Genomic DNA, 72,089 nt, shown 5'->3' with positions numbered 1-72,089 from the left:
CGCAACACCCAAACCAGAGAAAACAAAGTCATCTGCTGTTAAGTTTATCGGATTCCTACAAGGGAAACCGACTGGCGTACCTGGAAAATTAAAGTCTGCAACACAAAAATCAACAACACTAGTAGCAGACGATAGAGAAACAAAGAGAGAAATGTATAGGACAAATTTGAAAATCTCCATGTTTGAAGTATGTAAAAAGGTAGGTTATTGGATTAACAATAGATGGATAGTGTTTTGTTTCCGAATTTTTTTCTCTTGGTTTTAGTAGTGTTGCCTTAAACTATGAAAATTAATGCTCTATGAATAGATCTAGTACGTGAAATTTGGTGGAACTTTTCAATTGAAGGGTTTTTTTTATTTATATGGTAATTCAATGTGATATGAGCTACTGTCACGGCTTACGTGGATTTCCGTCGTCGGATTAATGTTCAACAGAGATGAAAAATGAATGTATTTTAGGAAATTAGTCACCACAATTCATCTAAATGATCATGCATAAACAAAGTTATTTAATATTAATTTAAAATTTTAAAAAAGAGAAAAACTTATTTACAAGATATAACTTCTTAATGATTGGATGAAAGTTTCAGTTATTCAAAGTTTGAACGATCTTTACAAAGATCTGGTATTGGTCAGGCCGTCCTCCATATATAACGCAAATGAAGTTCTTGAAAATAATTAGTAATGAAAAAATACAGCTAGATAGTTAGACTAAGTTAATTGCAATAAAAAAAAATAAACAAAAAAAAAAAAATTTGATTTGATCAATTAAAGGAAATTGTCAAGATTGATACTGATGTTATAAAAATTACATTTAACCGGATTTCTTTCCTATATACTTTTATTTTTTTAGATAAGGAAAAAGTGTTTTATCAAACTAGAATCTATCGCAAGTCAATTTTACCTAGTGTTAAACGAAACAATAACAAAAAAAGAGAGAGAAGGTATTGTGTGCATATGGACGCACAAATTGTTTGGTGTGGGGGGCTTGGCTAATATATTTTACTTGTTAGCTTATATGTTTCATGTGTTGGCTGATATGTTTCATTATTTATTGTCTGATATGATTTTTTGTGTTGGCTAATATGTACCTTTTGTTGGCTGATATCAAACATAATTTGGCTTATATGTTTTTGTAGTTGGATGATATATTTATTTTGTTGGCTAATATGTATATTTTAATTGTTGGCTTATATGTTTCATTTTGTTGGCTTATATGTTTAATTTGTTGGCTAACCTGTTGCTTTTGTTTGCTGATTTCATCCATTTGTTGGCTGATATGTTTCGTCTCTTGGTTGTATCCCTAATGTTGACTGATATTAGAGATCAATTAACTGATATGTTCATTTTAATGGCTGATGTACATCCTTTACTAGCTAATATAATTTATACGTATATTTTATTTCATTCTCTCTCTTCTTTCACCCCCTCTTCCTCTCTTTCTTTTTATCTCTTTCAAATGAATAAGCCAACAACTAAATATATCACTTAACAACCAAAAATCTCAAAATCAAACTTGCGCACTCCCTCACTCTCCACCACCACCACCTGCGCCACCTTCCCGACCCAATTCACCAACACAACAATAACAACTTGCAACAACAATAACCGTACATTCTCGACCCAATTTACCAACCCAACAATAACAACAACCTACAACAACAACAACCACATAAACACCAACAAATCAACCCACATCGTCACAACCTCCACTGCAAAATAGCCACAATTACCCAGCCACGCACCGCAAGACCGCAATTAACCCGACCACCGAATGCAAATACCCAACCACAGCAATTATCCCAGCCACCACAAATACCCAGCCACCATAAATAACCGCCACCGCAATTACCCATCTACCACAATTAACCTACCCATCCCAATTAACCCAGGCCAGCCACCGCAATTTACCAGCAATTTGAGCAACTTATGCGTATGAGATCTCAATTCGACCACGAGGAGATAGAAGAATATGAGTAACTGATGTCGCTATTCGAGCAATTAAAACATCATCAATTCCGAACCATTTGTATGCGATCTCGTGGAAGAGTAGCAAAACAGGGGAGTGAGAAAGTCCAGTAAAAGAAGAAAAGGGGGATTTTTATTGAAGAAGAAATGGTCTGCCCCACGAATTGTTGGGTGCGGACGTCCGCACCCAATAGTTTGTGAAAAAGAAAAAATAAAAAACAAAGAATAATATAAGTTAAGCTTCACTCACATCATCACATGTAAAAACTAATTAATAGATAACCCGGGCAAATTTTAGCCATGTGCTCAATAGTTTGTATAGAGAAAAAAGTCATGTGGAAATCTAAATATCAAATTGACTTGGAATTATAGGGTTTTAGATAATGATGATATGGATTGTGTTTCCCAATCAGATTCAGTTGGTAGTGACAAGATTCCAAAGAGTGTTGATATGGAATGTGGTTTCCAATCAGGTTTAGTTGGTCATGACAGCATTTCAGAAAGTGATGATATGGAATGTGATTTTAAATCAGATTCAGCTGGTAATGACAGGAGTTGTAAGTCTTTGCCACCTTTTCCCCGTATGCATGAGTTTGTTTCTTGAGATGGTTTGAATTCCTCCCTTCGGATTTCTTCCTCACATTTGCAACAGGTTAAGCAAGGTAATGTCATTCATATCTACCATTTTAAGTCCATGTCGTTAATGTCTATTAGAATTTGTTCGAGTAAAACTTCATCCAGACAGAGGTGCCCCAAGATTTAACTTCTAGGGAAGTAAAGACCTCTAATTCTACTTCAGTTAATTTTTTAAGTGGATTGGAGCAACAAGCAATGCCTACTTCAGAGTTCTTGTTAGCTTCTACTTTGCAGTCCACGTATGCTCCGATTTTGCAATCGTTATCGGAGAAAGTTATTGTCTCTAATGATGTGAAGTCTGGTGTAGCAATGTCCTCTACCTATACTTCACTACAGGTATCTTATGATGAGGATCGGCAGACGGTGCCCATAACAGAGTCTTAGCCAATTCCCATTTTGCAGCAGTTATTAGGTGCTCCAGTGGTGCAAAACAATTTAGAGTGCATGACCGCCCTTTCTGAGATTGATAGTTCTATAAAAGGGATAAATTTACAAGAGTTTGAGGGAAAAGTCTGTGTTTCCAGTTTTCAGTTCGCCACTTTGGATTCCAGTGCCAAGCCTTCAGGTCAATCGTTTCGCCGTCACTGGTCCATTGTTCATCCTCGGTTTAGGAAAATGAGATGTGTGGAGGATTGACCTAGATCAACTACAGATTATCAGGTGGTTTGTATGGGTACAAAGCGTGTTCGTGAGCCTAGTGTGGACTTCAAGTACTCCAACTTGACTCGAATAAAGTTTGCTCACAGGTGTTTTTGCGTAGTGTTTATTGGTTGTCTTTGTTTTTTGTTTTTCTTTATTAGTACTCTTTGTCAAAAAAAAAATGACTTGGAATACATGGTTACAAGCCTATTACAGTCTCTGAGAGTCTAACATTGGCCATACTGGGAGTAACTTCAATTGTTCATAAGGTGATTGACTGATTGTTTTTTTCTTTTGATATTGTCTTTAATGTAAGACAACTTACATGTAGAATATAAGTGATTTTTCAACCAATGTTTGAGGTGTGTAAAGCAAAATAAGGTTTGACCAAGTAAAAAGATTTGCATTTTATAATCATGAGGGTTTGGATCGGACAGGCCCAACATAAGGATAATGGACATAATCAAAATATGTTAAAAGCATCATAAAACGGAATAACGACAAATCACAAAAGGTTCATATGACAATTATTCCAATGCAAAGCACTAAGATGAAGAAGCTAAGGCATGTCTTCAAGGAGATTTTCAAAGAGAGTATCATCCGATGTTATACCCTCTAAGTCCGGAATTGGACCCGGAATCATGATTTGAGTTTCCCAGGGATGAGGATTTGATTGCTCAGTTTCAACTTCCACAATCTCAACTTCACTTGGTTCCTCATCTTTTGCTACGTACTTGGAAATCAATTTTGTATTACTAACCATGTTCCTTTTGGACCTCTTTCTCCTTGGGACCAGACCTTGAGGGAATAAGTCATTGACATTTCCATCATTTTTTACTGGAGATCTTTTTGCAAGTCTTTCGGATTTGCGAGTAATTTTGTTAACCATCATGATGCTCTGTTGTTATTTCAACAAACGTACAAAAAAAAAAAAACAAAGAAATTACATGAGTTGATAGACTCAAGAAGTCTACACCGCCACAAATCTAATAAGTATTAGATAAAGATTTTGTAAACTTAAAATCGAATCGCAACAAATAAATACTGCAAACGTGTGTAATACATTATTCAAGGTAAGTCATTACCAACCACACGTGACCATATCGATTTGTGCTACTTTTATTAATGCAAATGAATTGGAACAAAAATGTATGTATATGAAAACTGTGGAGACTGAAAAACTATATAAAAATTCTAACATATATTGTTAAAAATGAATCAAAATTAAGCAAGATAGTATGTGGTATATTTTTTTAAAAAATCAAAATATGATAAGATAGACGTACAGTATGATAAAATACATAGGACCAAATCATTTTAGGAACAAAATCAATGTAGAAAAAAAAAATGGGTCAAATACGTAGCACTAAACCAAACTTGAGTATATATCTCCGAATTAACCTAAATCAAGGCAAAATCCGACTTGATATTAACCATGATATACCTATCAAGATGATCCAATACGATAAACAAAAATTCACAATTCACAGCAGCTTAAACACTTCTACATAAATTGAAGTCCATCATAAAAAATGTATGCAAATTTTTTGATACATTATTACATACGATCCGCAAATATACATTTGTAAATTGTAATCCTTAAATAGTTCATATTCTAAATTTTTAGAACACTAATTAATTATTAGATTAAATAATTGTATTTTACCATCCTTTAAAACGTCCTATTTTTATTTAATCATCCATTTTATCGTTTATTATATTTAACCACCCTCAAAAGTTAGATTTCACCAACTCTTTTTAGTTTATCTATCAACCAAGCTTTTTTTTTTTTCTTTCTTTCAGAGAGATGATTACTGTTTTTACATTGACAAGCTAATAGAATTCATTAGATAAACTGATTTTTTTTATTATTTTTTTTATTTAAAAGAAAATCATGTTTTTTATGATTGCTTTGTACAACACTTATCTATAAGTTGTTTACCCTTTAATTTGTATTGTTAAAAATGCAATCAGATTGGTTTTAATTTTTCTTTAACAGTAGCACAAAACATTAAAATAAAGCACAAATGTTGTTATAGAAGGACATTGATTGTAAATTATAGCGCAAAGAGAACATAAAAAAGGAATAAAAACATAAAAACATACACATAATTATAAAATCATATAATTTTTGAAAGCATTATACATACTTCTTGTACCCGGTTACATGTAGATCTACATATAATCAGGTATAGTTTTTATATATCAATTGTTAAAAACATATAATTATACAAATTCAAACGATCTCAAATGAATTAATTTTATCTTATAAATGTATGTATATGAATTACAAATGATGATCAAAAGTAAAGTTGGTGAATTCTTTCAATCGGAGTAGAGAACTTAAAAAAAAAACAAAGGTGCTATTTGTAAAAAAGAAACGCCATATATATAATTCTTTGAATAAATTAGATGGCACTTACTTTAAAATAATCTCCTTTGACTTCTCTTCGAACCTGTGAAATAAAAGTATCAAAACTAAGGTCATATAAACTTTGATACTCAATTGAGGAGAGAGAAATGATAGACTTTTTATATTTGACTATGATATGAGACAACATCAATTAGTAAACGTTACCTACCTTTAATTAATTAATCATTCCTCTCTATTCTTCCCTACCTAGCTCTAATATTAATGAAAAAACATCTAGATGTAAATAATTTATTTTGGACTCAAGAAATTGGATTTGTAAGATTTGCTATTTTTAATTGATTCTCTCTTATTCTAATTCAATTCCTTTGCAACATTATTTATTAACTCCACTTGCCTATCAACTCTACTTTGGACTCATTTTGAGGCAATAAAACGATGCCTCAATTGTTACGTGGCATGTATCTAACGGTCCAAATAAGATATGACTTGACAATTATTTGGTATAGCGAATCAAGACTTTGAATGTATGAAAATAAAGGAAATAATCTTCATTGTATTAATAGCAAATTTCTAATTTCCTTTTGTTTTGTATTTAATTTTTGAAATATAATAAATGTTATCTAATATATTTAATGTAATCATTTTTTTTTGAAAGAATTCAATGTAATAAATACTCTGTAAAAGTTATATCAGCTTACACTGATTTTTGGACAGATTCGACCTTGAAGTGATACGTACACATACAACCATTGTATGTTGTCCCTACATACAACACCATTATAAATTTGATACATCAACAGAAAAGGGGAGAAAATTAGAAGTCAAATATAAATTGAATATAATGAAACTTGGGTCAATTATTCTAGCCAATAAAAACATAACAAATTAGAGTTGTATGTAGGAACCACATACAACAATTGTATGTGTAGCCTTTACCTTCTTTTTTATTCAATGGATCCGAGTTGAACTGAAATGAATAAAATTTAATAATAGTAGTAATAATAATATTAATATTGAAAATGTTACACATAGCCCTTAGGGCTATATTTATGCATTAAATATAGGAAATCGTAACAAAAACACACTAATTACACTGGTTTACACGTGTTTTTGTCATGAATTTCTAATTTTATACAATTTTCAAGAGTGTATTTAAAGCTTATATGTAGTCTTAAGGGTTATGTATAGCATTACCCTTTTTAGTATTATTGCCAAAAACACAATTCTGTAATTAAATCCTGATTTCTCCTAAATTCATTACCCTAATCGGCCTAAAGTCTTTTGTCAAAATGAAATTAATTTACTGAAATTAAATTTCTTTTGTTGAACTTAGCTATTTATATTAATCTTAAATTATTTTTAACTAATTAGTAAAACATATATTTATTGATTAATGTTGCATTTACTCTTTGAGCTTACTAATTTTATTGAAATAAAATTATTTTTACTTAAATGAATATATTGTTATCTAAACTAAATATTTTTTACTGAATTATTGTACATAGTGATGAGAATAGAACCTAAGTAAAGCCACATTTTTTTTATAGAGCCCACCATCCACTTATTTTTTTTTTAAAGTCACTTTTATTGTAAAGATTAGAGAATAAAAAAAACCCCTACAAGGCTTTGTTTACTTCACCTTAACTAATTAATATTGAGGGAAAAAAAAAAATTTAAGTTCTTCTTTGATAATTTTAGGTCAGTAAAAAAAAATATTGTCATCTTTACTTCAACTTTATTTTTGCTAAAATGAAATTATTTTTTATTGAACTAATATTAAATTACTTTTGGCGAGTTTAAATTATTTCTATTGAACCGGAATCATATATACTTTTTAAAAATTATTTTTACTAATTCTCTACTCCCTCCTTTTTTTTCTTAAGTGAAATGTTTCTCCTATACATGTATGCATACAATACAAAATTTCGACCAATAATATCTTTGTTTAGCAATAAGTAAAAAAAATTTACAATTGATTATTAATAAATCGTTCATTGAGATGATTTCAAAAAATACCCACACTCCACAAGACTATATTTAATTTCTTATATATTAATCACTAACATTAGTTAAAGTGGATTAGGTGAATAATGCTAAATAACAAAATATTTCACTTACAAAATGGAGGGAGTAGTATATTTGTTTTTTGTCATTACTGATTTTTTTACTGCATTTATATTATTTTTAATAAATATTATTTAAATAACCTAAAGAGAACTGACTTAAGTGAACTACGGTAAAATTAATCCAAATTTTCCATGCCGCATTCATTGCAAATTCATCACATTTTCCCCTACCTTATAAAAATTTTAAGAAACCTCTTTTGAATAGTGTATAGATATCTATATTCCTAAAAATGTTCTTTTACATATTTGCCCCCTATTAAATTCCCTAAATTGATTAATTATTGTGTTTATTTCAATATTTAAAGCATCTTTAGTCTCTCCATTTTTTATTTATTTTTATTTATTTTATTTGGAATACAAACTCTATTAAATTCAATGTATTCCAAATGAATTTTAATATATATAGAGTACAAAAAATTATGGAGTATATAATTTTATTATGACTTGTTTAATTTATTTAAGGGTTTTTCTACACAGTGCCCTGTGGTATTGACTTTTCCAAGGTGTGCCCACCCAATTTAAAAATTCTACCGTGTATCCTCAAGGGACATTTAGTGTCTACACTGTAGCCCTCCGTTAAGTCGCCGTTTGCAAATTTCGTTACTTATATATTTCCAGCCTTTTGACGTTGCGGTTAGGTTACTTTTTGGTGGGAGAATTTCCCCCCAAAAGAACAGCACTATTATTCCTCCCTAAATAACCAACTTAATACCCTGTTTTTAGGATTAAGGTTTTAATTTTTTTTGGGTTCTCCACATAGCAAGGTTATTGTCCATTATTGACCATGTCAAGCTCTCGATCTTCTTTTCAATCAAAATCAAATTGTGCGCTGGTGTTCATGCCTCCACGGTGCAGTTGCAAGCCCCATAAATTGGCGAAGATTAAGCTTTCTTCAACCAATCGCAACCCAAGGAAAGCTTTGTTTAGGTGCAATGACTGTGGACTCTTCAAATGGCTTGACGAAGCTGATATACAAGGGCTGGAGAGTTTGCAGACTTGCAATGTAGCATATTTGCACGAGAGAGTAATTGAGTTGATGAGTTATATTAAGGATGTAGTTAAGATAGGTGTTGTCATGTAAGTTGTGTTGTTTATGATTATCTTGATTAAAATAGGGTGATTTATTATGATTGTTAGATTTATTAAAATAGGGTGAGTTACATTAGGGATGTAGTGAAATTGTATTTTCCAGATTTGATGTTATCATGAATGTTATTGGAATTATGAAAGTTAACGAAAATCTCTGTTTGAGTATGTTTTGTTTGTTGTGCGCATACTTTGAAGAATTAATAGCATTACTTTTTTTTGCATAAAACCATAAAAAAAAGCAGAGAGGGGGGATGAGCTTTGAACTGTTGGTGTATTTTTCCTTACAGGCAGTTTGTGTATGGGTGGGTTAGATGGCCCAACAGGAATAATGTGTTTGACACAATTGGGAGGTTCCTGTGGGCCATACTCATTTGTGGGTATGTCATTGGTTTGGACATGGGCTGGTGCATTTATGGGCCAGACACAATGTTGGGTGGACCATGTATAATTGAGGCACTACTATCAAGTTCAGGTGGGCCATCATTTGGATTTTGTGTTTTCCTCACAGTTTGGGCAAGATTCCAGATGAAACTAGGCTTAGCCAAACAACCCACCCACACATCAATCTCTTTCCCAGTTATCCTCTCAAACATCTTCATCATAGTCCCATCATCAACCAATTTATAACTCCTTCCACTACAGCAATAGTGTAACCCAGGGTATGTTGGCAACTCATACTGATTTTTTTTAAACTCCTCAAACATATCATTTATCACATCAAATAGCAAACATCTATCTATATCATCAATTCTTACACTAACAGAATTACCACAGTAATGAATTTTCATAATTCTCTCATCCATCTGCAACATAAAACATGCAAACATCCTTAACAAACTACCAATTACACCAATTACAAACTACAACAACAACAACATTGCAAATAAAACACTCATTATATTAACTCTTTCGGCTTCCAACAAAAATCAAGTTTTGCATGCATATAAACCTTTCATTCAATCACATCCCAAAATAATTTCAACAATTTATAACATATAAACCCTAAATTTAGAAACTTTAAGGAAAATTCGACAATAAAAGGGTGCAAATTAGGGATTTAGTGAGTTACCTTCGCGGAAACCTAAAATTGAAGCTTCAACACAATCTTTAGCTCTGATCTCCTTCAGCTCGAGATGAATTTTGATGTCGTTTTGCAGTTTTTCGCACCCAGAATTAAGTTTGATAAAAAAAAATCGAAGGGTTTAGGGTTTTTGATCGTACCAGAGAGAGATTATGTCATGAATTAATGAAACAGAGTGTTTCAGAGGGAGGAGAGAGAATGAAATGAAAAAGAGAGGGAAAGTACATTAGTTAGGTGACGGCATTAACTATCTCTGACGTCGGTCATTAATGGTCACCAATGAAGGCTACAGTGTAGACACTAAATGTACCTTGAGGGTACACTGTAGAATTTTCAAATTGGGTGGGCACACCTTGGAAAAGTCAATACCACAGGGGCACTGTGTAGAAAAACCCTTTATTTAATTTGTCTCAATAAGTACATAAAATTTATAGAGTATATAATCATGTGATAAACATGTTTAATTTATTCAATTCATCTCAATAATTTATTAAAACTTTATTATTAGACGTTCATATATCTAGAACTTGATATTTTTTACCGTTCCCTTCCTAAATTAAAATAGATTTTCTAAAGCTTCGAACATTGCACAGCTACACAACATCTATCACTTTTATCACTTATATATGCAAGCAGATATAATAAAATATCATGCAAATATGCATAAGGCATGAAGGCCACCAATAAGAATTCTTTTCAAAGGGCTGGCCATACCCCGAGCGCGTAGTAATCTCTTGTTTATGAAAAGGTTTGTGTTATTATTTAACAAGATATCCAACATTCTCTCCAAATGTAAGTTGGTTTTGGTGATATTTTGAGTAGGGCCGTCAAAAGCTCACACGACATGAATCCAACACGAAATAAGCGGGTTTGGGTCAATAATTCTCGACTCGTTTACATAATCGGGTCGACAGGAACACGACACAAAGTTAAACGGGTTGGGTTTGGATTGAAGTTTTTAACCCGAAACCGACATGCATGCATAACCCGATTATATAAATGGGTTGAACGACAACTCGTCAACCTGAACCCGACACGCTAAATTTATTAATTAAGTAGTAAAAAACTTGATTTTTTATTTATTTTGAACTTATAATTTTGTAAATTACCTTGACACCATTTATAAATTTTCATAATTTTTTAGCGGATAAATTGGCGAAATAATTATGATATTCATCTTTTGTAAATAAATTTTTACTTGGTGGTTAATTTGAGACAATTTTTATGTATGGTTGCATTGTTAAAACTACTAGCTTTAACCTTTGTGGTATCTTTGACTAAACATATTAACTTTAACATGTAGTATATTTAATGAACTAATGATGTCTGTCTTTTCTATATTTGGATTGAATATTAATTAAATCATTACATACTATGTGGGTAAAAGGTTACCCGATTAACCCGTTTGATAAGCGGGTTAAGTTTGGGTCAAGGGTTTTCAACCCGTTTAATAAGCGGGTTAGGTTTGGGTCAAGTGTTTTCAACCCGTTGAACATCGATACAAATACAAACCCTACACGACAGGACCTATTTGACAACCCTAATTTTGAGTTTCCATATCATTTTTTAAATTTTATTTGACCCTCTAGCTATCATGGAGTAGTATATATCTTTCAATGCTCATTCCTAATATTTACATCAAGTACTTAAAGAGTTTATTTGAGATATTACATCAAGTCCTCTCATCACAATGAAACCTTGAACTTAACATCATGAAACCTAGAATTTCATATAGATGGAGGAGATGTTAAGACTTTAAGATGCGGATCTCATCACAAGCTTCTAGAATGTTATGCCATTTTGAGCATAGCTTAACCAATAGCCCTCCTTCGCCTTCCACAAACTTTGTAAGGGAAATTATAGCCTTAAGAACCCTCGCCTCTTACTGATGCATGGCTTCGAAATTATAGGAAACTTGGCATTAAAAGGGCATTGTGATTAGGGAGTAGTCACCTTTGTTGGAAATAGAGAAAGGGATTTCAAAGGTCAGATATGGGCGCTCGATCGGGCAGGCATCGCCCGACCGGGCGCGAGAAGAGTTGTAAAATTCTAGAGTTCCGCCACCCGACCGGGCGCGAGAAGACGTTTGGAAAAAGGGAGTGTCCGCCCGATCGGGTGAGCTTTGCCTGACCGGGCGCGAGAAACCCTTAGTTTTAATTTTCCTTATTAAATTACACTAGAGTATATCTATAAAGAATATGTATGGGGAGATACCGATAACTAGTACATTGTCGTTATCTATTCAATCACAGTCTAAGGGGTTCGGGTTTATAATCATAAAACTCATATCGGTGATATCACATCACGGCATAGATATCGGCACCTCTTAAGACTAGCACGTGGCGTTGATTGATCGACACTTGGCATAAAGTGGTTTGCATGGCATGCAACCACCTGGCAGTTTAAATCATTATAAATTGGTAAGGTTATCCAAATTAAAAGGTAGCATTTATTACTCTCTTTATCTCTTTCTTCTTTTCTCTCTCTTCATATCATCTCTTCTTTCTCTTAAACACTTTATAATTGTATTATCGGAATGGTAATCTCCGGATTCACCTCGGGTTAGCTAATCCTGATTTCTTGTGTAGGTACTTAACTGGACGATAGGGTCGTCACAAATCTCGAGTGCAGGCTGTCGGATCCCAACAGAAACAAAATACATACGGAGAATGTTCACATATTCTCTAACAGCCCCCCGCAATAATTGGAGCGGGAAGAGGCCAGACGCTCAAACTGGATCTGAAATCAAAAAATAATTGTCGCGAGAGTCCCTTGGTGAAGATACATACTAGAAAGAGGAAGGAACATGAAGTACCTTGACTTGACTGAGGGAAACTTTGTCGTGTACAAAATGGATGTCCATCTGTATGTGTTTGGTACGCTGATGTTGTACCGAGTTGTTAGATATATAAACAGTCGTAGAATTGTTGTCACAATAAACCGAGGATGCACTCTGCAACGGACAATAGTGAATATTCTCCGTATATATATACAGAGATTTTTCACATATTCTCTAACACTTTATCTAAAGAAAAAAATTTGTGTATCAATGCGGCATCATTTTATGGTAGTTTCAAAAGAAACACAGATCATGCACCATACAGTGATAGAACTGGCTTTATGTAGCAAGAGTCAATTTGGTCATTTGGCTTAAATGAGCAAATTTTGTTATGGTTAGAAACATAAAAAGGTTATATTTGCTCATCTCTAATTAAATAGTTAAAATTTATGTTTGTTTGGAAAGTGAAAATCTTTATTTTGGAATTTTAGGGTTGTTGGTTGATTTATATTGAAGTATTAATTATTCTATGCAAGTCTGTAGTTTAAATATAAAGTAAAAAGATGGAGAGTTTAATTAGATAAATTTTTTCATATTTTAAATGTGCTCTGCTTAGACGAATTAGCAAATAAAAGCCTCATTTTACACATTCAGCATAATTATCAACAATAATTAGATGGGCAATCAGTGTTAAACTCAATAATATTGTGGAGAAAATGGCTTGCCTTTGTATTGATCATAAACACATATATATATACACAATACATTAGGAAACCTAATAAGCCTAAAACTCCTATAGATAAACTTGCCAAAAATACAATATTAACATAAATATAACAAACCAAACTCTAATACTCCCCCTCAAGTTGGAGCATGTAAATCACGAATGCCCAACTTGCGTAAGAGAAAACCAAACTGCTGACGTCCAAGAGCCTTGGTGAGAATATCTACCAACTGATTACCTGTCGAAACATATGAGGTAGAAATATTATTGTTTATCAACTCATCATGAACAAAATGACAATCTACCTCTATATGTTTCGTACGTTCATGAAACACCGGATTCTTAGCTATAAGCAAAGCCGACTGATTGTCACAAAACAACTGCATAGACTTTGAATGCTTAACACCAAGAACAAACAACAACATTTTCAACCATTTCAACTCACGAGAAGTGAGAGACATAGACCTGTATTCGGCTTCAGAAGAGGATGTGGCTACAGTAGGTTGTTTCTTAGTCTTCCAAGAAACAGGGGAACGACCTAAGAAAACAAAATAACCTGACAAGGAACGCCGACTCAACGGGCATGCCGCCCAATCACTATCACAAAACGTCGTTAATCGTAAATCCGTCGTAGGTCGCAACAAAATACCCTGCCCTGGACTACCTTCAAGATAGCGCAGGACACGAATGCCCGCATCCTAATGATAAACCTGTGGAACACTCAAAATTATGTCAAAACATGCACTGAATAACTCAACTCCGGTCGAGTGACCGACAAATAAACCAAATGACCAACCAAACGACGATACTGTTCCGGATGAGCGAACAGCTCACCAGAAGCATGTGCAAGACGATGATTTTGCTCCATCGGAGTATCAATGGGTTTACAACCCACCATTTCTGCCTTAGTCAAAATATCTAGATCATACTTTCGTTGAGAAAGAAAGATGCCCTCAGGACTCCGAGCAACCTCAATGCCTAAGAAATACTTAAGCAAACCCAAATCCTTCATATAGAAGCATTTGCTCAAATAGGCTTTAAAACGAACAATAGCATCATGAGAAGAGCCTGAAATTATCAAGTCATCAACATATACAAGGACATGCAAAGAGACACTGCCCTGTACATAACTAAATAGAGAGTAATCAGCATATGAGTTTTTAAACCCAAAACCTCGCAGAGCACTTGACAGTTTTGAAAACCACTGTCTCGGGGCTTGTTTCAAGCCATATAAAGATTTCTCCAACCTGCAAACTTTTCCAGGTGTCGGAGTACCATATATACTTCTTCATCCAAATCACCATGAAGAAATGCATTATGAACATCCATCTGATGCAACTCCCAATTCAAAGATACTGCAACATACAACAAAACACGTACCGTAGTCATTTTTGCAACTGGAGCAAAGTTTCATTATAATCAACACATTCAACCTGATGGTTGCCATAAACAACCAAATGAGCCTTGAGACGTTCCACCTTAGATTTGTCGGTGTACTTGATTTTATACACCCAACCACTACCAATAGCCCTCTTGCCTGGAGGAAGATCCACAACGGTCCATGTGTCATTGCGTTCTAGAGCATCAATCTCATCTTGCATAGCCTTACGCCAACCGACATCTTTAACAACCTCTTTGAATGAAGACGGTTCCTTTCCCTTTGTTAGAAGAACGATTATATTCAACATGACAAGCTATAGGTAAATGTTTACCTAAGGAATGTGATTAAGGAGAGACAACAGTTGATGAAGATGGGTCTATATTTTCAGTGATGATAGTATGAGTGACATAATTCAGATGCCACGAAGGAGGACGTTTTTCACGATGACCACGACCCAAATTATCCGACGAACTCCCCCTCAAAAATCCGGATTTATAAAAATATTTTTTCGTTTAATTTTTGCTCTAAAAAACTCGTAGTGGCATTTTTCGACGAAGCTCCATCACTCAAAACACCATCGCCGGCAACCAAAGACTACCGAGCTGCCACTGTCGGAGGTGTGGTCAGCCCGGTGGGGTCAGGCTGCCCAGCCAGGCCAGGCAGGGATGTGGGCTGCCCAGTGCTGGCTGGCTGGGCGCTGCCTCGCTGCTGCTGCCTGCCGCTGGAATTCCAGCGAGCTGGGCAGTAGCCTTTGCTGGAAATTCCAGCGTGCTGCCATCGGGTTGTGGCTGGTTGGGGGTGTGCTGGGCAGGCTGTGCCTTGGCCTGGTTGTGGCTGGGCTCTGCACGCCGCGGCTGGGCTGTGGTGCGGACTGTTTCGGCATTCGCACCCCCCCTCACGAACATCATGCACACCAAATTGCCTAAAATCATCGTCCTCCCATACCAGTGGAGACGCAAAGTATTTTTCCCACAATAAACGTCGGTCATCCAGGGGAGACTCTAAATACGGGAATTTATCTTCAAAACATTGCACATCGTGACTTACAAAAAAAATCATTCGACTACAAATCATAGAGTAGCCAACGCTTTTTCCCGTGAGGATAACCAACAAAAAATACACTTACTACTCCGAGAATCAAACTTGTCCTTAACCCGAAGACGATTCGCAGCATAAGCAAGACAACTAAAAACCCGTAAGCTATCATAAGACGGCACTTGTCCAAACAAACACTCATGAGGAGTCTTACCATTGAGAATTGAAGTCGGAGTCCGATTAATAAAATACACTGCCGTCATAACACACTCACCCCAAAAATACTTAGGCAAATTAGCCTGAAATCGAAGAGCTCGTGCCACATTTAAAATGTGACGATGTTTACGCTCAACTCTAGAATTCTGTTGAGCCGTGTCAACACACGACGTTTGATGCAAAATGCCTTTCTTAGCAAAGAAAGAACCCAAACTGAGAAACTCTTGACCATTGTCACTACGAACCACCTTGACCTTACGGCCAAATTGAGTCTTAGCCATAGCACAAAACTCATGAACCAACTGAGAAGCTTCATATTTAACAACCATTAAGAACACCCAAGTAGAACGCGTAAAATCATCGACAATGGTAAGAAAATACCGAGCATCACAACTAGACAAAATCTTATTTGCACCCCAAATATCACAATGAATTAAATCGAATATACCAGATGCTCTATTCGTACTTAGAGGAAAAGAGTTACGGGGTTGCTTCCCCATAAAACAGATATCACAATCAAATGCACAACCAGAAACACTACTATGATCATGAATACTACTGCTCCCCATCACACTCCAATCAGATTCCTCAAACTGCGGTCCTGAATAATGCATAGCTTGTCAGTGAACATAACAGAATAGGTCTGTTTTTCTAATAACTGAGACACAGACAACAAATTACATTTAAGAGCGGGAACATAAAGAACATTATCAAGAGTTAAATTGTAACACCCCATCCTTTTGGAACTGGAAGCGTTAGCGGAATTACGCTTGAACAAGAGGCTACTTAACTTCGATTGGCAAAGTCAGGCTTAACCTATGTCCAAAGGACAAATTTAACTCATTCACACAACCAAATTAAGTTGTTTAAGCTAAGCGCAAACTATGTGAACAAAAGAAAAATAGCAAACAAACTTTAACATGGATAAATCAATTACATTCAAAAAGCCAAGGGCAGAACAACCCTTATCGGCCAAACTGGACTAAATTCAAAGTAATTAAACAGTAAACTAACAACAAAGGCATACAAGCCTAAAAGTTATGTTCTAAACTCTCAATCCCCATCCCATCGTCACAGATATCAAATAAACAAATGAAACCTGCAAATTATAACAACGTTCCACAATCAGAAATAGAAGATCTTAAACTTAAATTAACAGAAAGAAACCATAACCACAATCAACTTGAAAACTCAAATGAAATCACTTAAAACCATTAAACCATACAAACAATGAAATATTTCAAAATAAACTTAAAACAGATTTATCGATATTAAATCACTCAATTTCAATCATATTAATATATAGACTTCAAATAAGTAATAATTTAATAATATAAATATTTCAAACCCAAAACCTTCAAAACAGTAGAACTGGCATGGAGGGAACGGTAGTGGCCTCGCAATCCACTTCCTAAGGTTTGTCAGGACGAACCCCCGGTCATCTCGCAGAGACCGTGTCTAAGATTGGCCAACTCCCGGTTATGGGTAGATGCCTATAAGGTCTTACACACCCCCGGACGACAACAATTAACCCAGTTTGAGCTACTAAGACTTGCAATCTAGGCAGTTAGCATGTTCATTAACCATCGGGAAGCAACTCGGCCTCACACCCGACTATGGCCCCACACACAATTCAAAAATCACTTAAAATAGATAATACAATATATTTCACTCAGAAATCTGCAGAGAATCCAAAAATGGTCTTATACGCAATTCAAACTGCATAAGAAAATCATATTTCTTAAATTTAATTGAAACTCCGTTTCAAAAGGCACTTCAACTTAATAAATCACAAAGGTATCGTCTGAGTTTGGGAATATAATTAATTATCAAAATTCAACAATTAAGTGCATTCACAACTCTTGGCGAAGTGATGCTAAAGACAGTGTTATCCATCTCTAAAGCATTACGACGTCGACAATACAATTACAACCACACAAATTCAAACACACATAGAAATATTTCACTTTAGGGGTTTATAATACCCAAAAATTCAATCATCACCTATTTAAAAATATAATTTCAAATAAATTGAAATACTTACAGTAAAAAAAATTACATAAAATCATTTAATTAAACCAAATATCCAAACCATCATTTCATAGAACAACCAAAACGGGACAGCAACATACAAGTCTAATAATCATCATAAAAACCCAACCAAACATGCTTCAAATGCGAAAAAAAAATTAGGGCATATACATACACTCATTAGACATCATATAAAACCATTCTGGACTTAAAATTCAAGAGAGAACATGCCAAAATAAAATCGTATTTACAGCAGCCCCTACACTAATGTACAGCAGTACCAATTATACCAAATCACCCAAAAACTCATCTTAAACATGAAACTAAGCTTAGCCCATTTTAGTACACACTCTAAAAACACAATAGGCCATATTAAACATGCATTTGCGCTTAGAAATCAAGGAATACACAATTGAAAATCACCATCCTTCACACGCCTAGCAGATTAGGGGCAGCAGCTATGTTGCACTAATTTAGGCACTTTAAACTATCTTAAATTATGTGAAATCATGCTATATCAATTTAGGGAATATCCTAACATGATGCTAATTCAAATTAGGCAATAAAATCAATCAAGATAATTAATTTATGACCTAAGAAGATATATTAAACATGTTGTCAGGCATCCAAGAGTTTAGAATATACATGCTCATAAAAAGATAGAATTTTGCATATAAACATGGAATTTCTCTATGGTATAAACTCCTAAATAATCCTACCATGATCACTTAGAAGATATATTCAATTGGTCACAAACATAAGATATTTACATGCTCATAAACTCTATCTAACATCACGTCCTCATTCACGTTGGCAGCACAACTTGTCTCACAAAATCAATCATTTGGAGGCCTTATACACCTCCGAATTTTACCCATAATATATCAAATCGATCGTAAAACAATCATCTACAATAATATAAAATAAAATTATTGAATTCATGGCTCATTCACAACCAATAACCACTGCAGAAACTACAGTCTTATACGCACATAATATGATTACATAATCTGATTTTAAGTACCCAAAAATCATCACAAAACCTAATATAATCATAACCAAATACCATACACCTATTAGGGATTGATTGTAAGATAATTCAAGCATGAAAAACATGATTCAAACACCCAAAATCCCTTAATTGTACACGAGATTCTGACATACATATCAAGAACGAAAATCAACAAATCAATCTAACCCTAACATGATTTCTACCTATCAATTCAACCCTAAAACCTAGAATTTCTAACCTAAGGGAAGACAGGCTAGTTACCTTGATGTATAAGCCACCAAAACAAGAAGAAAAGGACAGCACTACCAAGCACAAACAGCAGCAACCAATACGAACAACACCCTCCCAAGTGGCCTTGTGCCTTGCTTCGTTTCCATGTCGTTTTTGTAGGGGAAATGGAGCACGATTTTTGCAGAGATTATGGCAGCCGGTTAGTCTTTGATTTCCCTTTGATTCCCACCTTGAATACCACGAAAAAGATGGGGAGAAGAGAAGCGAGTTGCTGCATCTTTTGGGTGGAGAAAACTGACTTCTTTGTACGTGAAATGAGAAGAGGAAGTGAAAGGGTTTTGGGCAGTAAATTGCTGGGTTTAATTAGGCTTAATGAGGGTAAATATGGGGGTTACTTTGAATTGAATTTGAGCAGCAATCAAGCCTTGTGGCTGCCGTGAAAAGGGAGAGAAATTGGGCTTCAAATGAGCTTCAAATAACCCTAACTTAAGCTACATTTATGGGCTTGATTGAATGATTAATGTAGGCTTAAGAATGGAATTAGGAAAGCTAATAAACAAGCCTATCCTAATATATTTAGTCATGGAAGTTTTGAGCAAAAACCCGACCAATATATAAATGCTAGTTGACCCAAAATTAGACCAGGAAAGGAAAGTAACGGAAGGCATTTTAAAACGCGTCCAAAAACAACAATATAGATAATATTATTGATATCTCAATAATAATAATGAAAATAACAATTTAAATCACAATACGAGAAACATTTATATATAGTTCATATGTACCAAAGAGCGACATAAAAGACGAAATGCGAAACCAATAATATTATTCATTTATAATGACCTAAATAATTAAAGGACATTATAATGAGTTTCATAAATATAGAATAAATAATAGTTTATAAACAATATCAATTCGATAAACGGGTTAACGGAATCACCCAATACCACTTTACATATCGATATTGATACAATTGAACGTAAAACGTCTTAAAAATCCTAAAATCATTTTATACATATAGAATTGACACTGTAGTCAAGGAATCACCCATGATGACTGATATACGTGTTTTATACAATGGTTTTCCCCGGTTTGATTGCATGATTTTACATGGTTTTGAGCTCTACGGAGCTATTTCTTGCTAACAATCTCTTCTTTAGTGTATTCGATTGTTTTAGTAAGCTTTTCAGGAATATGAAGCGTTTCTAGGCAATTGGACGTGTTTTTAGTAGATTCGGAAGAGTTGATAGCCAAGAACTGCAATTTATGTGGAATGCCCGACCGGGCATGGCTTGCCCGGGCAGACCGGGCAATGAGGAGTTCACAGGAAGAAGCCCAATTCTGAACGGTGCAACGCGCGCCCGATCGGGCAGGCTTCGCCCGGTCAGACCGGGCGATGAAGAAATCAAGTTATGAGATGCAATTTTGGAAACGTGTTACGCGCGCCCGACCGGGCGAGGTTCGCCCGGTCAGACCGGGCAAAGAAGGAAAACTGTCGTATTTTACGCAGCCTTCCTCCGCCCGATCGGGCGAGGTCCGCCCGGTCAGACCGGGCAAAGCTCAAGAACGCGTATTTTCTTATTTTTCCGAAATATTATCTTTTGGGGGTATAAATACCCTTTTGTAATTAACTTTTAGACAGTTAGTTTTTCATTAGTTTTCTCCTTAAGCCCTAGAAAACTCTCAAGAACCCTAGTTTTATTTTCTTAAGCAATTTCAATCTTTAATCCTAGTTTTATTAATTGTTCCTCAAGAATTCAAGATCATCAATTGAAGTATTTGGTATTTCTTACTTTCCATCTCTTTTATTTATTTTATAGTTCTTTAATTATGTGTTCTCTATTAGATCTTGTTTTTGATTTAATTATGATTTGTGAGTAGTTTCCTTAATCCGGGATCTTGCTAAGCCCGATTATGATTGATGTATAAAGTAGATCTTTAAATTCCCCAATAATAATCCCAATTGACATGCTTAATTGATTGTGTTTATGCCAATACTAGATTAGGGATAATTAGTATTGTTATCATCCCTTTGTTCTTATTGCAACGGAAGTTGGGTATTAACGGGATTAGGTTATTTCAATTAAGGGTTTGAAGATCATCACGGAAGTAGATGATTGAATAATTAGGAATCTAGGCATGGTGTTTAATGTCCCTTATTCGCTTGATTCCACGGAAGTAGGCTTGATAGTTAATTTGGGAAGCCATTGATAACTCGGAAGAGACCTTTGGTATTATTATTAGGGATTGCTTTTCTTCTTGTCAATTGATTTATATATTGGGGGTAGATTTATTAGTTTATCAATCATAATCGTGGTGATGCTTGATCTTGGATGCTTTAGTTTATTGATTAATATTTCCTCTAGTTAATTGTGTTATTTAATAAATTAGTTGATTATTATCATCCATTATTGATTGGTCACGTGCTTAGTGATTAATTGAGTCTGATTAATTGAATGAACCATAGTCTCTTGGGATTCGATCCTTACTTGCCCTACTACACAGTTAGAAGGAATAGTTAGGTTATTTTTGTTAGGTACGCGATAAGCCTATCAAATTTTGGCGCCGTTGCCGGGGACTAACGGTTTCATATTGATTTTTCGTGATTCGTTTATACTAAGCGTTGTTTGTTGCTTCGGCTATTGTCTCCTGTGTTTTTGATGTTCTTTGCCTAGTTCTTTGTTGTATGCAAACACGTCACTCAGGGTCAGACGACTTAGTGCCTCTCGATTCAGAAATTGAAGCGACTGCAAGAAGACGAAGAGGTAGAAGAAGAGCAGGTAACAGAAATATGGAAGACCAAGCAACAAAGTCTCTTTTGGAGTACGGTATCCCTGACACAACAACCGGACTCCTTTCTAGCATTATTAGACCACCTATCACCGCTCAGAATTTTGAATTGAAACCGCAATTTATTCAATTCATATCCAATGATTCATTTGCTGGCACACCTCTTGATTGCCCAGTGAATCATATAGATGGTTTCTTGGAAAAGTGTGACACTATGAAGCTGAATGGTGTTACAGATGATGCTCTTAGACTTCGCCTTTTTCCATTCTCATTACGGGATAGGGCGAAGGAATGGTTAAGAGATGAGGGTTCTGGTTCCTTTGATACATGGGATAAACTAGTAAAAGCTTTTCTGGTCAAGTTCTTGGGACAAGAAAAGACTGCAAGATTAAGGAACGAGCTATCCACTTTCAGGCAATCAGATGAAGAATCCTTATATGACGCATGGAGGAGATTCAAGAGGTTACAGAGACAGTGCCCCCATCATGGCATACCTGAATGGATGTTAATCCAAACATTCTATAATGGTCTAACCCATGAGTTCCGGATCTATATCGACGCCGCATCTGGAGGCTCCCTTCTAACTAAAAATCCAACCGAAGCAAAGGAGCTGGTTGAGAAGATGTCAGCCAATGACAACTATCACCCAGGCGGCCGAAATAATGTCAAGAAAGGAGGTAAATTAGATGTTGATGCTCTAACTCTTTTAACTAGTTCTGTGCAGGCACTTTCAAGCAAGTTCGATAGACTACAAACTGGATCCTCCAATAATGTGCTAGAAACTTGTCAAATGTGTAATACTCAAGGTCACATCGCACCTAATTGCCCACGAAATTCGAATGAGGTATCAATTGAGGAAGCCAATGCCTTCTACAATTCCAACCCTAAAAGACCATACGATCCCCATTCTAATACTTATAATGAAGGTTGGAAGAATCACCCAAACTTCTCATACAAAAACACCCAAGCTCAGCAAAATCCACCTCCGCCCCCACCTCGAAACAACAATTATAATCCATCTGGTTTCCAACCAAGACCACCCCTAGTACAACAACCCATGCAACCCATGCAACCACCCCCTCAAAAATCCAATCTCGAACTAATGATGGAGAACTTCATCAACACCACAAATAATTCCATCCAACAGTTACAAGCCCAGAATAAGCTCATGGAAAATCAAATAAGCCAACTTGCTCATCAAGTCGGCCAATCTTCAAAAACACCGGGTACGTTTCCTGGCCAAACAGAGCAACCACAAAAGGGGCACATGAATGCTGTAATTTTAAGGAGTGGAAAACAGTTGGAAGGCCTTCCCGTAAGGGAACCATCAACGATAGATATTGAGGGAATGAGTGAAAAACAGGGAAATCGGCAAAGTTCTTCTTCGCCCGGTCAGACCGGGCAAGGTCCGCCCGATCGGGCGCGAGAAGCAGTCGACGAAAAACAGGGGATTTTGCAAAATTCTTCTTCGCCCGGTCAGACCGGGCAAGGTCCGCCCGATCGGGCGCGAGAAGCAGTCGACGAAAAACAGGGGAATGTGCGAATTTCTTCTTCGCCCGGTCAGACCGGGCAAAGTCCGCCCGATCGGGCGCACGAAGAAATTCCAGACAAACAAAAGAACATAAGCAGCTCTTCTTCGCCCGGTCAGACCGGGCAATCACTGCCCGACCGGGCGCGAGATCCAGACAGCCCAATTCCAAGGAATGATGTTCAAGAAAAGCCACGGGAATACATTCCAAGCGTCCCTTTTCCACAGAGGTTAGCCCAGGCTAAGTTAGAGAAAAAGTACGGTAAATTTCTAGACATCCTTAAGAAACTTCACATTAATATACCGTTCTTGGATGCAATTTCTGAAATGCCTTCTTATGCAAAGTTTTTGAAAGACATGCTATCTAACAAGAAAAAGCTTGCAGAGAATGCTACTGTTTCTCTAACTGCAGAATGTAGTGCCATTCTGCAAAACACTCTTCCTAAGAAACTAGGTGATCCAGGCAGCTATTCAATCCCAGTGAAGCTGGGAGATATAGAGATCAATAGAGCGCTATGCGATCTTGGTGCAAGTGTAAGCCTTATGCCGCTCTCCATCTGCGAAAAGCTTCAAATGGGTGAGCTAAAGCCTACAAGGATATCTCTGCAACTTGCAGACAGGTCAGTTAAATTTCCCCTCGGTATACTTGAAGATGTTCCATTGCGAGTTGGTAAATTCTTTATTCCATGTGATTTTGTTGTTATGGAAATGGAAGAAGATGCCCATGTCCCTATTATTCTTGGTAGACCATTCTTAGCTACTGCAGGTGCAATTATTGACATGAAGAATGGGAAAATAACATTTGAAGTAGGGGATGAGAAAATGGAGTATTCATTACTGAATGCTATGGGAAATCCGTCTATGGGTGAGACTATTTGTCAAGTGGATGTCCTCGATGATCTACAACAAGAACAACTTCCCCTGATCAAAAAGGAAGATGCTCTTGAAACGGTGTTGATAGGAAGTATCCATGATGAAGATTGGGAAGTAAGGGAGTACACGAGGCTACTAGAAGACGCAAAAGCTAATCCAATCATCGCTCCAGTCAAGGAAGTCCTTAGTACATCGAGTGTTGGGGAGAGTTCAACGCCTCCCGAGGTAGAGTTGAAACCCCTTCCATCTAATCTTAAATATGCATATCTTGGTCCCAAAAATACATACCCTGTTATTGTTAATGCTGAGCTTAATAACATTGAATTAGAGAAACTTCTCGCTGTTTTAAGAAAATATAGAAATGTTATTGGGTATACCATTGATGATATCAAGGGTATTAATCCCTCTTTTTGTATGCATAAGATCATTCTTGAGGACGATCATGCCTCCTCTAGAGAACCTCAAAGAAGACTAAACCCAACTATGATGGAGGTAGTCAAGAAAGAGGTTCTCAAATTGCTTGCTGCAGGAATAATCTACCCTATCTCAGATAGTAAGTGGGTTAGTCCTGTACAAGTAGTACCAAAGAAAGGAGGTATGACAGTTGTCAAGAATGACAAAGGCGAGCCTGTTGCCACAAGAACTGTTACAGGGTGGCGGATGTGCATTGATTACAGAAAATTAAATAAAGCCACCCGTAAAGATCATTTCCCCTTGCCTTTCATTGATCAAATGCTCGAACGATTGGCTAACCATTCCTTTTTCTGTTACTTGGATGGATATTCCGGTTTTTTTCAAATCCCCATCCGCCCTTGTGATCAGGAAAAGACTACATTCACATGTCCATATGGCACCTTCGCATATCGCAGAATGCCATTTGGACTGTGTAATGCCCCAGCCACGTTCCAACGGTGTATGATGGCTATTTTCTCAGGTCTCATAGAAAATTCTATGGAAGTTTTTATGGATGATTTTTCTGTTTATGGTTCATCTTTCGATATTTGTCTTGAAAATCTAACAAAGGTGCTCCATAGATGCCAGGATGTCAATCTGATATTGAACTGGGAGAAGTGCCATTTTATGGTACAACAGGGAATCGTTTTAGGCCATGTAGTTTCAAACAAAGGGATTGAGGTGGACAAAGCCAAAGTAGAGGTAATACAGAAACTTCCCCCTCCAAATTCTGTGAAAGGAGTACGAAGTTTCCTTGGCCATGCAGGTTTTTATCGCAGGTTTATCAAGGATTTTTCAAAAATTGCTAGACCCTTAACTGAACTGTTAGCTAAGGACGCCCAATTTGATTTTAATGATGCTTGTCTTGAAGCTTTTAACAGGTTGAAGGAAGCCTTAACCTCTGCTCCTGTTATACAACCCCCGGATTGGGCCCTACCCTTTGAAATCATGTGCGATGCTAGTGATTATGCGATAGGGGCCGTCCTGGGGCAACGAAAGGATAAGAAATTGCATGCTATATATTACTCTAGTAAAACTCTTAGCCCTGCTCAAATGAATTATGCAACTACTGAAAAAGAGATGCTAGCTGTCATATATGCAATAGATAAGTTTCATTCTTATTTAGTTGGGTCGAAAGTGATTATCCATACAGATCATGCGGCATTGAAATATCTGATGAGCAAGAGCAATGCCAAGCCGCGGTTGATTAGATGGATCCTCCAATTGCAGGATTATGATATAGAGATCAGAGATACGAAGGGGACAGAGAATGTCGTCGCAGACCATCTCTCTCGCCTCCTCCTTGATGAGGAGGATGAGGATAACCTCCCATTTGATGACTCTTTTCCCGTTGAGCGTTTGTTAGCTCTTTTACAGGTTGAATCTCCTTGGTATGCTGATTTAGCTAACTATCTTTCTACAGGTACAATGCCTCACGGTTACTCCTATCAACAAAGGAAGAAATTCCTTTATGAGGCACACCGACACTTTTGGGAAGACCCTTTCTTGTACAAACTATGTGCCGATGCAGTGATCAGACGGTGCATTCCCGAAAGTGAGGTAAGCAATATAATTTCTCATTGCCATGACTTACCTTGTGGTGGACATGCAGGCCCCTCGAAAACAACTGCAAAGATCCTACAATGCGGATTTTACTGGCCCACTATGTTTAAGGATGTGTACTCCTATGTCAAGGCCTGTGACCGTTGTCAACGAACGGGAAATATTTCCAAGAGGAACGAAATGCCACTCAACAACATACTCGAGGTCGAGTTGTTTGATGTGTGGGGGATAGATTTCATGGGCCCTTTCTCTTCCTCTAAGGGGAATCGATACATTTTGGTAGCCGTTGACTACGTGTCAAAATGGGTTGAGGCCATTGCTACACCAAGCAATGATGCCCGTGTGGTAAGTAAATTCTTCAAGAAAAACATTTTCAATAGATTTGGTATCCCACGTGTGTTGATTAGTGACAGGGGAACACACTTCATGGAGAGCCGATTCGAAGCAATGTTGAAGAAATATGGAGTGCAGCACAAACTTGGAATTGGCTATCACCCCCAAACCAGTGGCCAAGTAGAGGTATCAAATCGAGAGATAAAGTCCATCCTAGAGAAAACAGTTGCAAGAACGAGAAAGGATTGGGCTGACAAAATTGATGATGCACTTTGGGCTTACCGAACAGCTTACAAAACTCCAATAGGTACAACCCCGTACAGACTTGTATACGGAAAAGCTTGTCACTTACCCGTCGAGCTAGAACATCGAGCATTTTGGGCCATCAAAAGCCTGAACTTTGACGCTAAGGCCGCGGGAGAGAAGAGGCTATTGCAGTTGAATGAGCTAGATGAGCTCCGCCTCGAAGCCTATGAGAGTTCAAAGCTTTATAAGGAGAAAACAAAAAGGTGGCACGACAAGGGCCTCATAAGAAGAGAATTCAAAGAAGGAGATCAAGTCCTTCTATTCAATTCAAGGTTGAAACTATTTCCAGGGAAACTCAGGTCAAGATGGTCGGGCCCTTTCACGGTCTACAAAGCATATCCTTATGGCACCATTGAATTATGGAACAACACCGGGGGCACCTTCAAAGTCAACGGACAAAGGGTGAAGCACTATCGAGCGGGAGATCCTATTGAAGAGAAGTCAGATATCACATTCTCTTCCCCGCCACAAACTCAATGAGGATGAATACGGTCAAGCTAATGACCTTCTAAACAAGCGCTTGCGGGAGGCAACCCGATTCTTTTTTCTATTTTCCTTAATATTTTATACTTTATCTTTCAGTTTATGTCTGTGTTATGCTGTTTTACAGAGAGTATCAAGCTAAGCACGAAGTGGGATGTCAAGAGAGCAGTCAAAGATCGAGTTATCGCGTTTTTGCTCTTCGCCCGGTCAGACCGGGCAAATTCCGCCCGATCGGGCGCGAGAAACAGAGAGCCAAAAAGAAGAGTATGAAGCTAAGCTTCTCTCCGCCCGATCAGACCGGGCAAAGCCCGCCCGATCGGGCGCGAGTAGCAGAATCTGAAAAAAAAAAAAAAAAAAAAAAAAAAAAAAAAAAAAAAGGAATTGAAGTCCAGTCTTCTTCGCCCGGTCAGACCGGGCAAAGAGCGCCCGATCGGGCGCGATGGAATCCTGCGGGTTTATATTAGGATTTCAGCATCTTCTCTCATTCCCATTCCTCAAACTCTCATACCCTCTACTCTTTCTCTCTCTAAAAATCCCCAATTCTAAAACCCTAACTTCATCTCCCATCCAATTTCATCAAGATTCAACAATCAAATCCCTCAAATTCACCATACAAACCCAATTTTTTTTTGCAAAATATTTCTGCAACTCCGTCCCTCCTCTTTGTTCAACCTCAAGAAAACCCCAGGCTATCTCACCACTCACATAATTTCGAGCTTTTGAAGATGTCTCAAAGGAAAAGAACGAGAAGCACACCCCAACAACAACCACAATTGGACTTGGAAAGTGTAACCGGGTACCCACACGTGGTTTTCGTTCCGGAATTCCCAAACCAAAAGCAGCGGTTCATCGAGCTCTCGCGCCGAAAGGTAATCCCTACCCGATTCTTTGACCGTTCATTGCTTTCTAAGCTAGGAATAGATTCGGAATGTAAGAATTTGTTTGCAAAATTAGGAATGTCTCAACTATTCAATATGAACTATAGAACTTATGAAGATTTAACTCTTGAATTTTTGAGCTCATTTGATATTGAAAAGGGTAGGAATGGTTTGGTGAAGTATGTTGTGTATAGGTTGCTGAATAGGTCTCATAGAATGTCCTTAGAAGGCTTTGCTAGGAAGTTTGGACTTCCTTGTACCGGCTTAACTGTGCAACCTAGTAGCTTCATTTCTGGGGAACTTTGGTTTGCTATGACTGGTGAAAACATTGAATCTTTCCAGCACGCCCTTTCACACAAAATCCACCAACCAGTCCTTAGGCTGTGGACTAGATTCACTGGGTGGACTATTTTTGGTAGAATCGAACCTAATAATGTTAGGTCGGACGAGATTTCGATCTTAGGTAGTTATTTAAGGCGTGGGGATGAGGATGGAGACTTTAAAATGAATATTGCACACTTGTTTGCCCTTCACCTTAAAAAGCAAGGCACCACTTATACGACAATTAAATCGAATGGTGAACGCTCTAACATTCCTATCGTCCTAGGAGGCCTTGTCACTCACCTAGCACTTCGGGAAGGCTTTGATGAAGCCAGCCGATGCCCAGTGCCTGGCCCCATTACCTTAGATCAGCATTATCTCACTACTGCGGGTTGGTTATCCATAGATTTTAATAGATTTAGTTGGATCATAGGGAGAACCAACAGGCTTTCTGTGCCTTTACCTTCCCCTGACCTAACTAAGATTATGCCTCACCAGCCCTCCTACCTTCTCCAGTTCCCTAGTGATTCGTCTACCCCTGTACCAGCTGCCCCCACTAGGACCTATTTTAGGAGAGAGTCTGCTGGACCCTCTACCTCCTCCCTTGCTCCGCCTCCTCCTAGCGATCACGAGGCCATTATGGCCGGTATTAGGGAGCTTAGGGTAGGTCAGCTGGACCTTTCTACCCGAGTCCAGACCATAGAGACTAACCTTCGGGAGCTTAACGCAGGCCAGCAGGATTTTCGCTTGTCTATGTATCCTGTTTATGACTACTTCTGCAGGCAAGGGTATATCCCGAGGGATGGTCCCCATCCTTCTTGGTATCACTTTCCCGGTGCGGGAGATATGGCAGGTGGCAGTGGCACAGCTGGTGTCGAGGATGATGGTGTTGATGATGATGATGTTGATGATGATGATGTTGATGATGATGATGTTGGTGGTGATGATGATGGCCCCTCCGCTTCCTTTTGAGGAGCCGTCGAGATTGCTATGCTCTCCTTAAGCTGCAATGAGGCCATTGCCGCGTTTAGCTTGGGGGAGTTACTTCGTACATGTTGGTATTCTCTCTCCTTATCTCTCTTATCTTTCTTGTTTTATTTTAGTGTAGTTATTTTAGTTGTTTTCTTCTTAAAAAAAAAAAAAAATACAAAAATACGATCCAATGAATAATAAATCATGCTTCCCTGTGCCCCATTCATGAAAATTGTTTTAATTCTTGGTATATGATGACGAGTATTGTGGATAGGTTAGCCATGATTTGATGTTTGATTGCTTGGATGTCTTACCATGAGTCAATTTTGCCCAACTACTTGTGAATATAGTGCTTGACTAGTTGATTTGGTTAGGAATGTGTGTTAGTTCCTGGTATGTCAATGAAGTTGAGTATTGGTTTATAACTTTGAGTAATGTTTGCATGACTCATTAATATGCACATTGAGGAGGACGAAGGCATTTGTTCCTCTAGGTGGCCTTCAGACGATATTAGATACATTTGTTCCCTTCTTGCTACCCATGTTGTTGCTTGTGCCCTTTTATTGTTTATTTTGCCACATTACAAGCCTATTTAAGCCCCATTGGTTACTAGTCCCAAGCTTAGCTTGGGGGAGCTAATAGTGAGTGAGGCGAGGGAGTTGTAGTGTGCATGTAATTTGCACAATTTTGGGTGGATTTGAGAAGTTTCTTATTTGTTCTTATTGTTGTGGATTGAAAAAAAAGAAAAAAAAATTGAAAATTTATTGTGCAAAGAAAAAAAAAAAAAATTCCAATGTGAGAGAAAAGAAAAAGAAAGAGCAAAGGAAAAAAAAATTGTTTCAATGTTCAAGTGTTCTAATTGAAGGCTGCTCAAGAAAAAAAAAAGAGAGTTCAAAGTTTGTTTGTTTACTCAAGTTCTATAATTTTATATTTTGTATATATGAGTGAAATTTTAAGTGTTGGAAATTTTTAATATAATTGGGATGTTTGGTGAATTTTTGGTAGAGCTGAGTTGTGTTGGAGATGATTTGGTCATTAATTTGTTTTGACCTTGGTTTTATTTATTAGGATTTTGGCTCCCTTAAGCATAGCTTTACTCTTACATTTTCCCAAATATTTCCCACCTTTTACCCTAGCCTTACATTACAAGCTTTGAAGACCTTCTGACCTTTGTGCATAGAGTTGTGTGAATGTGAAATTAGTTGTTTTCCAATGCAAAGAATGATTTGATATATTTCGAGTCGACTGCTAGGTTGAGTGCTTGTTTTCTTAAAACACACGAGTGCGTGAGCTTGGGAGGGCATTGTTCACATTTAAAGGAGTTGGATGGAGAGCGACCGAGTATATCTTTTACTCGCCACATAAATGAGAGTTGAGTGTGTGAACACTAGTCTTGAATTCTATATGCTCTTGTGGTTTGCTCTATTTGACCATTGTCAGACAGGATGAGTAGTTAGATGGATTTGATTGGTTGACTTTGATGCATAACTGTCGAGTTTACCTTTAATCGTATTTATTGATTTGAGTTACTTTTGGGGTGAAGTATTGATTTATTTATTCATTGCTTTGCTTAGGGACAAGCAAAGGTTTAGCTTGGGGGAATTTGATATACGTGTTTTATACAATGGTTTTCCCCGGTTTGATTGCATGATTTTACATGGTTTTGAGCTCTACGGAGCTATTTCTTGCTAACAATCTCTTCTTTAGTGTATTCGATTGTTTTAGTAAGCTTTTCAGGAATATGAAGCGTTTCTAGGCAATTGGACGTGTTTTTAGTAGATTCGGAAGAGTTGATAGCCAAGAACTGCAATTTTATGTGGAATGCCCGACCGGGCATGGCTTGCCCGGGCAGACCGGGCAATGAGGAGTTCACAGGAAGAAGCCCAATTCTGAACGGTGCAACGCGCGCCCGATCGGGCAGGCTTCGCCCGGTCAGACCGGGCGATGAAGAAATCAAGTTATGAGATGCAATTTTGGAAACGTGTTACGCGCGCCCGACCGGGCGAGGTTCGCCCGGTCAGACCGGGCAAAGAAGGAAAACTGTCGTATTTTACGCAGCCTTCCTCCGCCCGATCGGGCGAGGTCCGCCCGGTCAGACCGGGCAAAGCTCAAGAACGCGTATTTTCTTATTTTTCCGAAATATTATCTTTTGGGGGTATAAATACCCTTTTGTAATTAACTTTTAGACAGTTAGTTTTTCATTAGTTTTCTCCTTAAGCCCTAGAAAACTCTCAAGAACCCTAGTTTTATTTTCTTAAGCAATTTCAATCTTTAATCCTAGTTTTATTAATTGTTCCTCAAGAATTCAAGATCATCAATTGAAGTATTTGGTATTTCTTACTTTCCATCTCTTTTATTTATTTTATAGTTCTTTAATTATGTGTTCTCTATTAGATCTTGTTTTTGATTTAATTATGATTTGTGAGTAGTTTCCTTAATCCGGGATCTTGCTAAGCCCGATTATGATTGATGTATAAAGTAGATCTTTAAATTCCCCAATAATAATCCCAATTGACATGCTTAATTGATTGTGTTTATGCCAATACTAGATTAGGGATAATTAGTATTGTTATCATCCCTTTGTTCTTATTGCAACGGAAGTTGGGTATTAACGGGATTAGGTTATTTCAATTAAGGGTTTGAAGATCATCACGGAAGTAGATGATTGAATAATTAGGAATCTAGGCATGGTGTTTAATGTCCCTTATTCGCTTGATTCCACGGAAGTAGGCTTGATAGTTAATTTGGGAAGCCATTGATAACTCGGAAGAGACCTTTGGTATTATTATTAGGGATTGCTTTTCTTCTTGTCAATTGATTTATATATTGGGGGTAGATTTATTAGTTTATCAATCATAATCGTGGTGATGCTTGATCTTGGATGCTTTAGTTTATTGATTAATATTTCCTCTAGTTAATTGTGTTATTTAATAAATTAGTTGATTATTATCATCCATTATTGATTGGTCACGTGCTTAGTGATTAATTGAGTCTGATTAATTGAATGAACCATAGTCTCTTGGGATTCGATCCTTACTTGCCCTACTACACAGTTAGAAGGAATAGTTAGGTTATTTTTGTTAGGTACGCGATAAGCCTATCAGACCTCAGGGTCAGCCGTAGGCCGGCTGCCCTCTGCACACGGTACAGTGTCAGATGCCATCTCAGTAGTACTCTCCCCACAGACGGCGCCAAAGTTTCGGGTGTTTCTTGAGTCCTCGGGAGAGTTACAATACTGAGTATGCGCGTGTGACGTCTGTACCTGCAAAACCACGAAAACTCCGGTTGGGTGGAGTTCGCCTCCGACGATCAAGTTAGTATGATTCCGGATGGGTAAACGGATGGAAAGTAAATGGGTTTTTTCTCACTGATTCAGAGAGATTCTGCAATTACTATTGCTCGGGTTTTGTGTATGTATTTATGAACGAGTAATAAATGAGGAATTTCCTCTATTTATAGCAGATGAGGATCTACTCCCCCATTGGAGGTACAACGCCACGTGTCAGCATCCGATTGGATCCCGTTGGACCTCTGATGGGCTGCCACGTGTCATCATTCTACTGGGCCACGTGGCATAGGGTATTTTTACCCTAAACAGTGTGTGTCAGTGAATAATAATACTCGCTTGGTTCATATATTAACCCTGTGAAGGTACAACAAAATTATTTTCTCACAAGTAGAATTCCAATAAGCCAAGCGAACTAAGTTTCCATCTTAAATTACAACTTACTAAAAAAAAAGATGTATCTTTAAAAACAATTAATGATGAAAAGAATTATTCACTAGAACTAACATATAAACCGTACACCCAACCCTATTATTTCCATTAATGAATCAATGAAGAAATCATGCAATTTAGTAAGGATAGAAGACTAGTAGCGGATTTGACAAGGAAAACACGTAGGATGATTAATACTTTTGACAGTTGGCAAAATGTGATTGGCCATGAAGCTGTAAAGATGTGATTAGTGGGGCCTAATCACCGTCCAATTTTTTCTAATCGGTCATAGTACATGAAATCATAAAGCTAATTAAGCAACTTTTGGAAGGGGGGCGTTAGCCGTTTGCCCAAACAAGGAATTTGAGGTTTAATATGGGATGTGTAGTGAACTAGTGACAATAAAACATGGCTCTTAGCACATTTATCAAGTCACTTTTAATAACATAAACGTACGAAGTCTTCAGTTGGGTTTGCTAGATATAATTGGGATCTACAATATTCTTTTACCATGCATACATTCTTCTTCTTCTTACGATATTCGATAAAAAGATAAGTTACAAGTAACAAGCTAGTAAGGCTTTAGTCGAGTAGATGTGATTACTGAGCAGGCTAACTGAATATTGAAGACGTACTTAGAAGCAAGTTACAAGTTAATAGGGTTTTTGTCGGTCATGATGACCTTTAACACACAAGGCCAGTTGGGGGCTAAAATGAATAATGAACATGTTATTTAGCTTATTATGGAGCGATATTGTAAAATTTAAGGGTTAAATAGCCGTTTTGAATGGAATTAGGAAGTATAATTATGTACTTCTATTTCATACAAAGTGTGATGTGTAAATAGTTTTTTCGTTAATTATAGAGTTTAGAGTTTTTGTCTTTTCGACATGCACTTATACCGTAATTATATAAGTTTTTTTTATTTTTTTTTTTTATTTTTTTTTTATTTTTTTTTTATCTAAGAATTATAACTTCCTAGCCATGATTGTATATGTTTCGTGATCTCATTCAATACATTTAACAACTCTATTTCCGTTTATTACTTTTTTCTCAATCTTCTAATATATAGTTGTTTCAATTGAACTCACAGTTATCCGTTACTGTAAAGGGTATATAGCTAGTAGCCTAAATGCCTAATACTATTTTTTATTGACCATGTAACTAGACATGACTACCAATATGAGTCCCATCCAACAAAAAAAATATATGGGGGAAAAGTGGTGTCAGAGAAGGCCTTTCGGTGGCTAATAAGTTAGGTTCCAATGGCTAGATCTATCATGTTCAAAAATTAGCACCAATAGATATACATGATTATTCCATTTGCTTACGCAAGGTTTTTGAAAATAAGGCTTTTTTGCTACCTTATATAATGTCGTTTTATGTTTCTGTAATGAAATTCAGCAACCATTTTCAATTCACCATGATTCTAGGACTTAAACCTAACATATTGGCTCTTTTCTTTTATTATATGTCTCTTTTACTATTTTTAAATGAAAGGCATATATCTTCATTCTTTCATGCATGTAAATATGTAATAGTTTTTTCTTTATGATTGTCTTGTAAGTTATCACTTTGTTTTTGTTAAAATAAATGTATCTATAAAATAGAAAAGGGTTTAGTTTTAAGTAATTATTAATCAGGAAAATAAATAAAGTAATGGCTATCATTAATTCATTATACATTCATTTTATTACTCCATATCAAATTATTTCCTCTTTCAAATAATTCTAAATATTTAAACATAAATGGCTCGTTGCGCAATTTCTGCTCTAAATATTCATTTCTTGATACAATTAACGTACAATTTACTTTGATCCAACAAAAATTCCAAATTGTTTTGTAAATTGTAAAATTATTTGTAACATATGTTTTGCTATATCATACAAATGTGAGAAAAAAAAAGTTCCAACTTGAAAAGATTTATATAGCTAAGTATTTATAAGGATCGGACTAAGATACAAAACAACAATCTTGTTAAAAAAGGATCCAAACAAAAATGGATCGGAGCATTATTCACATAAAAGTCTAGAGGTATATTTTGTACTCTTTTATTTTGTTTCAATGAATTTTTACACTAGGGAGATGCCTAACGATTTTCAGTTATTGTATATTTTTCACAAAGATTTGTACAAAAAAGGTTGATATTATCATTATTCATATATTCATAGCTTAATATTACACAATTTAACATGCGCGATCTCTTGATTTCGCCACAAAAAGATATAAAATCTTGAGTTATAATAAATAATTCTACTTTATGAAATAATAGCTTCTAGCATGAAGATGTAATATGATCGTGTAATGGTATATCCAGTGTAAAAAAGTCTTGAATGAATCATATTTCATTAGTCCCTAAGTTTGACTTACTGAATACTTAACAAATTCACTAAGATAGAACTTGGAGGTTGCTAGAAATAGCCAATAACTAGGGATTCTAGGAGTATTATGTATGAACATGAGTGAATCATAGTGAGGGTACCCTTAAGAGAGACTGCACAAAGCACAGCAGCACACAACTCCAAAACATTGAATGATGATATCAAACACAAACTAAACAAGATTTATCTCGGTTCACCCTAACTCCCTTTCAAACAACTAATAAAATCGTCACTTTCTAAATGTTTGTAAGTTCAAATTTGAAAATATTTTCATACTACAATTCACTTCTTCAATAATTATAAAGAAAAATAGCGTTACATTATTGTTGTATTGGCTACATACATGTAAGCTAAGATTTTTATAAATGTGAAAGGTTTTATTTTAACACAGATTCATAGTGTAAATTGACTTAAATTGACTTCCCAGCCACATCGATGTGACTTAAAATCTTAATTCATAGAGAATTTTAAGTTAAATTAAAATTTAAAACTTAATCATACAGCTTTCAATGTTGTTAAATATTTATTATCTTAACTTTTTCATCTTTATATTTTAAATAACCCTTTTTATTCAAATAAATCATTTTTGTTTCTATTAGATATGGTAAAATCTCTTATCTTTTTGACATACTCATATTATACCAAGCCAACATGCATGCTAATTTGACCTTAAATTCAGTGCGATCAAATATCAATTCATTAAAGTTCCAAGGTTTTCAAAAATACTCCCACTAGAGAATCATTTTTTATTTTATTTTTTTTTCCCCTTGGTCCCACCTAATAAAATTTGTAGATGCACCATCACTTGATAAGCCCTATAAATACTCTTTCCCATTGATCAATTTCTTCATCAACTTTTCTCAGCTTATTCACTTGCCTTATTTGCTTTCTTTTAACACCCTTGTCTTGTTTTCTTTTTAATCACTTTTCATCATTTTACTCAAATTCCTTCATAGCCATGGCCACTGTCCAGGTAAAATAATAATTCAATATCAATTCCTCAGTTCCTCTATTATTGTTTTATCAATCTAGTTATTTCTTATGATATACAACAAAATTAAAGATTAATTAATTTAATACTCCTAATATTTCTTGTGTCGCGTTGTACTATAATCGTAGTAACTAAATTTAGACAGAGGGAGTATGTAGTGATGCAGTACTATATGTCTATATATGTTGATTCAGTACAATATGTATACCCAATAATTGTACTTGAGTGTTCCTTCCTAGTATTTTTAACTATTTTAAATCCTCTCACTAGCTAAATTTATACAGTATTTGAAAACATAATTTATCAAGGTTTTTGATCATGTGCTTGTTTAATAAGGATTGCATACATCTTAAGGTTTTTACTGCCATTCGTGGTGCATGATTACAAAATAGTACGGAGTTCTCATTTGCCACATCCGTTTATACAATAGATGCATCAGTTTGATTTTTCAAACTATCCCTGCACTAACTTTGAGTATGATTGATAGCTAACATCTAAAATTGAATTTCGTTTTTTTTTAATTGTTATTGTTGAGTTAACCTACGTATTCAATCAAAATAATGCAGATATTGAGAAACATATTTAATTATTGATATGTAGCAACAAATTGTTGGTCCACTAGCAACTTCATCTAGATCCATATTGTTTTTCTTAGTTAATTATGTTTCGGGTAAAAATGGGACCTTCGGCAAGGTCCTTTTTGGTGGGCTGAAGATTGATCTCAGTCCGAGTGATGACTAGGCCGAGGGTTTCCTAACAGCAGACACACATAAACTGGCCTCGGAGGTGTTGCTGAGGAAGGCCCCTCCGATGCCGAAGTCAGTACAACGTTTAGAAATAGAAAGCTGTGCAAGAGTATTAATTGCTTGAGGCTTAATGTGTATGATTGTAGAGAGAGGATTAAATGCTTTTATACCTTTTTTCAATAGATAAGTGGGTCATGAATCAAGTGGGCTTGCCACACTGACCGGGCCTTAACTGACTTGACATGGTTTGGAGAGTTGAACCTTAGCCTTGGGCTTTGTAATTGAATCATTTATGGACCGGCCCAATTGAAGTAAATTGGACTCAAACAAATTATTTTCTTAAAGGTTAAACTTGAACAGGTTGCTTCAGCTCAAAAATGCACTGCCACAGGAGAAGAAAGTGGAGGAACCAGCAAAAACTTCACCACAATTAGAAGAAGAGAAGGCAGCAGAAGTCGCCGAGCCAGAGCAGCCTAAGGTTGACTCTGCAGAAGAGAAACAGTCCGCGCCACCAACATCAGTAAAAGGTGAAAAAAACTGAAAATACTGCAGTACAAGAAGACGCGAAAAACTGAGGAAGAGCAACAACAGCCAGCAGAACCTGCTGCAGTTGAAGCAGAAAATGTTGCAGAACAAGAAAAAGAAAAACACTGAAACAAAGGATGATGATCAAGCAGTCGAGGAGGCTAAGAAAGCAATAGAAGAGCTGGAGGTTGAGGACAAGAAGTCGTCTACTCCTGTCGAGGAGTCCTCAAAGGTGGCACCAGAGCCTGTGGTAGAGGAAAGCAAAAAGGAAAACAAGGAAGCAGAAGTCAAGGAAGCAAGGGAGGAAACTACAGTGAAGCAGGATGACACTGCAGAAGCGAAGAAGCCGGCTGAGAAGAGTGATGAAGTGAAGGCTGGTCCTGCTGCAGCACCTGCAGAACCAGAAGCAGAGGCTGCTGTTGCTGTTATTGAGGCTGATACTGCATGATTTGGAAAAAAACTTCCGTTTCCTGAGATTATGTAACGGATTTACCTTTCCTTTTAATTTGTGTGTGCATGTTAAATTAGAGGAATATGTTATATTGGTCAGCTATATGTATTATGTAGTAATGGTTGTAATTTCGATGTGGTCGAATTAAGCCCATTTTGGTGAAATAAGGATGTAATGAGCTTTTATCAGACTTTTGTATGTTCATCCAAGATGGGCAGTATAATTCTGGCTCGCTATTAGATCAATAAAATACGGTGTATTGTGTTTTATACTTGTTTAGAGTAAATTCACTGTCCTTTATATTAGATTGAACATACTCTATTTGACCTGCTAACAATCTTCTAAATTGTTTGTGTCAAAATCCTTAACAAATTACTCCATGTCTTTGTCTATGATATGATAAATTTACTGTCCAGCAATATGAAATATGAGTTCATCTTCTATGATTTAAAAAGTTACAAGACATGTACTAAAATTATTATACACCCAAAGCACACAAAAAGTTTTGTAGACTTTTTATGACTTGCAGATTATATTTGTAAATTAACAAATATGCCTAGTCAATATTGTACAAGACAAACCTAGATATATTAAGATTTGTAAGACACAAAACAATCGCGGTGGTAGTCCTTTTATAAATTTACATACTAGTTTTTTATTTATTATGTTATATAAAGGTCCAAAACAAAGCTAAGGATATTATTAATTCAATATATCAATATATTGATACCTATTGTAAAAAATAGGATGGGTCTACCACTGCTGGCCACTTATCTGAGAAAAGCAGAAAACTTCTAAGAGGCTAACCACATTCTGTGTCTAAATGTGTCATTACAGCATAGAGGTAAATTGACAATAAAAAGTGATAAAAATGGCCATCAACCTTCCAGGCAATTCCTCATTCACGGCGCCGGGAAGAGGCAGAGATGAAATTTATGTAGCCACAACGCCTCTACGGGCAACCAAGGGACCTGCTCAATTACTCATGTCTGCTGCCTATTCTCTCAACTTGTGGAATCTTCAGCATTTCATGCTCATCATCAAACCATCCATAACTTCTGCCTCTCCTCCTTCAAATTGCCAGGTTGCTCTCTTCCATATCACCCCCTCCCCCAAATAAAAAGTTCGGAAAATTATTTCATGCTCCCGGGAGCACTAAGCATGATGCTCCGCCATAGTGTACAGGACTCGTGATTCACGTGTGTCACTATGGTGATCTTAGGAGCACAATATAGAAATTGACATTGCTTATTGGTGGATAGTTTTATTGAAGAGATCAGACTTGATCAAGTTGTCCTTATCCTGTAGAATGGTTATTGTTTGCAGGGCTTAGTGTTTGATTTTCAGCCTCAGGATCCTGAAAAATATATGTGGCTCTGGCTGCCTTATCTGGTAGAGCTATCCCAGGTAAGCGGATACTGTGAATTACTCGTGCTGCGGTTCATCGCATTTGTTTTACTCCATAACCCGCAGCACTGCACGAATTTGTAACTCTCTTTTGTTAATCATCTTGATTGTTTAGGAAATATTCTGGTAAGGAAAATTAGCAAGATTCCTAAGAAAAAGTGTTGGTACATTGGTTCATCCAAGTTATCAAATGCTGTAGAAGCTGCCTATAAGTTCAACAGCAGCTGGCAAACTGATTTACGCCTTGGCCACCATGATTGTCGTCACTATACCAATGGTACACTCTGTTCCCCGCTTTATCAACGACTAATAATAATGAGCTCTTTCGAGGCAGCAAGTAGTACTACCTTTGTCTAGTATTAGCCGTCACATTATCTCATTTCTTGTCTGAAAAATCTCTGTATATCTGCTTGCTAGGACTGGCTGAAATGTTGATTGGGAAGAAAAATGTACTGGAGCACCTTCAGGAGAATCAACAGGGAATGGATTATTAGATGAGGCCATGTCTCATGTGTATTTTCATACAGCAAACTCTCTAGGCCACGTCTGGCTACAATAGAAACTCCCTTGCTCGCCTATGAACCGAGTTTAGCATAAATTCACACGGACAGCTTATAGTTGCTACTTGCCATCTTGCTGATTTAGTGGCATAATTTTGACATATAATTTTTAAAGTATTCACTGAGGCTTGCATGCATTTTGAGAGCACTTATATACATTGCCATCAGCTTGAACTCGTTTACAGCTTGAACTCGTGAATTTGAGTGAAAATTCAACATTGAGCACACAAATTTTCGAGTTGAGCGTAGTATCAGACTCACTGAGTACAGCTCGAGCTAAGTCAATTCAAGCTCAACATGCATCGTCATCATTCATGGTCAAAATTATGATGTCTTCTGTTTAGATTTGAACTTAGCAAAAGCGAAAGATGTAGAAAAAACGAACCTTCAAGGTCTGCTGTAGAATGGAGTTACAAATTCATGCTTCAAGCGTTGTCTTAATATAGCATAGAGAAATGCAGGACGGCCAGGATCAATCACAACAATTGGCAATTGTATGCCAAATGTACAAAACAAAGTCCTCCCAGCACACCAAAAGCTGTAAAAGGCTTGATCAATTAACATTGCCAAATTAGAATCACTAGACATTAGACAATCATATAAGAATTACACAAACTAACAAGTCCTCAATCTAGAACCAACAACAGTGATTCTACCAAGCCTTGCCCAATCTACAAAGAAAGTAATGCTTCCACCTTCGCTACCGGATCTTCCTCCTTTTTAGGGGGTGGACTTCTATTAGCCTCGTCATACAAGTCATGCTTCCACTTCTCAGCCTGGGAACCACTTGAACGATACCCTTGTCTTCCACCAAAATTCTCCCTCCCCCTGAATTTGCCATTATCATCAGCACCATTAAACCTGCCTCTGGGAGGAAAGCCAGTATTTTCAACTCGTCCTCGGTTTGAAAACGACCTCTCCTTTACATATCCTCGGTCATGCTCGTTTCTTTCCAAAGGGCGACGATCATGAGCTCTGTGTTCCCATCTTCCAGTACCACCAGTAGAGCTAGCAGGATGGTCAACTTACTAGGTTCAGGAACAGCATTATCTACATCCTCAGACTTCAGAGGAAGTTTCTCCTCTCTAAATGGCCGTCTTTTTTTGGTAGGTGGATGTGCATCAGATTCTGCTTCTAAAAATTTATCGTGTTGCCAGGCATGGTTGTCACCACCTTGAGCTCGAGCTTTTTCCTCCCTTACTTTTGGATTAGAAGGTGCTGATCTATGTGCTGCTCGGTCTTCGTCCCTGGAATCGCTCCACCATCCACGTTCTATGCAGAATAGAGAGCAAAATGAATTAACCAACAAATTTAGATGCATAACAAAAGTGATTCGAATTAAGAAAAGAATGTCAAGATATCTAGTTTGAAGTGTATAGGGGAAGGGACTTTGAGGACTTTTTCCAATTCTCCAAGAATTATTGATAAGCCGTAGATCCTTATGATATTATAGAGTTTCTCAAAAGTACAATGAAATACAAGGAAGCAGAAAATAATGAGTCTCTGACACCCAAGTCAATGGTTTAGTTTGTGGAGTGAATAATTTGCTCAAAGTAAAGCCTTCATCTCTTGCAATCAACTTAATGCATATATCCTGGTGCCTCAGCTACTCCAATCCAACAAAAGCTCTGAAATTTTCATCATCAGCGAAACTGTGACAAGTGCCTGCTACGTTTCTAGTCCCTCATCATAATCCATACTTCCGTCCTCCAGCTACCAACTTATATGCCTTAATTCAATCCCTTCTTTCCCTTCAGTCTAATGGCAGTAAGCACTAAAGTCTAGACTATTAAGTTACCTGATACTTTTCGATACTAATTACCATCCTCTCCCACTGACGAAGTACAGCAGCCAAAAAAATCAAATGGGGATTTAAAGAGTACCTTGAAAAACTTAGTAACATAAGAGTACCTTGAAAAGCTCGGACAGTCAGTAATTTGGGTCTTTTTATTCGCTGGAAATTTACTTTTGGGTTTTGTGATGGAAAGGTTCCCCTGGTTTCTTTATTGCCCCTTGTCCTTTTTTCAATAATTTCCCACCTCAGATTAGAACATGAAAGGAAAAATAAATAGGGTAAAGGGAAAGAGAAAATTTGAGAATTAAAACCCGCAACCTCAAAGAGAATTCCAGCCATAAACGAGCTCAAATGGCCACCAAATACTTATTAAATACTCTTTTGTACCTAATCTGGTAAAAGGATTATTCAACTTTTAAGATACCCATCTGACAATCCGGCCGATTATAAGCTCTTCCAAACAACCACTTTCATACAGTAAACCTTTGACTTCTAAATCACTCTCCACCCCTGCAGGGTGTCGCAAAGGAAATATGCAAAGGACCTGCTGCATAGGTTTCATATGTACAATGCTAAGCCTGCTGCAACTCCTATGAATACGAGTGAGAAACTAAGGCATGATGATGGTACTGAAGCTGCGGATTCGAGTTATTATAGAAGCTTGGTAGGCGGACTGAATTATCTAACTCACACTCGTCCTGACATCATGTACTCTGTAAGTGCTCTTTCTCGTTATATGCATGCTCCCACTATGCAACATCTTGGAGCTGCTAAGAGGGTGCTACGGTACATTAGAGGTACACTTGAGTATGGCATTTGGTATGCGCAAAATGCAGATTGCAAGCTGTTTGGGTTCAGTGACAGTGATTGGGCAGGCTGTGTTGATGATAGAAGAAGCACCTCAGGTCATACCTTCATCTTGGGGTCAGGAGCAATATCATGGAGCTCGAAGAAGCAGGATATAGTGGCACTCTCGTCGTCTGAAGCCGAGTATGTGGCTGTTACATCTGCAGCTTGTCAAATGGTTTGGTTGCGAAGACTGTTGAGTGAGGTTGGTTGTGAACAAAAACAAGCTACTGAGATTTTCTGTGATAACAAGGCAACAATTGCCATGACTAAGAACCCAGCGTATCATAGTCGAACCAAGCACATAGACATACGCTTTCACTACATCAGAAGTTTAGCTGCAAAGAAGGAAGTCGAGCTGAAATTTTGTGCAACAAACAATCAGACTGCAGACATACTCACGAAGGCTCTTTCTTTTGATAAGCACACTTACTTTAGGCAGAAGATGGGTGTGTGTAGCTTTGAAGCAAGGGGGTGTATTGAATGAAGAATGCTTCAACTTTTCTGTTTTACTTTGTCCGAGTCTTAAGGGTTAGTTAGTGTTTTGAATAAATCAGTAGCAAGTTGTTATTTCTTCCACTTTTCTAGCTTAAGTTGTTTTCATGTAAGCCTATATAAAGGCACAAATATTGATCAATTGATGTAGCAATATTAAGAGCATATTATCAGATTTTCCTTTTGCTTTCTTAATTTAATTTACTCTGTTTTAATTCCCTCTTTTTTACCAACAAGCTGAAATACCATGCACATAGTAGAATCGGGGTGTTAGTTAGTGCCACCAAAGAGTTTCTTCAACTTCTTCACTTGTATAGCATCCAACAAAGTCATCTTCTTAACCAATTCAGTAGGAAGGTCATTTCCACCTAGAGAAGGAGTAGTAATTTCGAAGCCAGGACTCGGGCTGTTTAAGGTTACAAATGCAAGAGCAGGAATTTTCCCGACATTAACTTGGAAATGAAGTAATGTAGGTGGAAAGATCATGATATCCCCCTTATGTAATGTTTTGTAGAATGCAGTGCCATTTGTGTCTATAAAACCAGCAACTATTGTTCCCTCGGATATAAGGATAAGTTCTGACACTCTGTGTGAATGAATTGGGACGGCTCCACCAACACCAAAGTCTAGGCGTCCCATGGAAAGGCCTAGACCATTCAAGGATGGGAATGTTACATCTATAGCAAAAGCGGAATTAAGATTGAAAAGCTGATTAGTTATTATACTTGGATTACGCAAACCAGAGAAAACAAAGTCATCTGCTGTAAGGCTAGCAGGATTTTTACAAGGGTATCCTGCTGGGCCAACTGGATGATTGAAATCTGCAACACAATAATCAACGACTAATGTCACATAAGAGAATGGGGCAAGGAGAGCAAAGAGGAAGATAACTTTGAGAGCATCCATGTTTGAGGGAAGTTAGAGAACAAAAAGTGGGAAGGAATGCAGATATGTTTTGGTTGGTGTAGTGTCTTTTACATTGTCACTATTTATAGTATGTAAATGTACTAATACAACCTCGTAGAAATTTGATTATAAAATTCTTTATGCATGGGATCATGGCTTACGTGGGAGTAAAGATTAAAGTCCAATTAACATCTTTTGAGAACTTTATGAAACCATATATACATTATTTTCAAAGTTTAGCCCCTGGTTTTATTTACTTTCTTGCATTTTCTTTTAGTTTTCAATTCTTTACTCTATATTTAATCCCTTTAAAAGATTAATTTATTAGCGTAATGGAATTTGGAATTCAAAGGAAGCTTCTGCATATTTACACACGAGGTGTCTAATTTGGCAATTAGCTAATAAACAAATTCATCAACTCAGTAAAAATAATTATTATATCTTTTAGACAATTAATTAACTTATTTAAATGTCTAATTGACTAAGTTTTGTTCTTATACATACACTAATTCAAAGGAAAAAAAACAAACCAGATGAGATTTAAATTATTGGATACATGTAAATGAATTTTCAAAATAAGTATTTTCCTAATTTCTTCATTTCAAAATTATAGCTAAAAATAGTGATAAAAACTCGCATATAAAACGAAAAAGAAACTCGATCATAGTCATTACAAATTTTTAACAAATAACCTCAAGCTTTTTCGGTAAATAAACTTAATAAATTCAATAATCCTTAAAACAAAACAAAAAAAAATGCATGTTATTCAATTTTACAAATGCATTCATGTGTGAGTAAACAGTACAAATAAACATAATTTATAAGCTTTTCGAAAAATAAACACATTTCATATCATCCAATTATTACATAGATATAAATTTTTTTACACATATATATATCATCGCAACATAGCATTAATTAGTGCCACCAAAGATTGACTTCAACTTTCTCACCTGCCCAGCATCCAACAAAGTGATCTTTTGAATTATATCAGTAGGAATATCATTTGCAGCTAGAGCAACAGTTGTGGTTTGGAAGCCAGGGTTGGCGCTGTTTAAGCTAACAAACGCAAGAGTAGGCGAATCACCAACATTTACTTGGAAGTGAAGTAATGAATGTGGAAAGATCATAATATCAATTTTGGGTTCCTTGGTACGCCAGTTAGCCCCTATAAGCAATTTGACATGATTGAGTAGTCGGCTTGATTACAATTGCAATAAGTGATCGACCTAATAAAAGATCGTCTCACTTAGCTTAAAAGTGCCTAAACATTGGTTCATCGCAAAGGCACCAACACAATGGTTCATAAACAGCAAAGCACCGACATACTGGTTTACAAGCAGCAGAAGCGCCGATACACCGGCTAAAGCAAAGTTCAAGCGAGCTTTAAAGATCGACAAGCGTTGGTCTTCGGTAATTTTCTTCAGAATATTGTCGCAACAACTGAGGATGACTTCAAGTAAAGTTATCTTCGACAACATTCGCTAAGATTGTGGAGGTTGTCACCAAGATTTGAGAAGATGGCACGAGATGGGCGGTCTTCGACAGCATTCGCTAAGATTTTGGAGGTTGTCACCAAAGATTTGAGAAGATAGCACGAGATGGGCAGTCTTCGACGACATTCGCTAAGATTGTGGAAGTTGTCACCAAAGATTTGAGAAGATAGCACGAGATGGGCAGTCTTCGACAGCATTCGCTAAGATTGTGGAGGTTGTCACCAAGATTTGAGAAGATAGCACGAGATGGGCGCTCTTCGACAGCATTCGCTAAGATTGTGGAGGTTGTTACCAAGATTTGAGAAGATAGCATGCACGAGATGGGCGGTCTTCAATAGCATTTGCTAAGATTGTGGAGGTTGTCACCAAGATTTGAGAAGAACGGTTCGTGATGAGGCGGTCTTCGACGACTTTTACTATGATTGGGAAGGTTGTCACTATGATTCAAGGAAAAGGCTCGAGATGTAGCAGCATTGATCGACGGCGTTCCCTAGCTTGTGGAGGGTTGTCACAAACAACCGGAGGTGATTTCAAGAGAAGTTATCTTCGATAGCGTTCCCTAGCTTGTGGAAGGTTGTCACAACGGCAAATGCAACAAATCGGTTACTCCCAGAGGCGTGTACTCGACGGTGCAAGATACGCGTTTCTTAACTCTCTTATCTATTTTAAACTAACGCTATTTTGCAGTTATCGGCGTTACAAGAATGATTTAGGATCGCAGAACTTTCTGAATCATTCTCCGTCCCTATTGATACTTTGACTTTTGTTTTCGAAACTTGCGTTTCTCCAAACTCAGTCAAAGTGGGGGCTTCTGTAGACACCCATTTGTGTCTCCCCATAACCAAACCCAATGATGAGTATCGGTACCTTTCACATCGAATCATAATCGAATGAGGCGAAAGCGTGGAAAGTCTAGTGTTGCGGTTAGTTTTTATTTCTTTTCTTTCTCTCTGTGTTTGAAAACCTATTTTGATAAAATAGCCAATCCAGTTTGGTTTGGTTCATGGCAAGGTTCCAATAATGGTGTAGTTGGGTCGGGTTCGAAAAGAGTTTTCCAACGACATATTATAAGCCCAATTCCGATGAACAATGAGGAAGTTATGGTCAAATTACTAAACTGGGCTCGGTTTGATATTTTTATGCGGCCCAATGATCTAGAGGAGGGCCTATTATGATTTTTCATTCCTAATGCAATTAGGATTGATTATAGTCTTTTAGAATTTTCTAGAAGGTTCTTTTCATTCCTAATTTAATTAGCATTGATAAATTGACTTTAATCGACTTTTAAGAGTTTTAATTAGAATAAAAGAAGTGTTTTTAAGGAAAATACAGTTTTACCCTCTCGTACGTTTAAATTTTATCAAAATAAGAAAACGCGTGGAAAACTAGTTTGCAGCGCCATATGACAGCTCTGTCGCCAGCGTCTGGCGACAGACCTGGCGTCCGGCGACAGGCCCGTGTTTGGCGCTGCAGTCGTGTTTTATTATTTTCTAAACTCTAATTCCGTTTTTATCATATCTGGCTGATTTTCTCTATAAATAGCCTCTTAAAATTCTGTTTTTAATCATCAATTTCCATCGATTCTCATCAATTCTGAGGAATTCTCTCTAGTTCTCTCTCATCAAGAATTTCTTGATATCTTCTCCCTCACTTTTCTAAATTAGCATTTTCTCATACAAAATTCTGCATTCAAAAGATCTAGACATACCTAACATTGTTCGAAGTTGCCTTCTCCCTAGACGTGAAAGGTTTTAATTTCTGAGGGTTTGGTCCAAAATCTTTCTTTCAATTATTTGATTTAATTGTTTTTATATTTTTCTTGAAGTTACTAACGTGTGTATTTTGTTATTAGAAAGAGGTACGAGGCATCCAAGTAAGTGATTTAATTGTTTAATTGATATTATGATATAGATATCATGTCTAGGTTGTTATTATGATTCCTAGTTTCATGTCTAGGGTGTTTTGGTCTTCCTAGTATCATGATTAGGGAAAAGGTTATAATATCAAATATGACAATTATGATTCATGCGATGCTTCCTATTTTCTTTCCTAATATTCATGTTAGTATCATATTAGGGCTAAAGCGTTGATTTTTGATGTTTAGTGACATGCTAGGGTTTGTTATTAATCTTGTTAATATCATGCCTAGGATCTTGCTATTATTATGCTTTAATATGATTAATTTAATGTTGATTATAATTATTTGGATTATTATGATTTTTATTATGATTGTCATGATTATTTTGATTATTATGTTGCTTGATGATATTTATTGTTATTGCTTGATCACACCTTTTATGCATGTTTAAAGGGAATTGGTACTTGTAATCACGCATAATAAGATAATTAATAATCTTGTTTAGGGTTAATAAGATTATAATTCAAGTGACCGCCAATAATAGTTTTCTTTGTGCATTAATATTTAATCAACATAGATTAAATAGGTTTAGGGTATGTAAACCTATTGATTGAATGTTAGTCAGAAAGCGCATATGAATATGATCAGAATAAAGTAGATGCCTATTATTAGGGCATGTTCAAACTCTTTTATGTTGGATTTGTACCTTCATCCCCGAACTTCCAGTCATGATTCCAGACCTATTGGAGTTAACGATCTCCTGGATCGTTAAGGGGTGTAACCTTCACCTCGTGAACGGTTTACAAGTTCCTAAAACTTGTTGGCGACTCTTTTGCTCTAGCTTCCTTCCCTTTGGACGCCACCATGCTTAAGTGTATGATCACAGTGGGGTTCAAGTTTGGGGTAATGCTTGAAATATTCCCTACAGCGATGGCCCAAAATATACTCATTCAAGAGTCCAATTTCAAGTGTCCTTGGTGATTAGAGTGAGTTTAAAATGTCTTTACTAAGAAAAAAGGGGTTTTTTTTTAAATATATATACTTTCTACATTTTGTAATAATCGCAACACTAAGAAAGACACATAACTTAATGAAAACAACCTTGTATTCTTGATCTAACCCATTTTTTTTTTTAAATGGGTGCGGCTCAAAAATGCATTTAACTCATAACTTAATGTTTTTGCCAACTAGACAACAACCTTGTATTCTTGATCTAACCGTCTAGTCGCACTCTAATCATTCTAGACATAAACCATTGTAAAAAAATCAATATCATCTCTAAGCTAATTTCTTCATACTATTCCAAGCAAGGAGAAACAAAGAAAAAAAATTTACTACGTATACCATGCCAAAGTCTCAGCTGATTAAAATAAAAATAAATAAATAAAAATAAAAAAAGGTAAAGATGTATATAGTCCTTGCCCTAAAAGTTGTATGTAAGAAGTTAAAAGAGGAAAGAATAGACAATAATTAAATATTTATTACACCGATTTCAATTTTTCACTAAAAATAAATAAATATATTAAATTTTTATATGCAGTCTTAAGGATACTATCTTTTTTAAAAAAAAAAAAAAAAAAAATTAACAAATTATAGTTCATTGATTGCTAAACATGGAATCATAAAACCGACACCAAATAATACAACAATGAATACTTGCGGCCGGAACATCTTTTTCTAGATTACATACATAATCTTACATTCTTACATATAATTCCTTGTACATTTTACAAGTTTTACAATATGTATAACTTACACGAGAACAAATTTAAGTACACAACACATTAATAGATAACATTCACATATTTATATACTACGTATCAATTACTGCCACCAAAGATCCTCTTCAACTTCTTCGCTTGTACAACATCAAGTAAAGTAATCTTCTCAATCACGTCTGTAGGTAAGTCATTGGCAAATAGAGAAGTGGTAGTAGTTTGAAAATTAGGGCTTGCACTGTTCAGGCTAACAAAGGCAAGAGCGGGAGTTTTACCGACATTAATTTGGAAGTGAAGTAATGATTGAGGAAAGATCGTAATGTCTCCCTTGGTTAATGTTTTATAATATGCTTGATCGTTTGAATCTATAAAACCCGCAAGTATTTCTCCTTCAATCACAAGGATAAGTTCTGATACCCTATGTGAGTGGATCGGGACAACTCCACCCACACCAATGTCTAACCGCGACATGGAAAGGCCTAACCCTATGTGAGCGGGGAAAGTCAGATCAAATGCTGAAGTCACAGATACACGAAATATATTTGTTAATGGGTCAGCCGCAACACCCAAACCAGAGAAAACAAAGTCATCTACTGTTAAATTTGCCGGATTCCTACAAGAGAAACCGGCTGACGTATCTGGAAAATTAAAGTCTGCAACACAAAAATCAACAACACTATTAGCAGACGATAGAGAAACAAAGAGAAAAATGTATGGGACAAATTTGAGAATCTCCATGTTTGAAGTATATAAAATGGTAGGTTATTGGATTAACAATAAGATGGATAGTGTTTTGTTTCTGATTTTTTTTTTCTGTTGGTTTAAGTAGTGTTGCCTTCAACTATGAAACTTTATGCTCTATAAATAGATCTAGTACGTGAAATTTGGTGGAAGTTTTCAATTGAAGGGTTTTTTTTTTTTTTTTTTTTTTTCAATGTGATATGAAGTACTGTCAATTTGTCATGGCTTACGTGGATTTTCGTTGTGAGATTAATGTTCAATGGAGACGGAAAAATGAAGAGGGTGTCCCAATTTCTCATGGTGAGAAACAAATCTGGTTTCTCACATGGCATTTTCGTAAATAAATCAACAACTTTATTCAACTGTGAGGCCCACAATAATGAAAAAGTTGTTGATTTATTAACGGAAATGCCCTCATGAGAAACAAATTTCGTTTCTCACCATGAGAAACAGGGATTTTCCCAAAATGAAGGTATTATGTAATAATAGGAAATTAACCACCATTATTCATCGAATGATCTTGCATAAACAATGTTATTTACAAGATAGAACATCTTAATAATTTGATGAAATTTTCTGTAATTCAAACTTTGAACGATCTTTACAAAGATCTGGTATTGGTCAGGCCGTCCTCCATATTTCCATATATAACGCATAAGAGAAATTCTTGAAAATGATCAGTAGTGAACAAATACAGCTAGATAGTTCGACTAAGTTAATTGCAATAAAATAAAATAAAAAAAAAAAGTTGATTTGATCAATTAATTAAATAAATTAGTCAAGATTGATGGAGTATAAAACATATTCTTAGACCTCAACCATCAACTTAATCTTTTGGTTTAGTTGGTCCTCTGACATGGTATTGGAGCTAGAAATGACCTTTTATGTGAGAGGGAGTGATAGAGTATAAAATATATTCCTAGGGCTCAAAGCTTGAGTTGTTCTCATTGATCTCAAATCATATATGTAGAGTACATAGCTTCCTAAGATAATATCACAAGATGTTCTAAGTATTATCTTGAGTCAATTTAGCCTATAATTAAGGAAACTAATATATATGATAATAATGAATAATATCCTCCTAATCTTTCCTAACAAAGATTGATACTTGATGCTTACAAAAGATTACATTTAATCGGATACCATTAGCCTAGTGTCCACTAACTGTATCTTGTTCCATCGAGTTGATGAGTGATGGATTCATGCTTTATATCTATATCAATTCAACATAAAATAAAGACACAATTAAGCCTATCTCTAACATTCTTTTACCTTTTAATTATATCTCTAATTGTATATTTGTATAAATTACTCCACCCGCTACTAACTTTGACTATTAGTTCTTTTCGTTTGTATGAAAATCAATTTATTATTATCATGTAAATTTTTATTTGGATAGGCAGCATTAATATGAAGTTTGGTGACAGTAACATTGTAAATTCAATTTTATGTTAAATTATTTACATTAGAATTTAAGCTCATGCATTGACATGTGTGTCAAATTTAGTTGTGTCCGTTATAATATGTCAAATACAGGTGTGGGCCACACCCGCAAACTAAGAGAGAGAGAGTCCACTTTATAAGTCCAAATGAGGTTCCATCCCAAAACCATATGGCTATAGGAAAAGTAACCCCTTAATTACCCTTGTAAAGTAATTAACTCTTTCATCTTCAACTAATGTGGAACACTTACATGTGGTGATACTTGGAAGGTCTATTTTTTCAACATAATAGAACAAAGGAAATACAACAATTTGATACTTTGAATATACATATTAACACAAATCTAACAAGACATTATCAAATGACTACATATATCATACATAAGGATATAAATAAACATAATCAAAGTAGAGATTAAGAATATAATAATGTCGAAACAGATATGTTAAGAGCATCATAAAACGATGGTACTAAAAATCACAAAAGGTTCAAATGACAATTATAACTGTGTTGAATACAAAGCATTAAAATGAAGAAGGCATGTCTTCAAAGAAATTTTCAAAGAGGTTATCATGTGTTGTTATGCTCTCTAAGTCCGGAATGGGACCCGGAATCATGATTTGTGTTACCCAGGGACGAGGATTTGGTTCCCCAATTTCAACTTCCTTAATCTCAACATCGCTTGGTGTCTCATCTTTTGCTACGTACTTGGAAACCCACTTGGCATTTCTAACCATGTTAATTTTGGACCTCTTTCTTCTAGGTACGACCACACCTTGAGGGAATAAAGCGTTGACATTTCCATCACTTTTGACTAGAGATCTTTTTGCAGGTCCTCCAGCTTTGCGAGTACTTTTGTACACCATGATGCTCTGATACTAATTTCAACTTATGTACTAAAAAAAACAGAAAACGTTAAGTGAGTTGATAGACTCAAAAAATCTCCGCCGCCACAAATCTAATAAATATTATTTATAGATTTAGTTAACTTGAAATCGGATTGCAACAAATAAATACAGCAAAGAGAAAACATCACGTGTGTAATAAATTCAATATAAAGTTAGTACCAGCCACACGTGATCATATCTGTGCTATTGTATTAATGCAAATGAACTGGAAACGAAAATATATATGAAAAATAATGTGGAGACTGAAGAATTTGTATAATGTAGAAATATACACGGTTAAAGAGTAAATCAAAATCAAACAAGCTAAGAAAGTATTTGGTACTTTTTTTTGAAAAATCTAAATCTGATAAGATAGACGTGCATTAGGATATATTTTTGAGCATTAGGATATATTTTTGTACACTAGGATATATACTACATAGAACCAATCTTTTTAGGGACAAAATCAATGTAGGAAAAAAAAAAAGTGGATCAAACACGCAACACTAAACCAAACTTGAGTAAGTTTATCTCCGAACTAACCATGATATTGATACCCATCCAAATGATCCAATACGAACAAAAATTCATAATTCACCGTGTAAACACTTGCTTCTGAATAAAATTAAGTAAAACATAAAATTAAAAAAATACATTATTATTACATACGATCCACAAATATATATTTGTAAAAAAAAAATTCTTTTTTTGAAAGAAATATATATTTGTAAATTGTAATCCGTAAATAGTTCATATTCTATAATTTTAGAACACTAATTAATTATCGATTAAATAATTGTATTTGTTTTTACATTGACAGCTAATAGAATACAATAGATAGATAAGAATACAACAGATAGATAAGATGATTTTTTAATTAAAATAAAATCATGTTTTGTATGAGTGCTTTGTACAACACTTATCTTTAAATTATTTACCCTTTATTTTGTATTGTTAAAAATGCAATCAGATTGATTATAATTTTTCTTATAAAAGTAGCATATATAATTATATATGACATTAAAATAAAAGCACAAATGTTGTTATAGAAGGGCATTAAAAGTAAATAATAGCACAAAGACTACATGAAAAACAAATAAAACACACACACATATACCGATATACGTATATTTTTGTGATTTACCCGGTTAAATGCAGATGGTATAGTGTTTATTAATTGTTAAAAATATATATTGAGACAAATTCAAATGATCCCAAATAAATTAATTTTATCTTATACATGTATGTTTATGAATTAAATTAAAATTAAAGAATTGTCTCAACTAAACGTGAAGGAGTAAAGAACTTTAAAATAAAAAAACAAAAAACAAAAAAGAACAAAGGTTTAATAAAACGAAATACTATAACATTCTTTGAATAAATTAGATGGCACTTACTTGAAAATAATCTCCTTTGACTTCTCCTTGAACCTGTGAAATAAAGTATCAAATTAAGGTCATATTAAATTTGATACTTGAGGAGAGAGAAATGATAGACTTTTTATATTTGACTATGATATAAGTTTCAACATTAATTAGTAAACGGTACCTACCTTTAATTAATTAATCATTATACTTCCCTATCAAAGCTCTAATATTAATGAAAAAAAATAGATGTAAATAAATTATTTTGGACTCATGAAATGGGATTTGTAACATTTGCTACAGTTTTCTCATTTGTCTACAATAATTGCTTTTTTTTTTTTTTTTTTGAAAGCACATTAATTGTTTTATTGATTCTCTCTTATATTGATTTCTGTATGATATTTATTAACTCCACTCGCACTAAAACCTTATTCTCTTCATCATATTTTTGTTTAACAGTAATCATTTTTACTGAACTGAAATTATTTAGTTGAACTTATTTTTTTTTTTGGGATTCACAATCTATTATATATTATTTTTATCGAAATTATTTTTACTAAATATTTTTTAAAGGGAAGAAAACAAGACCTATTCTTTAGGAAGAAAATAATAATAATAATAATAATAATATCGTCATCGGAAGCGGGTTAAGTATGAAGCTCGATGTCAGGCGATTGGATATGGTTTCATTCCCTTCTCCTTTTTTTCGCTTGGGGAATTAGAGAAAGAGGTTGTTGTGTTATTGAAGCGGATTAAGAGGTTCTCGATGACGCAAGACATTGGGGCTCTTGTTGCAGCTCATATCTTCACTAGGGTAGGATTTGCAATAGCTAGAGGAGTGGGGGCCCAGATTGTATCTCGGCTTCCCACTAATTTATTGTAGGTTGTATGACTTTTGTTTTTGAGATAATAATAATAATAATAATAATAATAATAATAATAATAATAATAATAATAATAATAATAATAATAAAATAGTCTATCAACTCTACTTTGGACTCAATTTGAAGCAATAAAACGTTGTCTCAATATGTGTGTATCTAACGGTGCAAATAAGACATGACTCCACAATTATTTGGTGTAGCGAATCAAGACATTGAATGAAAATAAAGGAAATAATCTTCATTGTTTTAATAGCAAATCGTATTTTATTTCCTTTTGTCTTTTATATAATTCATTGAAATACAATAAATTTTATCTAACATATTTAATGTATTTAAATACCTTGTAAAAGTTTTATCAGCTTACAATTTTTTTTTTTTTGACAAATTCAATCTTGTTCTTTTTTATTCAATGGAGTCGAGTTGAATTGAAATGAAGAGATTCGTGCTTGTGTGTGCTTGTTATCGGTTATTATTGTGTGTTGGAGTACTTAAGTTTTGTGTGCATCTAGTCTAGACTGTAGACATTGTCTAAACGCCATCACGTACGGGCAATCAGCCTACAAAAAATGTTCATTAATCTATGATAATTTCGTGACACATATGGATTTGACCTTATTTCCTAAATATTTTAGTCTCTTCTCAGTAGTACACTTGCTTTAGGGTTATTTTTGAATAGGTGAAATGACTTTAGCTTATCGATTCTCCCAAAAAAAAACATATCCATCCCTTCTGCCACCGATAACAAAGTTATATCACTCATTCCCTAAATTTGTGGTGTTTTATTTATTAATAACACTACAAAATTGTTGTATCGAAGCAAAGTGATTACAAGATATGTTTTACGTAGTCTCAAATAGAAATTCTTTAAAATTTAATGTCATTTTCTTTGGGATTAAATCTAGGAAATTTGATTTTTACCACCTTCAAATAACTACTTTATTGAATTTATCACCTCCAAAAAAAATTACTTTACCACCTCATAAAAAAAATAAAACATCAGTTTTACCACCTAATCCTAACTCCGGTGACGGAAACCGCCAATGGGCCCACCATAACAGCTAGTTTTTGAAATTATCCCCAAATTCTCTCGATTTCCCTTCTTCATGTCCACATCAAATTGTTGAAGATTGAAGTTTTTTTTTTGCGATTTTCTTCACAAAACCTTAATTTGGGTGATCCCTAACAATCCCACATCCTCAAATTATTCAAGATTTGTACTCGGCTCTGATTCAATTGGAATTTTCGACATTAAACAACAAAAAGGTAAGCAATTTTCATGAAGTTTGTTGTAATTTTTTGCAATTCGCTGCGTGATTGTGTTGCAATTGTTAAGTGTAATTGAATTTGCACGTTTTGTGTTATTAATTCAACCCCAATTTCATTATAAATAATTAGGGTTCATGTAAGTGTAAATTAATTTGGGGCTTTTTTGATATTTCAATTGGACAGTAAAATTAGGGTTAAATTATGATAATTGTGTTAAAAAACAATTAATTTCAGTGAAAAATTAGCAGTTGGTACATTTATTTGATCAAGAGCACGAGTCAACTGTACCATCTCAAGGAGCCTTTCGCCCCAAACTCTCCCAGATTATGACTGAACTTCTTTCCTTCCTCAATTCCAATGGTTCTCCATTTGTTGTCAACATCTATCCCTTTTTAAGTCTCCATGGAAATTCAGATTTCCCCCAAAAGTATGCATTTTTTGCAGGGACAACCCAATGAAAAATGAAAAATGTTATAAATGGATGTGGGATTGTTAGATATCACCCAAATTAAGGATTTGTGAAGAAAATCGCAAAAAAAAACTTCAATCTTCAACAATTTGATGTAGAAATGAAGAAGGTTGGTTTAAAAGGAATGGAAATCGAGAGAATATGGGGATAATTTCAAAAACTAGCTATTATGGTGGGACCCACTAACAGTTTCCGTCACCGGAGTTTGGATAAAATTGATGTTTTATTTTATTATGAGGTGGTAAAGTAAATCTTTTTTTTTTTTTTTTGAGGTGGTAAATTCAATAAAGTCGTTATTTGAAGGTGGTATAAATCAAAATTTCCTTAAATCTATCTAAATTGAACTGGAATGTAATGAACTTAAATGAGCTAGACTATACTAATGATAAGAGAGCAATAGTCAGAATATGTGTTTTTCAAGAAGATTATTGAAGTTTTTTTAGAGCCTAATTTATCTTTTATTTATTATTAACTATTAGAAATTTTGTCTATGGGTGGGTTTTTACCTTTTACTTGAAGAGGTTTTTCCTATTTTTAGGCTTTAAGATTTTTTATTTGTTTTAAAAAATTTGTTAGGCTTTAAGGGTTTTAGTTATTAGGATTTATATTTATTTGTTTAATTTGTTTATGTTAGGATAGAATTAGTAATTGGTTACAAATATGATTAAGTGATAAATTAAGATTAGGATTCTTATCATTGGTTTAGGGAGTTAAGCCAAACACAAAACTTCAACTTTTGTGCTTCTTGTTGATTGTGATTGACAAGAAACCCTCAATTCCTACGGGAGTAGATATTATCCTTTTAATTTCCGTGTAATTTCATAAGTTCTTACTAAATTTCAAAAATTCAATGTTGTTATAGCTTGCAATTCTTGTGATTCTTGAAAGATCCACATCAACTAAACTGAAAATGAAGCTAAATTTAAATTGAACTGATCTAATCAGATTTGAACTAAAGCGGTTGAACTTAAATAACATAATTTAAAATAATGCAAATTTCTATATTTTTAATGTTATAATGAACTGAACTAATTATATATTTGAACTGAAATGAAAATCTAAAAAGTAATTCCAAGAAAACTGACCTTAGACCTAAGCTAAGATGTGGTACCTCATTATGGCCTTATGGGCTCCAAGGGGCATAGTAGGGCTTTCTTGGGCCAAAACTACTTTAGAGTCTAGCAACTCAACTATAGACATGTCATTCACACACCTAGGTACCTTATACTGATTGATAGATGCTCCTCTTGATATAGCATAGTCCATCAACTCCTCAAATGTTCCATTCTTTACCACTCGAATCTCTAATGGCCCGACTGATAAGTGTACAGCCCGACTTCGTCGATATACCGCGTTAAAGGCCTCCTCAATGGCTAAAGAGCACTGGCCCAATACCTCATGACCTAGCTCAGTTACAGTGTCGTTAGTCAATTACGCATTCAAAAGGTGACTTTGAGGTATAAATTTTTTTACACGGTTTACAAAAAAGAAATAATGTATTAACATATAAAATTTTACAAGTGGCGAAAAAATAAAATGTAAACAATTTAAATAAAATAACAGAGGTACTCCATATTATTTGTTAGATGATAAAAATTGATTTCGGCGTGTGTATATATATATATATATATATATATATATATATATATATATATATATATATATATATATATATATATATATATATATAAGTCCCAATTTCGAGTAATGGCGATGATAGAGATCAAATTAGACCTTGTTTGGTTCAACTTAATTTTACTTATTTCAGAAAAAATAAGTTAAGATTTGAAAAAATAAGTTCAAGTGACTATCGTTTTATGAGCAACTTTTTATAGCTAAATATCTTTAATTTTGTAATGAAAAAAAATTATAAAATTACATATTAATAAATTACATAGTATTACGAATCTAACAAGACTCACTCAGTGACGGATCCAGAAAATTGAAAATGGGTCCTAAATTTTTTAAACTTATATAACCCAAAAAATTGGAAACGTTGATATTATTAATGTTTCAATATTGCATAATGTTTTTACTTTCTGATTCATCTTTAACCCGTAAGTTTACATACATATTTTTTTCCTTTAACATTGCAACATGGGGTAGTAATCACTCTTTTCATTTTTTCTATTCACGATTTTAACCTTTTAAAAAAACTTTTATTACGAGTATGTAACAGTAACAATAAAAATAACCCCAAGTGATTATTTTTCCTTACGTATAAACCATATAGAATTAGAATGGGAAAGCGCAAACGTTGCAGTATTCTACATCCGAAAATAATATATTATTTGCAATTTTATATGGAGAAATAATGTACTTCGTATGATTTATCTTTTAGGAAATCAAATTTTTAGAATGGAAGAGCAAAAACTACAATATGAAATAGATTTTTAAACACACCTTAAATTTCATAATTCTAATGCAAAAATAAAGGGGATGCAAGTGCTCCCCTTGGTGGCCACATAGATCCGCCAATGGACTCACTTGATAAAATTTTTCCTTATAGATTATCATACACTTAAGATTAAAGTTTGGTCAAATAAATCAATCAGATCTGATTAGATCAGACCAGATTAGATCAGACCAAATTAAATCAGATAAGACAAGATCAAATAAGTTTAGATAAGCGAAAATAAGGTAAACTAAACAAGTTCTTACTCATTCAAAAATGACATGTATTGGCTGTGAAGCAGCATCCTCAAATCCTTATCCTCAGCAGTTGTTGGTAGGGATGAACACCGGTCCAGATCCGGACCGGACCAGACCTAAACCGGATCAGACCTGGACCGGTTTGGACCGGCCTACGTGGACCGATATTAGACCTGTCACTGCCGGTCCGGGTCCGGTCCAGCCCTGAAAATTCAAGTCCGGTCCAGGTCTGGACCTGTTTGGACCGGTTTGCTTTTATCCTTTATAATTGCCTTTTTTTAGACCTGTTTTGAACATAAATTTGGACTTGTTTTGAACTTGATTCTGGACCTGTTTCATGACTTGTTTATGGACCTTCTTTTGGACAAACTATTGACCTTTTTTTTAAGTCCAAAACTTAGTTATATAAAACATATTTAACAAGTTACATAAAGTCCTCCCCTCAAATAAAGTACTTAAAGTCCAAACTAGATTATATTAGATTGTATGCTTGATCTTGATCCCTTATCTCCCTTCAATCACACGCTTCAAACGAATCACACCAACGAGTCTACAAATACGACTTCATTGTCTACATTGCCACATTGCACATCTAAATCAAAACGAAAATAGATTATATTAAATTGTATTGATAATTAATAAGTAATAATAAAAAAAATAAGTAAAAGTGCTTAATAACATAACTACCTTCTTGGATTTCCTCTAAGTAATAATTAAAAAAAAAATTAAGTAAAAGTGCTTAATACGACTTCATTGTCTACATCGCCACATTGCACATTTTTATCGACTTCATTGGCAAGCTTCGAACCCTTTTCTTTTCCATGCATATCAATTAGTGACAATTCAACAAGTATGAACTTGCAATGAGGGTCAAGAATAGAAGCAACATAAATAAGCTTGTTCATTTTGTTCACATTCCCCCAATACTTATCAAACTTTTGTTTCATTGCAATAGCCATAGCTTGAAAGTTCAAATCCCCACTTTTCTCCCACTTATTCAACATATTATACATGGAAGCAATCTCACTCAAACCTTTATTACTTGTCACATTATGAGAGCCAGAGATACGTTTAGTCAAAACAAAGAACCCCTTCAAAAACAAAGTCAATCTCTGTACTTTTTTCCAATCTTCTTCTTCGGGAGGTCTTTCATTATCATTCAAATCCTCTCCATCGGGAAGAGATAACCCACTAAAAACACGCTGAAATTTCAAAGCCATGTCCAACATTGTGAATGTAGAATTCCAACGAGTGGGGACATCAAAAGACAAGGAAGCTTTGGAATCTATATTTGCTTTTTGCACAAGATCTTTGAACCTAGATATTCTAGCAGGAGAATTCTTCACATGTTTCATGGCATTTCTAACTCTATCAATGCACACACCGTGTTGTTTGATTCCATCCCACACAATTAGATTAATGATATGAGTCATGCATCTAACATGAAGATTTTTTCCATCATTAATACATCCGGTTCTTCTAACCATTCTACTTAAGTGCATACAAGCAACATCATTTGAAGAGGCATTATCAACAGTGACAGTAAAAAGTTTATCCTCAATACCCCAATGCTCTAAACATGCCTCGACGGCTTTTCCAATAGCCTCTCCTTTATGACTAATTGGACAAAAATTGATTATCTTTTTATGCAATTTCCACTCACTATCAATAAAATGAGCCGAAAGACACATATAATTGATTCGTTTTATTGAGGTCCAAGTATCAGTGGTCACAGAAATTCTTTGACAAGCTTTAAACATTTCTCTCAATCTTTCTTTCTCAGTATAGTAGAGCTTTACACAATCACGAGCAATGGTCACACGAGAGGGAATAGTAAATTGTGGACATGCAACTTGCTTTAAGTGCTTAAAACCCGGCTTCTCTACATGTTTAAAAGGTAACTCATCAACAATAATCATGTAAATCAATGCTTCCCTAATCTCTTTTAAGTTAACATTCCCACACTTTGATTTTCCACTATCATTTTCTTTATCAAAAAGCAATTCAGTTTGTTTATCTTTGCCCTTATTTACATTGGTAGGATAACTCTGACATGATTCTGCATGTTTTTTTTAATGTTTTTTGAGCCATTAAGGTTTCCATCAGCGGCATATGTTTTGTCACAGTACTTACATTTGGCTCGTAGTCTCCCGCCTTCAACTTACTCAATGAAGTCTCCCCAATAAGGTTTTGTCCTCTTGCTCTTTCTATTTTGTAGATACTCCCGCCCCACTTTTAAGTTTTTACCCGGAGGCAAACTAGCATACAATTCTTCTACATCCACTTCACTAAGTGATTGTGCCGTGTCTTGAGAATAAGCGGGCGTTCGTTTGGATTGGGAGCTCTCCGCCTACATTAAAAAGAGATAGGTTAGGAATTAGATATAATAGCAGTAAGAGCTTGTGACTTTTTTGACATCAAAACCTGGTTATAATGGTATCTATACTGTTGAACACTTGTACATGAGTATGCTTTGGTAAGTGAGCTTATTTGTTTTCTTAAATCAGGGAGAAATGAAATGAAACAAAACAATAAGGCCACTCTCCACATCCCCAATTCATCCCCATATATAATTGATACAGAGTATCCTTTTTTTTTGGGGGGGGGGGGGGGGGGGGGGCTTGTTAACCTGTTTAACATGCCTTGGTTGATGAACAGGTTGCTGACTTAAACTTACTCAGAGCTGAAACACACAAATTTGAATCATGTGATCTTGACAATCTTACTGCTATTATATCTAATTCCTAAACTATGCAGTCAAAAACCAGTGATTTTTAATTTTTATTTATTTATTTATTCTTCTTTGTGCAGTGATTAAATTATACTTGTAACTAAAACATGGTTCAACATTCGATCCACCTTAGAAGAACCCAACTTTGTGCTTAAAACAACATAATAACCAAAACCCAGATTGAAATCAGAGTCAAATCAACAAATAACTTCACAATTACTAACTACCAAATTATTTCAGAGCTTAGTAGCAAATGTTGTAATTTTATCGAACATGTGGTGGACATTGAAAAAACAAAAACCCAGAATCAAAGCTATTGAAAAATCATAAACCCACAGATTCAAAGAAACCCTAAAACCCATACAAATGCACTCAAAAAATGTAATACAATTCAAAAAATCAACATGCAAACATCAACCAAGTAAATGTAATTGAGAAAAAAAAACACTAACCATGAATGAGGAGTCGCAAAGAGAGATTTGATTCCAGTGAGAGAGAATCGCCGGTGAGGGAGAACGCCGGTGAGGGAGAATCGCCGGTGAGGAGGGAGAACGCCGGTGAGAGAGAATTGAACTTAGGGTTTTTAGGAGAGAGAACTGTTTGATAAATTTCTGGTGAACGTTGAGAGTGAAAATGAACTGTTTGATTTGTTTCTTGATTATACCCAAAAAAAAAACTCTTTTTTTTTTAAAAAAAAAACCGAGTTTTCGGTCTGGACCGGGAAATTCCGGGTTAAACCCGGATAGGAACGAAAACCGAAATAGACCTTTTTTAAGGACCGGGACCAGATCTGAAGGTTCCGATCCGGTTTCTGGTCCGGTTAATTTATGTACACCCCTAGTTGTTGGAATCAATTTTGCTTTTCCTGCTGAAGTTCCCGTGCTGCAATAATCTCAATTTAGAAAATTATAATTTTTTTTTGGTGTAAATAGAAAGTGATAAATATCCGTTAGGTCATAGGAATTAACAATGGAAATATCAAGCACAATCAGGTACTGCTCCAATCAATCCTCGATTATTATGTCCATATTCAATTCCTAAATTAATGCAATACTAGTCCCTCCATATATTTTTAAGTGTTTAGGAAGGCATGTTGAATAGAGTAAAATGTTTATGATGATGGAGATTTTTAATATAGATGACGAGTTAATATTTTATTAATAAGTAAGGAATGTGAATATGTGATAGAAGTGTAATATAAATGTAGGAGTTAACAGATCTTGTGGTGGTATAAAATTCAGAGCTAGGAGATTATGTATAAATCATAAAAGGCTAAACGTCTAACATAAAACAACTTATACTCCATAATTTAAAAATGCGTAGCTTGTAACATGTTAAAGGTACAAACTAAATAGTATAGAAGTGTCATTAATAATTTTAAACAAAAAATTGATTCCATCCAAGACCTTGTCTAAGGGTTTTGAACTAGATTGGGCTGAAAATTAGTTCTTTTTAATTTTTCGATGATCTAGTCTATTTGATCCAGTCTTGTTCCTAACTGGTTTTTGAATATCCCTAGTGAACTGTGATTTTTTGCACCGTTAAGAAATACGAAGTAAATAAATAAAGTGACATAAGTATAAAAATTAAAAACAACGAATGATGAAAATTACCTAATGAAAAATTCAGTAATTGGTTGTGCACAAAGAATTGGTGAGGAATCCCCATTAGCAATACGTTGGATATCCGGCTGAATATCCTCGTATGTCACCACCAGAACCTTGCTCTTAAATGTCTCAAAATCAACACACCCCTTCATCCCATGTCGTTTTAAGTACTCGGTGTCGGCGTTTTGGCTCAAAATCCCAGCCAAAACCTCCCTTTGTTGCTCCTTACACTTGCTCGTCACCTCCTCTATGAATTGCAACATTAGAACCGCAACGTCTTTCTTTCTACTCGCCATTGTCGTCTATTGTAATTGAAATAGTGTTGTAAGAGAGTGCAATAATATTGCAGGCAGCTTGTGGTAGTAGCTTAATATAGGAGCTCTTGTTTGCATTGGAGTGATAATAGATTAATAGTTAATGGCAAAAGAACGGCATGTGCACGTTAGAAGTTACGTAGATAATGCTCCACTTATGTATAAACAACAACGCGTTTATATGATTAATGGTTACTGATTAACCTTAATTGACTTAGGGTCTATTCTCTTCAGCTTAATTTCAGTTCAGTTTAATTTATTTTATTTTAGCTCCTAATATCTTTCTCTCACAAATAATTCAATTCAGCTCATTTCAGTTCAATTTAGTTCAGTTCAGTTTAGTTTAGCTCCAATCAGTTCAGTTCAGATCAGCTTTGTTCAGGAAATCAAAACAGGCCCTTAATATGTTGTATTTCAATGCAATGTGGTTTATTATTGAAATTCTAGTGACTTCTTTCTAGTTATTCGAATATTTTGTTATGGGCTTTTACGTGGTTATTAAGCTTTGATTCTTTGGCTTAGGTAAATTGAAGATGTATTATTAGAGAGTAGGTAAATATTTTGAAAAATACGAATACTTCTTGACTTTAAAAGTATTTAATTAAATAGTTTGGTACTTTGTATGAATGTCTAATGGGTCCATCCTAAAAATTTTGGGCCTTATTATTCTTCAAAAATTTAGGATCTTATGTTAATCACCTTTATGTAAAATAGTGTAATTCTCCTAAATTGAAGTATTCTCATTAACTGAATATATATAGGTGTGTACAAAACCTAATAGGAGAGGATACAATAATTACTAAATTACACTAGAGTATATCTATAAAGAATATATAAGGAGAATGTTCACATATTCTCTAACAGTCCCCCACAATTATTGACCTGAACCTGCACCAGACCCGATAGTAACCGTCAACTAATTTAATCGAACCCGACAACAATCTGAATCCGAACTAGTACTCGACCATATTAGAACCTGAAAATGTTTATAACCCAACACAACTTGTTATTGAAGCGAGTCATGGACGGTTTTACAAAAAAAATTATATACCTTTTGTTCAACTTATATATTGGTATAATTTGTTCAGCTTGTATACATTTTGTTCTCTCTTAATTTGGATATAGGTTTAATAAAATCTTCATAATGTTTGAACAAATTATGCAGGGCGTAATTATATGAATTCGGCTTGACCACATCGAATTTATTAGAATTGAACTTGAACCAAAACCAAGAATGATCCAACTATAAGATTATCCGACCAAATAATTTTCTGACCCAACCTTAACCCGAACCCGAATATACCATCTATTAACCTGACCAAACCCGACTCAATACAACCCGAATCTGAAATTGAACCCGTTATGAATTTGACTCAAATCGGACTTGGCCTACACCCGAAAGGGTGAACGACCCGGAATAGCCTGAACCGAAATTGACCCGACCCAAATCTGAAGCTGATCTGAGGCTAGATTGACCCAACAAAACCTGATCCTAATTTGACCCGAAACCTAATTTGACCCGACCTGAACCCAACTTGAACACCTGAATTGATAGCTCTAGATACAAATGGCCTTATCTAACAAGAGACAATTTATACATTTGGCTTAAATGAGCAAATTTTGTTATGGTTAGAAACATAAAAAGTTTATATTTGCTAATCTCTAATTAAATGGTTAAAATTTATGTTTGTTTGGAAAGTGAAAAGCTTTATTTTGGTTGAATCTTTTGGAATTATTAGGGTTGTTAGTTGATTTATATTGAAGTATTAATTATTCTATGCAAGTCTGTAGTTTAAATATAAAGTAAAAAGATGGGGAGTTTTTTTTTTTGGTTAAAAGGCTTTCATTTAGTCATTCAACTTAGCATCATAAGGATTACAGGAGTTTTCAGGGGCTATCCTTTGACAAAATAATTAGTACAAGTTAGACAGGGGATTAGCAGTTTCATGTACAAAACACTTGAGAAATATGCTGCAATCAACTAAAAAAGAAATTCCCTAGATTGGACAGAAGCTCTTCCCGACTATATTTCGGGACTATCCTACAAAAATCAAATGAAATCACCAGCTTTTGTCTAGCCCCTCTTGCTACAGCATCAGCTTCCTGAACTTGGTCCCGTTTTCCTTGCTTTAAGGATAGCCTCTGAAGTTGCTGGAGGAGTTCCCTGCATTCATTATATACATTAGTAAGTTCATCCCAGACTTTATCCTGCAAATTAATCCCTTGGACCACCCTTTCACAGTCAGACAACAACAGACCCTCAGCAAACCCTATTGACCTAGCCCACTTTAGGGAGAACAGGACAACAAGTGCTTCCCCCCACACCGCAGAGGTGCAAGGGATGTGCATAGCCATACCCTCACACCACACCCCTTGGTAATCCCTACAAATGCATCCTATGCCAGCTGACATAGTTATAGAGGAAAAGGAGGCATCAGTCTTTAACAACAATTGGGGAGCTGCAAGGAAGGTAAAACTAGGCAGTCTAAATCTTGGGGATATAGACTTAGGCTGGGACATGATCAGGTTCTCATCTATCATCCAGGTGGTAGCTTTCCACCAAGACTCAGTGGGAATGTTCTCTTTATCAAATACCCATCTGTTCCTTCTTATCCAAACTCTCCAACAAATGACAGCAAAGCTGAAATTCCAAGGATTTCCCATAGGGTTATCAGTAGAACAGCTACTCAGATTGACACGGATCCATTCAAAAACAGAGACAGTTGATTGGGATAAGAGTGGGTGGGGCTCCCAGACTTCAGATGCTCTAGGGCAGTCTCTCAGGACATGCAAGATAGATTCCTCTACCCCTGGGCAAAGGGGGAAGGAGGCTGAGGGAATGATGTTCCTAGCAGCAAGATGGGAGGAAGTAGGGAGTCTTTCCCACAAGGTTAGCTAGAGGAACATTTTGACTTTGGGGAGTAAGTTGAGATCCCAAATAGTGGCCCACTTGCCATCCTCCTGCGAGTTAGGATGCTGGGATCTCCAGAGGGAGTTATAAGCAGATTTTGAATCAAAGAATCTCCCATGGACAAAGGAGCTGACAGGGAAATCAAACCCCCTGTTAGGAAAATAGGTAGCAGTGATCTGTTGGGAAATGTGAGGAGGCAAAGGAAAGGATAGATGTTAGAGGGACCATATCGAAGTTCCCATCTCTGGCCAGATGAAGAGTCATATCCAATTCATGGTGAAGGAGAGGGCCCTGGATCAAATTTCTAAGTGGACCAGGCCCTAGCCAGTTATCCTGCCAAAATTTGATCCTAGTCAAATTTTGGCAGGATAACTGGCTAGGGCCTGGTCCACTTAGAAATTTGATCCAGGGCCCTCTCCTTCACATTAGATAAATTTGTTCGTATTCTAAATGTGCTCAGCATAGTCGAATTAGCAAATAAATAATGCCTCATTTTACACATTAAGCATAATTATCAACAATAATTAGATGGGCAATCTGGTGATTGAATTATTCATGTATACTATTACACACAATGAATTCTTATTAAGAAACGGAAATAATTATTACGTACATGAAAAAAAATGATTTATAATTAAAATAAAAGGTTCACACGATATAAGAAGTTGACGGCAGGACTAAGGTAGCTGAAATACCATGCACGTAGTAGGATCGGAGTATTAGTTAGTGCCACCAAAAATTTTCTTCAACTTCTTCACCTGTATAGCATCCAACAAAGTCACCTTCTTAACTAATTCAGAAGGAAGGTCATTTGCACCTAGAGAAGGAGTAGTGATTTCGAAGCCTGGATTCGGGCTGTTTAAGGTTACAAACACAAGAGCAGGAATTTTTCCGACATTAACTTGGAAATGAAGTAATGTAGGTGGAATGATCATAATATCCCCCTTATGTAATGTTTTGTAGAATGGCGTGCCATTTGTGTCTATAAAACCAGCAACTATTGTTCCCTCGGATACAAGGATAAGTTCTGACACTCTGTGTGAATGAATTGGGACGGCTCCACCAACACCAAAGTCTAGACGTCCCATGGAAAGGCCTAGACCATTCAAGGCTGGGAATGTTACATCCAAAGCAAAAGAGGAATCAATATTAAAAAGCTCATTAAGTGTGTTAGTTATGTTACTTGGATCACGCAAACCAGAGAAAACAAAGTCATCTGCTGTAAGGCTAGCAGGATTTTTACAAGGGTATCCTGCTGGACCAACTGGATGATTTAAATCCGCAACACAATAATCAACAACTAATGTTGCATAAGAGAAAGGGGCAAGGAGAGCTAAGAGGAAGATAACTTTGAGAGCATCCATGTTTGAAGAAAGTTAGAGATATAAGATAGAATGGGAATGAATCTTATGAATGAAGATATGTTTTGGTTAATGTGTTAGTGTCTTTTACATTGTCCCTATATATAGAATGTACATGTACTAATACAATCTCGCAGAAATTTCATTGATCATAAAATTCTTAATGCATGTGATCATGGCTTACGTGGGAATAAAGATTAAAGTCCTAGTAACATCTTCTGATAACTTTATGAAATCATATATACATTATTTTCAAAGTTTAACCCCCGGATTTATTTACTTTCTTGCTTTTTCTTTAAAGGATAAACTAATTAGCGTAACGGAATTTTGAACGCAAAAGAAACTTCTATAAATTTACTCACGAAGTGTCTAATTTGGCAACAAGCTGCCGTAATAAATAAATTCTTTTGTCGAATGATATTTTGTAAAAAAATAAATAAAATAAAAATGGTGATATGGGGAAGACAAATCAAAACCTCGCTAAGGTTAACACGATCTGGTTTACCAAGTACTACTTGATAACCATCCTATCCGTCAAAAAAAAGAAAATAAAAATGATAACCATCCTAACCAATGTTTTTATTACTTTACTTGATTAGCTTCATTCTTAATTGATATTTACACAGCTAACACATGGTTTAATTAAGTTGTGTAGACCCACAAATCTTACAACAATTATAAGACTCATAAATGTTGGGGTAACAACATACTTCGTACATACGTGTGCTTATTTGGAGTAATAAAAGTCATAAAATGTACTCTCTCGGTTTCAATTTGTTAGTCCCATATACTATTTTGGGCGTTTTAAAAAAATTTACCCATATTTTATACATATTAAATTATGATTGGTTAAATTAATGATTGTGTATTGATGACTTGAGTCTAAGTAAAGAAATTATTCCCTTAAATTATGCAATTATAGTTGACGATTTTCTAAACAAAATCAAAAAAGTTTAAATAAGGCAAAACTATTTATGAATTGTTTTTGACTTTAATGTTAGATTCCAAATATTCTTCTTTTCTTATTTTATGTAATAGATTCCATATGGGACTATCATATTAAAACGGAGGGAGTATGTTTTTACGTAACTTCAGTAGCTTGATATGATAGATGTATTAAGAAATATATTCTTTAATTTATATAATACCATGAAAACAAATAAGAGAAAGACCTCTTAGAGCAATGGCCTACAGGTGTAAAGTTCAATTCTCATCAGGCACAAATTCCTTACAACAATCATTTTAAATATGACTATTATATTATGTTAATGGTAAATAATATGGTCGTAATTTATATTTTCACATAATAAAATAGGCACAATTAGTCTTTCAATAATTACAATGTAAATATAATTTTTTAAAATTTTGATCCAACATAAAATTAATATTTTTTGAGAAACCATTAAATAAGAATAAAAATTTTATAAATTTAAAAAATGTAGATAATACCTTTTTATATCAAAAATAAAGTAATATAATAAATAATTGGAAAAAAAATGTCAATTATGAACTAAATAATCATTATAACATTATGGTAGTCATATTTCAAACAACTATTATAAAATTTTCATAAATAGATAGATTCGTACTACTCATAAAGATAAGTCATACATATGATAATTTAACATATGCAAATACGGAGTAACAATAAATTATTATTATTATTATTATGGTAGTCATATGTATGATAGTTTTAAAAAAATATATTTAGTAACAATAAATTCAATTTATTAAAATTAAGTTTTCAGTAAAAATAATTTCAATGCGTAAAACTAATCTCAGTTTGGAAAAAGTTAGTAATTTTACGGAAAAAATATAATAGAGAATCAATATAACTAATGTTATTTCAACAAAAATAATTTCAATTCAATAAAACTAATTTCATTTAAGTTAAAATTAGTTAAGTTCATCAAAAATAAATTCAGTTCAGTAAAAATAAGTTTAGTTCGGCAAAAATAAGGTGAAGTGAGCATGGCCTAATTGGGTGATAGGAATTTTTTCATTTGTTGAGATTAAGTAATGTTAGAAGTAAGTTGTATTGGGCTTCGCCTAACTGAAGTAGGACTTTTTTTTTATTAGACAGTCTCTAGTTACATAGATGATATATTATGATATTACAAAATTAGGCTATGTTTAATCAACTTTTGTTAATTATTAGATTTGATTTGAACTTATTTTTTGAATCTTAAACTCTTTTTTTATTAGATCTAGATAACTTATTTAATTGCAAAGTTACCTAAATTTGATCTTATATGTACGCTAATTCAAAGGAAAAAAAATCAAATGGGGTTTTATTATATTCATATTAATGAATTTTCAAAATAGGTAATTTTCTTAATTTTTTCATTTCGAAATTAAAGATGTATATAACGATAAAAACTCGCATATAAAATGTTAAAGGAACTCAAACATAATTATTACAATTTTCGAACATACAATCTCAAGCTCTTTGGGTTTAAAAAAAAATTAATACAAAAACCCAAAGAAAAAAAAAGTACATGTTATTCAATTTTACAATGGCACTCGTGTTTGTTCATGTACACGGATAAACGGATAAACTTAATTTATAAATTTATTAAGTTTTTGAAAATAAAATATATTGCATATCATCTTTTATTACGTAGTTGTAAATTTTTATAAAATGCATATATCATCGCAACATAGCATTAATTAGTGCCACCAAAGATTGATTTCAACTTTCTCACTTGCTCAGCATCCAACAAAGTGATCTTTTGAATTATATCAGTAGGAAGATCATTTGCAGCTAGAGCAACTGTTGTGGTTTGGAAGCCAGGGTTGGCGCTGTTTAAGCTAACAAACGCAAGAGCAGGCGAATCACCAACGTTTACTTGGAAGTGAAGTAATGAATGTGGAAAGATCATAATATCCCCCTTATTCAATGTTTTGTAGTAAGCGGTGTTATCCGACCCTATAAATCCAGCAATTATTGTACCCTCGACTACAAGAATAACCTCTGATACCCTATGTGCATGAATTGGAATAACTCCTCCCACGCCAAAGTCTAATCTTGCCATCGAAAGGCCTAGACCATTTAGGGCAGGAAATGTAACATCAATTGCTAGGAATGCAGAAGCATTGACAATATTTGTTGTGTTACCTGGAACACTTAGACCAGAGAAAACAAAGTCATCCACAGTAACATTAGCGGGATTCTTACAAGGGAATCCCGCTGGCCCACCTGGATAATTGAAATCTGCTACACAAAAATCTACCACACTTGTGGTAGATGATGAGAGAGTAACATGTAGAAGAATGAAAAAGAAGATTATTTTATGAGCATCCATGTTCGGAACAATTTTGAAATGTTTGCTAGAATAAATTATTGTATTTCTAAATATGTTTTGTTTCATGTAGCTGTGATATTGTCTTTGTATTTATAACATTTGAAAGGTGGAATTATTCGCTAATCACTTGTTTTAATTAATATATAAATGAGTTAATGTCATATTCCTCGTCATCGTCATTGTGAAGGTGGATACTCGAAATTAATGTAAGCTGCCACATACAATCTTAGCTTGGATGAAAGTAATGGTAGAGTAACAAAGCCAGACTATTACGAAAATTAATTTAATTTTGGGGTTGATCTAAAAAATATTTTAAAAAAAATAATTTTTGACTAATGACATTGAAATGGTTTGATTAATCCAACAAAAAATGAAGGGAAATAGGCCTAGAATCATTTTATATATTGTAAATCCATAAAATTATATTTTTTAACCAAGG

The 72,089-nt window shown here is 35.2% G+C and overlaps 7 protein-coding genes and 1 pseudogene across 9 annotated transcripts in view; 2 read left to right on the top strand and 6 right to left on the bottom strand.

Moving 5' to 3' along the window:
* LOC110715827 (auxin-binding protein ABP19a-like) overlaps positions 1–1,157 on the bottom strand; it is a 2,045-nt gene extending 888 nt beyond the window's left edge. The window contains exon 1 of the mRNA XM_021894441.1: positions 1–1,157. This exon is cut by the window's left edge and continues 888 nt beyond it. Coding sequence (XP_021750133.1) covers positions 1–180 — 180 coding nt within the window. The 5' untranslated portion in view covers positions 181–1,157.
* Positions 1,158–36,701: 35,544 nt separating this feature from the next.
* Positions 36,702–38,905, top strand: LOC110715822. 3 transcript variants are annotated; one of them, XR_002510349.1, is made up of 2 exons: positions 36,702–36,894; positions 38,019–38,043. XR_002510349.1 is itself a non-coding variant. In XM_021894437.1 (2 exons), exon 2 carries the CDS (start codon positions 38,281–38,283, stop codon positions 38,629–38,631), a length of 351 nt encoding a protein of 116 aa, XP_021750129.1. In that variant the 5' UTR covers positions 36,763–36,894; positions 38,050–38,280; the 3' UTR covers positions 38,632–38,905. The 3 variants fall into 3 exon arrangements, 1 of the variants encoding a protein (XP_021750129.1); XR_002510348.1 differs by having other exon boundaries at positions 38,004–38,043; XM_021894437.1 differs by lacking the exon at positions 38,019–38,043 and adding an exon at positions 38,050–38,905 and having other exon boundaries at positions 36,763–36,894.
* A 386-nt stretch (positions 38,906–39,291) lies between these two features.
* LOC110715823 lies at positions 39,292–40,695 on the top strand (annotated as a pseudogene).
* A 258-nt stretch (positions 40,696–40,953) lies between these two features.
* On the bottom strand, positions 40,954–42,949 carry LOC110715875. Its single transcript, XM_021894497.1, has 3 exons — positions 42,880–42,949; positions 41,775–41,873; positions 40,954–41,625 (listed from the first exon to the last, which is right to left on the bottom strand). The coding sequence occupies exons 1-3, from the start codon at positions 42,947–42,949 to the stop codon at positions 41,273–41,275; spliced, it is 522 nt and encodes a 173-aa protein (XP_021750189.1). The 3' UTR covers positions 40,954–41,272.
* Positions 42,950–44,007: 1,058 nt separating this feature from the next.
* LOC110715737 (auxin-binding protein ABP19a-like) lies at positions 44,008–44,643 on the bottom strand. Its single transcript, XM_021894344.1, has one exon. The coding sequence runs from the start codon at positions 44,641–44,643 to the stop codon at positions 44,008–44,010; it is 636 nt and encodes a 211-aa protein (XP_021750036.1).
* Positions 44,644–49,058: 4,415 nt separating this feature from the next.
* Positions 49,059–51,436, bottom strand: LOC110715833 (auxin-binding protein ABP19a-like). The gene has a single exon (XM_021894448.1). It carries the CDS (start codon positions 50,451–50,453, stop codon positions 49,818–49,820), a length of 636 nt encoding a protein of 211 aa, XP_021750140.1. The 5' UTR covers positions 50,454–51,436; the 3' UTR covers positions 49,059–49,817.
* A 16,084-nt stretch (positions 51,437–67,520) lies between these two features.
* Positions 67,521–68,402, bottom strand: LOC110715849 (auxin-binding protein ABP19a-like). Its single transcript, XM_021894466.1, has one exon. It carries the CDS (start codon positions 68,346–68,348, stop codon positions 67,704–67,706), a length of 645 nt encoding a protein of 214 aa, XP_021750158.1. The 5' UTR covers positions 68,349–68,402; the 3' UTR covers positions 67,521–67,703.
* Positions 68,403–70,961: 2,559 nt separating this feature from the next.
* Positions 70,962–71,650, bottom strand: LOC110715975 (auxin-binding protein ABP19a-like). The gene has a single exon (XM_021894596.1). The coding sequence runs from the start codon at positions 71,648–71,650 to the stop codon at positions 71,012–71,014; it is 639 nt and encodes a 212-aa protein (XP_021750288.1). The 3' UTR covers positions 70,962–71,011.
* Positions 71,651–72,089: the final 439 nt, after the last annotated feature.

This window comes from Chenopodium quinoa, unplaced genomic scaffold (assembly GCF_001683475.1).
Source record: "Chenopodium quinoa cultivar QQ74 unplaced genomic scaffold, ASM168347v1, whole genome shotgun sequence".
Classification (NCBI taxonomy): Eukaryota; Viridiplantae; Streptophyta; class Magnoliopsida; order Caryophyllales; family Amaranthaceae; genus Chenopodium; species Chenopodium quinoa.
This window is presented reverse-complemented; position numbering and strand designations above follow the sequence as displayed.

Bases quoted from the DNA above. Each gene is read 5' to 3' on its own strand.
- LOC110715822 (XM_021894437.1), top strand. From the start codon at position 38,281: ATGTTGCAGAACAAGAAAAAGAAAAACACTGAAACAAAGGATGATGAT.
- LOC110715875 (XM_021894497.1), bottom strand. From the start codon at position 42,949: ATGCAGCAGGTCCTTTGCATATTTCCTTTGCGACACCCTGCAGGGGTG. The intron at 41,874-42,879 runs GTTTACTGTATG...TATTCTGCATAG, and splicing joins GAGTGATTTAGAAGTCAAAG to AACGTGGATGGTGGAGCGAT. The intron at 41,626-41,774 runs GTGGTGACAACC...GAACCTAGTAAG, and splicing joins GGAAAAAGCTCGAGCTCAAG to TTGACCATCCTGCTAGCTCT.
- LOC110715737 (XM_021894344.1), bottom strand. From the start codon at position 44,643: ATGGATGCTCTCAAAGTTATCTTCCTCTTTGCTCTCCTTGCCCCATTC.
- LOC110715833 (XM_021894448.1), bottom strand. From the start codon at position 50,453: ATGGAGATTCTCAAATTTGTCCCATACATTTTTCTCTTTGTTTCTCTA.
- LOC110715849 (XM_021894466.1), bottom strand. From the start codon at position 68,348: ATGGATGCTCTCAAAGTTATCTTCCTCTTAGCTCTCCTTGCCCCTTTC.
- LOC110715975 (XM_021894596.1), bottom strand. From the start codon at position 71,650: ATGGATGCTCATAAAATAATCTTCTTTTTCATTCTTCTACATGTTACT.